At 41.2% G+C, this 72,089-nt stretch overlaps 1 protein-coding gene across 1 annotated transcript; it reads right to left on the bottom strand.

Moving 5' to 3' along the window:
- Positions 1–21,673: 21,673 nt before the first annotated feature.
- Positions 21,674–48,366, bottom strand: LOC149184968 (uncharacterized). Its single transcript, XM_089415499.1, has 2 exons — positions 47,862–48,366; positions 21,674–21,753 (listed from the first exon to the last, which is right to left on the bottom strand). Exons 1-2 carry the CDS (start codon positions 48,364–48,366, stop codon positions 21,674–21,676), a joined length of 585 nt encoding a protein of 194 aa, XP_089271625.1.
- Positions 48,367–72,089: the final 23,723 nt, after the last annotated feature.

Genomic DNA, 72,089 nt, shown 5'->3' with positions numbered 1-72,089 from the left:
TACCTCAACAACCAAGGGTTGTATATTCAATGTAACCAATCGAACCTGTGTCGAATATTCCCACTACACCTGCTATTGTGACTGTATTGCAAGTACAAGTGCTACCCGTTGTGTGTCAACCTTAGTTCTCTCAGGTTGCAATACAACAGCCTGTCGTCTCTGCGATTCAATCAAAACCTCAGGTTAGTGCCTCCTTACCTGGAACAACTCAGACTCAAATAGGTGCTATCACTCTACATGTTGGTCAGTCATCTAGTATTGGACAATAGTAAATGGTCCAACAACCATGGTTGGTACAATATCAACAACCGCAATTCCAACAATCTTACCAAGGACTTGAACAACAAGGCTTTGTAAGTAATGGGAAACCACATTTCCAAAATGGTTATCAGCAACCATATTATAATGGTTATGCCCATCAACCTTATCGAAGTTACTAGCATCAAATACATTATGTTGGTATGCAAAGATCTACTGCTCAGGCAATTCCATCTTATCCTGGGTATGCTTTGCCTAACCTGAATTAACAGTTGCCTTTTGTAGCAACTCTAGAATTACCAGATCTAAACTGGCTGACGAATGATCCAATTTCTTATGCCCCTTGGTGGCCAGCGATTCCTCACAAACTTCCCTCTAATATTCCTAAATTCAATGGAAATCTAGGTGAAGATCCATCGAATCATGTAATGACATTCCATTTGTGGTGCTCATCTAACACCCTAAATGATGATTCGATTAGGCTTCACCTCTTTCAACGAATGCTAATTGGTCCAATAGCAAAATGGTATATTGAATTGCCTAGAGCTTCGTTTGATAACTTCAGCACCCTTGCCACTACCTTTTTAACCCATTTTCAGTTACCCATAAGGTACAAAACAGGGAGAGAACTCCTTACCAACTTTAAACAGATGACAACCACTCACATATCTGATCATATTCATGAATGGTGGTGTCATCGAAGAATGGTAAAGATGTATGTTCCTGATCAACTTTTAGCTGAATGGTTTATAAAGTCATTATTATCCTCTATTACAAAGGATGTGGCTAAGTGAGGAGTTGTCACTGAAGAGCAAGTCATTGCTCATGCACAATATTTAGATTTGATCTATACTGAGTCTTGTATGCTCTACAACAAAATTCCTGATGCTCCTAGACCAGAATTTTCCGTTCCCCCCCCTCCTAAATCAAATAAGGACTCTCATGCCAGCAATGGTGTGATCGGTACCACAAGCACAAAAACCGCGAAGGCTACATCTAAAAAAGCCCGTGCAATTTCTAGTCAAAAAGCAGATGAAGAACCTCTTGCCTCGGAGATTAATGTCGTGTCAATTAACAAGGATAAAAATCCTAAGCAACCAAGGGGCAAGAAGAAAGGGACAAACAAAAAGAAGAAACAAGAAGATTTGACTCCTGAGAAGTCTTCTGGAGACCCTACTGGACGAAAGAAGCCTAATTAGCCATGTTTCATATGTGATGAGGACCATTACATGAAAGATTTTCCACATCGAGCTGAGGTCACAAAGTTTTTTAAAAAGACTTAAAATACCTCAGCAGTATTGACTGATCCATTTCCAAACCAAGAAACAAATCTGGTTGATAGTGATCGTGCTTCCCCATCCCAAGTTCTTATGCTATCTATCTCAAAACAGAAAAATGATGCTTTGATATCAACAAGGAATAAAGACTATGGAAATCCATAGTCGTCGACCAACAAAGCTACAGATCAACCGGGTAGTTCAAAAACAACTTCGCCAGAAGTTGTTCCACCAATCATTCTTGAATTAACAATAAAACCGCCTAAGGGAGTAATACATAAATCGACGTTTAATCCTCGTGCTCGAGCAGCACAAAATTATAATATAGTGGAGGACCTGGCCCAATCACTATCTGCTATGTAGACACTTGAAGTATTGCAGAATTTCCCCTTCGAAAAGCGGGCTTTGTTATCAGCAATAGGTGGGATTGACCCAACGGATTCCAATCTTGTGGCCTTCAACCATAAAGGATATGAACCTCAGTTACTGGCCCAACTCGCTTTCCTCATACAGGTAAAATACCTCATTAAAACTGTTCATCGAACAATCATTAATGAGGGGGCATCTACCTGTATTATGTCAATGAGTTGCTGGAAAACTTTAGGCTCACCACCCTTGTCACGATCATCAACGACATTAAAAGCATTCAATGGAAGAACATACATGATGTATGGGATATTAAGTAACTTCCAAGTTGAACTGGGGGGCAATACAGTAGAAATTGAAGTTGAGGTCATTGATGGAAACCTTGACTACAATATCTTGCTAGGAAGGCCCTGGATATATGCTATGGCTGCCGTTGTGTCAACATATTTTAGAAAGATTCATTTCCCTTCCAAGGTGGAATTACAATCATTGACCAAGTAACCTTTTTCCCCAATAGTTCATAAGCTACTGGAAGCATTCCATTCATCCATGGAATTTCTCAATCGCTTCAACATGTCGGGGTAGGTCTCCTAAAAGACTCATTCATAATGGCTACTTTTGCACTCCCGACTCAAAGTAATCTGGCGGAAGTGGCCATAGTGGAAACTTGTCATATGATATCTTCTACATCATCAAAGATTAAGTAGGACTCTGACCATTTTGATAGTGTCGATCACAATGAGGATTTCATAGTTGATAATCCAACTGACATGACTCAATTAAGTGATGCTGTACAATATGTACTGGGGGCATTGGAACCAGATATTTCCTTCATGACCCCTTATGAGTTGTGATCAAAGGTCCCCAGAGGATAGTTTGTTGACTGGTGTCAACCTCGTTAAAAAATGAAACCAAGGATCTCAGTAGAATTCCTTGTCTTGTGTCAAGTTCATTAAAAAATGAAACAAGGCTGAGCAAATTTCCAAGTCAAGTCTTTCACTTGATCTCATAAAGAAACCTTCTTTCCATCCACCTAATTACCGCGAGTAGTCTGGTGAATGTAACGAAGCTTAGGGGGCATGCACCCTTGTCTATTTTGCGGACAAACCCAATTGTAGAGATAAGTTTCCCTATAAGTTATGTGATGGGTCCGAGTGACCTTTCACCTTTGTCTATTTGGCGGACAAAGTATAGGAAGTGTTTTGTCTAAGTATTGACAGGAAATAATCCTACTTAACCACAGTAAGTTTCAATATGGTTACTGAAGACTTTTTTTATGCTGGGGGCATGCAAACCTTTTTATGCAAGCAAAAACAACCAATTTCATTTTTTAGCTTTTTAGCGTTTTTAGCTTTTTAGCTTTATAGTTTGCTCATTCCTAGCTTACATAAAAAGGAAAAAAAGCAATGTTCCCGCAAGGTTCAAGCTCGTTAAAAAATAAACCTGCCACTGAGCATAGTTTCTCCTGGTTCAAGCTCATTAAAAAATGAAACCACCTTTGGTAAATAACCTTTGTGATCACCTTGCTATCAACCTTTTTTGAACCTTGGTTGTGTTCCTACCGTCACCTCCATTCATTTGGCCAATCATACGCTTCCACTTGATTGTTTACCCTTTTGAGGAACATTTGCAACAAGTGATTTTGATTGCCACCCTCTTCACACTGCCATGTTTTGAGAAGTTCCAAACTTACCTGGAACCAGTTGCTACCCGAAAATACCACTCGTTCCTAAAAAACGAGTCCCTTTTAAACTCTTTTTAGACTCGTTAAATATAAAAAGATTGTCAAGCCATTGGCCTTTCCAGCTCATTAAAGTAAGGGGAACACCATCCCTCCCATATATTTTAATCTTTTTGGACCTGAGGGATTATCAAACAAAAGGATCGAGCACTTGTCCTTCTCGGTTCGTTAAAGCGATCGAAAAGTCATCCCTTTTGTATTATTTTATACTTTTTCAGACTTAAGGGATTATGCCATGAAAAAGGACTATTGGAGTTTCCTTTTCGTCCCTTTTCAAACTCTCTAAATAAGAAAAGGACCGATTTATCTTTGTCATTGAACTCGTTAAAACAATAGTGACAAACTTGTCCACCCAGACAAGAACGAGTCTCACTGACCCTAGGCTCGCTAAAAACAGAGTGATAGGTTTGCCCAAAGGGAAAATGATAGACCAAGCATATGTTATCCTCCTCAAGCTTGACAAAAATAAAGAGGTACTAGTTAGCAATGACTGGGGAAAAAGGGAAGAAAACTTGAAGAATTTTATTGGTAGCAGGTCGCTCTTGAACATGACACTTTCACTCCATCACCGTGATTGAATTGGGTTGGGGTTTTTCGTTCACCATATCATCATTGGTTTTCCGTACCATCCATGGGGTTAACGCTACCAGTTCATGTCAGTGTCTCTGACATGTTCAAGAGAAGTCATTCAGAGAATTCACCAGCCAGCAAACGCCTCATCCACTGCAATACCTCCACCCTTCATTTTTCATGACCGCCATTCCTCAACCTTATATCATCAGATCGTTTTCACCTCCAAAAAAATCATTTGCTTCATTTCACACCGTAGATGTGGGATACATCAAGACCCTCCTACGACAGGTCACTTCTTGTCGAAATTAGCTCATTATCCAAGAAGTTGACTTAGAAACAACCCTTTCAGTACTTTGAAGCTTGCATGCCTTAATGGCAAGTTTCTCACTTATGGCGATAGGTTTACATCAATGACCTTCAACCGAAATATTTTATGTGGTGTTTTACATCGGCTCATATATTCACACCACGTGAATTGTACTATAGTAACTTGAGGGTCATTATCATTATCAGTGATTCCTCTCGCGTATGTTAACATCTTACGTTATTGGCTGGTAATCAGGCGATGTCTTTCCATGTTCGACTTCAGAACATATTTTTCACATGGATCGACTTGTACAATCGAGTGAAGATTGAACAAGTTTGAAGACCCCATATCTAGTTTCATCCATCTAGGATGTGATATATTTAGGAACATAAAGACATCAAATGTGCACAAAACCTACACAAATAGTCATCTAAGCAAAAGAAGATGACTCATATGAAGAATCACTCTGTCCTATGTACATGAAAATGAATTTATGAAGATGAGCATGGGAATGCCCGCCTCAGCTAGATCATGAAAATAATATGATGATGATGTATTGTATTGTATCTTATATAGGTCACCTTCCAGTTCAAATACCTCGGATCCTCATGATAAAGCATTTCACCTGACATCAGAAGATTTACGACCTAATGCTTTATGGGGGCAGCTTTTATAGACATATTTGGGCACTACAACCTCAAACTCATATGTCCATAAACCAAGGGCTCTTTAGTCCCTAAAGGTGTTGTTTCATACCCTAAATTATCATGGTCAACTGATTACATCATTTCCCAGAAGTTCCACCTGAAAAACTACTCAGAATTGGCCAAAACTGGACCATACTAACTGCTCCATGGTCAAGATGCGATGCATACTGGCTGCCACACTAGCCAGGTGTGACGCATACTGAAATGGCCTTCTGTGGGGTGCGATGAGTGAGAATAGAGAAATGGCAGAGACAATTTGCTAAGTGGATGATCATGGAATCTTCCAGAAACTTCTCCTGTGACACTTGCCTCTCTGAATTCGCCCAGGGATGAGTAAGAGATCAATGAAATCTCCAAGTTGAACCAAGAACTATCAGTGTAATGACACTAATCAAAAACCTAGAGCTAACTCACACCCTTGGAAGACATCTATAAATGGATCCCTCTCTTCAGAGATCTAGAGGTTGGAATTTTGTAATTTGTAAGAAAGTGTTGTTGGTTTATCTGTGAGAAGAGACATTGCATTGTTGGGTGATCTTGCCTTTCATGAGGTGAAGAGGGCTTCTATTCTAGGAGGATGATGCTGGATCAGACAGTTGGGTTGTAATCTTCTCTTCTACTATTAATAAAGTTATTTGAGTCTTCCTCCATATAATCATGTATTTTTGAATCTTATTCTTTATTAATGCAATTGTATGGTCAATGTGTTTCTGATTCTACATTGTTTACGATGTTTTAGATAGAGATGCTTTGATGGTTTTTTGTTACTTTGACTCTACAGGTACTCTTTGAAGTGGGACAAGTAGGAGAGGAGTGGAAAATTCTATCAAGGGAAAGAGAAATCAAGCAAGGATCAAAGTGGAAGATCCAGGTTGATCCTCTTTTCTTCCCTCTTATCTATTACACTTAAAGGAAATCTCGAATTGCTTTGATTGTTTCCTTCTAAGATAACTACCCATCTTAGTGGGACTAGCAGGTTGAATTGACACTAGTTTTCCCTGAAACAAGCAGTCCACTCAGATGCGGTAGTCACAACATACAAGGTAAGAAAACAGGTACAACACTCATGGATCAGTCTAAACGAGTGCAATGGTTGTTACATCAAGGTTCACGTGAAAGGTCTATCTGGTGTCCGACAGAGAAGTCGACACAAACGGTGACAACATTAACAACATATACAACACATTACTGGTGAGCTCCAGTATTGTAGCAATAATGCTACAACTCCTGGGGCTTCCTGTCTCTTAATTTTATCAACCCGGTAGTTCGTACAAACTTGGAAGCGACGGTGCTGTATGCACAAGTACTAGCCCTTGTCGCAGTTGTCACTTGGTCAGCTGGCACAAGTCCGCTAGGGCTTAAGCCAACTTCTATAGGCTCACAGAAGAACCTTTATCAATGATGGATGAAAGTTAACTTCAAAGAAAGGCTACTCTACTTGACAAACTGAATCAAAAGCAACTTAAAGCATGTAAATCTATGAAACCCTAATTTAACTAGTCTATCCTCTATAATGCAAAGAATGTGGGTGCAACTCTTATGCATGCTGTCATTGCATCTAACAAGTATGAATGCATGGGTCTAAGCTACTGGCATCATGAGAAATGTGTTTTTGTGTTTTTCCTTTAAGTGTGTGGAATGATTGTGACCTTGGCCTAACTAGGGTTTGATTGTGCAGGTGGGATGGAGATGGAAGGAAAGTTTGGGACAGGTTGGGGAGGCTTGGAGAGGTTCCTAAGGATCCTCAGCACCCATCCACAGAGGTCCCTCACGTTCAGAAGCTCGGCAATGAAGTGAATGGCCTCCTACAGGAAGGCTGCTGGGAATTCTACAGGATACCCTGTTTTCTACAGGATGGCTGTGCACGTCTACAGGATGGTTGGTCGTGGAGATTTTAGGAGTGGATGGAGTGTTGGAGTGGTGTGGGAGGCTAAGGGAGATGGAGATGGACCTAATGATGTCTTAGGAAATGGCAAGTCAGACGAAGGAAGGGTGCATGCAATGGGTTGATGTTTTGGAAGGGTGAAATCAACGAGAGTGAAGGAAATGGAGCGGTACGTGGAATGAGAGAGTTGGAGGGCAAGTGAGTGAGGTAGAGGATGAATAGAACTTGGAGGTGGATGGAGAAAACGACGAAGGAAGTGGCTTGAGGAAGAGCAGTGTAAATGAAACAAATGACCTGTGCATCAAAACAAGAGATTCATTAACCTATTATGCCATGAAACCTACAAATCCGAAATGGAAAACAAGAAATGAAACTAATGCGTGAGAGTGCAGTATGGATCAATGTCGAGAATATATGAATGGATTTTCAATAAAAACGTTCATGTGGCAACTTGCGTGGAGATGAAACGACTGCGTTCTTTTTGGTGGCTGATCATGGTCTACACCCCAATCCCAACAGTGAGATGGCAGTGAGCCTTTTGCAACCTGTTTTTGATGGAGCTCCAAGAGATTTATTCTACCAACCTATCAAACTCGAATACTGAAAGCAAAGCATCATACCAGTCCTATCTATGCTAATGAAAACAACTAAACCAACAAGCTGGAAATCCGAATTGCATAGGAAACTAAACAAACTCAAGTGCTGGAACTAATGGTAAATGCATTACAACACGGAGGAGGACTATGGCTCTCAGGTTGGGCCCTCACCTGAGAGCTATAGCTCCTTGAGAAAACTCAGAACTAACTCAAAAGTGGCCTTCTTTATTCATAATCTGATAACATGCCAAATTGGCTTACAAAAGAGAACGAAACTTGAGCTGTGCTCCAAAATTACAATACTAATACGAGAGTTTCAACAACCTAACCAAGGCTAAGGCTTCTATACTTATACAAAACGATGCTCCAACAGATATCCATGATTCTAGGAGCTCGGCTGTTCAATCTGTAGTTTAACTGCTGATCCTGTAGGATGGTCATAAATGCTGTTTCCTGTAGAGCAGTTTTGAACTGCTGTTCCTGTAGAACAGCTGGCCGTGTATTAAGCTCGGAGGGAGGCTGAAGTGGACTCAGAGTTCTTGGTGAGGATCACGAGGAATGTCCCCCAAAACCATGGACAACCTCTCCTTATGTCAGCAATGCCAACTCGTTGTCTCCTTGCCACCTTTTCGTTGTCTTTTGCTCCCTTTTAATGCCAAAACCTGGAATCACAATGCATTAGCTACGTGGATAAAGTGCCTATCCTTTCTCCTACAAACAACGTGAATAAACTAAGAAGTGTATGCATAAACAATAAAAATGAATGGTTTGAGCAAGCAAAATAGGCCAAAAATGAGCCCAAATTGTACCAAAATTGGGGCTCATCATCACCCCCCAGCTGAACCATTTGCTCATCCTTGAGCAACCTTGCCCTTGCTCCTTGTCCTTGGCCGAGGACTCGGGACAGGAACAGGCTGTTTCTTTTCTGCTTTTGATGGTCCTGCCTTTTCTGCCCCTGATGGTGATGAGGGTGATGCTTCCTTCCCTTTTTCTATTTCCTTGAGTCGGGCTTCAGAAGGCGACTGGCCTATCTTTCGTGTCCAGGAAGTTATTTTTGGGCTCCCTTTTTCGGGGGTAGCTGATTGTTTAGAGGGGGTTCTTGCAATGGGTGAAGTAGGTACATCCCCTGAAGTGGTATGGCCACTGGGTGAAGGCTGTGGCTTGCTTGGGGACATCCTCTTGCTTCTCGTGGCTTCAGGTGGCAGAGGGGTCTCCCTCTCCCTTTTCTCTTTCGGTTTTGGAAGAGTGCTGAGGACAGCCAGTGCCGCTGCTACCTCCTTATCGAGGATGTCAGCCTTCTCTTTCTTGTGTTTTGCTTTCTCGGAGCTCCTTGTAGAGGACCCCTCCTTTTTAAATTTCAGGCTTCCTGTGGAAGACCCTGCTTTGCCCGCTTTCGGGCCTCCTGTAGAAGATTCCTTCTTTGTCTTCGGGCTCTCTAGAGGAGGCTGTTTTTCAATGACCTTCGGGCCTCTTGTAGGAACCCCTCTTTCCAGCCTAGTGATTCTTGTAGGAGCCCCTGTCTCTGTCTTCGGGCTTCCTGTAGAAGCCTGTGGTTGTACTGTCGGGCTTCCTGTAGAAGCCTTTATCTCCATCTTCGGGCCTCCTGTAGAAGCCTGTTTCCCAGCAATTTCCGGGCTTCCTGTAGAAGCCTTGGTTGTTGCTCTTGGGCTTCCTGTAGAAGCCTGCTCCTTACTGATCTTCGGGCTTCCTGTAGAAACCTTTGCCTTTGTTTTCGGGTTTCCTGTAGAAGCTTGAGTTTGCGTTTTCGGGCTTCCTGTAGAAGCCTGTGATTGCGTTCCTGCAGACGCAATTCTCACCACCTTCTCTTGCCTTGTTGCGTGGCTTTTGCATTTGGCTTTGACTGCAGAAGCTGACGAGGTGCTTGGGCTGGTAGGGGCCACCTCAGCTTTGACTGCCCTGCTCTTCAACCTTTGTTCTCTTGCTGATAGGATGAGGGTGTCCTCTTTGACTTTGTCATCTTCTCCCTCCTCCTTCTTCTTTCGTTCCTTTTTCTGTGCTGGAGCCGGAACTTTTTGGCTTTTTCCTTTCTTACTCCCGGCTGCTGGCTCGTCTTCTTCTCCGTTAGAGGATTCCGCTTCTTCAAGCAACATTTTTATGTTCCCCGTTCTTGATAAGTTCCTAAATGATTCCCAAGCGAGGGGAACTTTATATGAGCGGAGAGCATCCTCCACGAGGAGCTTGACTAGCCCATGGTGGGCTATCTGGTCCGGAATTCCGTCCTTGAGCTTGGTGGAACACTCCATTAAGGATTGTAGTAGAAAGTAAGGAATGCTCAACCTCTGTGCTGCAGGGAGGTCAATCTGGTGTCTTAGTTCGTTAAGCAGCCTGAAGTGATACGCATATACAATGCTATATCGGCCCTCACAGGTGATATATTTCATAATTTGTAGACTGACTTCGTTCCATGGCGGCAACAGGCTTGCCCTTTTGACTCCATTTTTGTCTTCGGTGAATGACTCTTCCTGTGGGAAGAACTCCTTCTTTGCTTGCTGGCTCTGCTTCCGCTCTTCTTTGTCCCACGGCAGACCCATGGGCAACTCTGTAATCCGACTGATATGCTCGGGGGTGAGTTTGAGGCTGAGACCTCTGAAGGTTACCATGGCCAACGTCTGTGATTTAGGCTGCAGAGCCTGCAAAAATTCCTCGGCTACTTCCTCATCGTAGCCCTGTAGTTTATCACAGAAAGGCATCCATTGTGCTCTAGTGAAGAGCTCAACCACTGCCGGGTTTCTCCTTAATGCATTTGAATTAGTGGGCTCTCGCCTGATAAACCCGCCAGGCATGATGAACACAGTGTTTGTACCAGAGGTGGTGGATACACAGGAAATTCGGTCTTAAAGACAGAACATGCAATGAATTTTCAGACCACAGTGTGATTATACAGCTATCCTGTAGGAGCGATAGTATAGGCACGGCAAACCAAATTTTTTTTTATGACCACACTGTGACTAATTGCCTTGCCACCTTTTAAAAAACCAATTGTGGAAGGAGTTGCAGGGTTACCTCTTTTCTGCCACCTTTTTTTACGTGAAGACTTCACCTTCCTGTAGAGCCGCGTGCCTGTAGAAACTGCTTCCTGTAGGACGGCGTTCCTGTAGAAACTGTTCCTGTAGGAGCAGTGTGCAGGCTTCGGGAAGAGCTTTTAGCTGGCTGGCGGTCGAGAGGTGCTTTACTAGCGTTCAGGTAGCCGAGAGCTCGGCGTGTCAACATGCAGAGGTAAGCAGAGGATCTACTCGAGTTTTGAAGTGAGGTTGATGGAGATACACGCTTAATCGAGCCGATTAGATTTTGAATCGGCGCAGCTCGTGGCGCGGGGGTGAGCTGTCCCCGCTGGACCGTTGGGTGACGTCACCCCTCATCCGCCTGCACATTCGTTTGTTGCCGCATTCATTCCCATAGATCTACCGCCGCCCTTTTCGGTTAAACTTCACTTCTCGGTTGACGGGACTGATCTTCACGTGCTTGCTGCGTGTGTCTCTCGTCGTGGCTGCCACCTCGTCCTCTGACTATCCCTTTACTAACCGACGTGGCCCATCACTGGCCTTTAGGCCACTCAACCATTCACCTTTATGCCATGCAAAACAAATCGAAGTAATAATCATGCAGTTTGATGGAGAGAAGGATTAGAACACTTACCTGCGCGCGGCTGCACATGATTTCCAGATTTTTTTAGCGATGGATCCACCTGCCGCATGTGGCTGCACATTCCTGTAGGCTCGTGGTTACAGGATGCTGGCGATGGAGTGGATGGATCTGCGTTCATGCGCCCGTGTTTGATCTCAGATGGCGATGCTGTGAACGGTCTTCACTTGAGCAGGTCGAACTGTTACAAGATCCCCACGAGGGGTCTTGTCACCGTTCTTTCTTCTCGGGTGTATGCTGCATGCTGGCGGTTCTGGCTTCTCGATCATGATCCCAGCGCTTCTGATGTATCAACATGGATGTGGTATGGTTCTCGGTGCTTAGTTTCTCTTTGACAGGTGCTTTCTCACGAGAACTGATTACTTTGGTGTGCTGCTGCAGGGATCTGGGTTGCATGGCGACGAGGGTGGTGGAGGACGATAATGGCAATGTTCAGGGGTGCCATCATTGACATGCATGCATTCAATCCACTCCTCAGTCGGTAGATCTTCATTTGAAACACATTTCGGCCATCGTAACCTTCTACAGGAAGTTTCCTGTAGAACACAGAGCTTCCTGTAGAAATTTGGCACTTTCCTATAGAAGATCCACGTCTTCCTGTAGGAAGACTGTCTGTTCCTGTAGAAAAACTGTATCCTCCTGTAGAAGATCCAAAGCATGATAATAACTGCACATACCTTAAAAACATTGCTGTTCTTGGAGGAGGTGCTGATGACATCCTTTGCTAGCATGATGAAGGCCCCTGGCTTGGAGTGGAGAGGCTTCTTCTCCTCCATAGAACATCTGCATGCAAACCTTTTTATTGTGCTGATTGTTTTTTTCTCTTTTTTCTTTTTTTTTTTTTTTTTTTTTTTTTTTTTTTTTTTTAGAAAGACAATAGGAGCGCCTCGATGAGGTTTTCACCCCCACTGCCTGCCTTGGGTGCCTCAGAGAGGTTTTCACCCAAGGATCTTTATTTTCCTCTTTTTTCTTGAAAGACAATAGGAGCGCCTCAATGAGGTTTTCACCCCTACTGCCTGCCTTGGGCGCCTCAGAGAGGTTTTCACCCAAGGATCTTTATTTTTCCCTTTTTTTTTCTTTTTTTTTTTTTGTTTTGTTTTTTTTTTTTTTTTTTTTTGTGTGTTTTAGATCCTTCAGGGTATGCCCAAAGTGGATGCAGAACCCTTCTCTATGACCAAAACAGATTTCTCCATAGTGCTGATAAATTCTTGTCTTGAGAGAGGTCTTCTATAGATCTTCAATCGGTGCCCATTTACAAGCATGGGAATGGATTCCTCATCAATGGTTCGAATGAGGACAGATCCATTGTCATGGCACTGTTCCACCACATATGGTCCTAGCCATCTGGTTCTCAACTTCCCCTTGAAATCTTTGAATCTGGAATCATACAAGAAAGCCCAATCTCCCGGCTGAAATTGCTTGTCATGGAGATGTTGGTCATGCCACACCTTCCTCTGAAGTTGAACCACCTCTGAGTGAAGGAGGGCCTGCATGTGGTGTTCATCCAGTCCATTCAGCTGCAATAGCCTTTCTTGCTGTGCATGGCTGAGATCTAGGTCCAGCTGAGCTGCCAACCTCAAAGTGTTATACTCAAATTCAATGGACAGCAAAGCTTTCTTCCCATATACCAGCTCATAAGGTGTGAAACCGGTGGTGGTCTTCCAAGTGGTGTTGTAAGCCCATGTGGCTTCAACTAGGCGATCTGCCCAGTCTTTTCTGCTGCTGTCTACCACTTTGGTCAAGATCCCTTCTAGAGCTCTATTGGTGACTTCCACCTGCCCATTGGCTTGAGGATGATAAGGGGTGGAAGTCCTATGCTTGATCTTGTGATGAGCCAATAGATCTTCAACCAAGTTAGAGGTGAACTGGCTCCCTTGATCGGTCACCAACTCTCTTGGGTAGCCAAACTTGTAGAAGATGTTCTCTCTTAAGAACTCAACCACCTTTTCTTCAGTTGCTGCTTTGATTGCTTTAGTCTCTGCCCACTTTGTCAAGTAGTCAGTACACACTATGATGTAGGATCTTTGCCTCGAAGAGGGATTGATTGGGCCCACAAAGTCCATGCCCCACTTCTTAAATGGCTCGAGAGTCACTTGAGGTTGGAGAGGCATCTCATCCCTTTGGGTCGGTTTCCCCATTCTTTGGCATTGGTCACACTGGCTAACATATCTTTTGACATCTTGATGAAGTGTGGGCCAATAGTAGCCTGCCTGCAGGATCTTGAAGGCAGTTCTCTTTGCCGCAAAATGTCCTCCACAAGGCCCATAATGATAGGTGAGGAGAATGTCAAAGACTTCCTCCTCCCTTACACAACGCCTTAAGATCTGATCGGGGCCAAGCTTGAACAGGTTGCCCCCAATCCATGTAAATGAGGCACTCTTTCTGATGATTTTGCTCTTCTCTTTTGAAGAGAGGTGCGGAGGAAACTGAGCTGAAACGAGGTAGTTCGCTATGTCAGCAAACCATGGAGAGAGTACTGAGATAGCAAAAAGATGCTCATTAGGCATCCGGTCATCCACCGTCCCATCTTCATCTGCAGACAAATCCAATCTAGACAAGAAGTCAGCAACAACATTTTCTTTTCCTGGTTTATCAACAATGGTTAGATCAAACTGCTGCAATAAAAGTAACCATCTAATAATACGAGCATTCACATCTGGTTTATTCATCAATTATCTAATAGCAGCATGGTCAGTATGTACAAAAGTCTGGTAACCAGTAATGTAATGTCGGAACTTGTTCAGTGCATGAACCACAGCTAAGAATTCCTTCTCGGTTACAGTGTAATTCAGCTCTGCTTTGGACAAGTTTTTGCTAACGAAGTAAATGGCATATGGAAGTTTTTGCTCAACTTGTCCTAAGGCTGCACCTATGGCTTTGTTCGAGGCATCAGTGTGGATGTGGAAAGGTAGGGCCCAGTTTGGACCTCTTAGGATTGGAGTTGACACTAACTTGTCTTTTAATTCATTCAAACTCTTCTGACAATCGTCAGTCCAATTAAACTCCACATCTTTTGCCAACAAACCAAACAATGGTGAGGCTAACTTGCTAAAGTCTTTAATGAACCTCCGGTAGTGTCCTGCTAATCCCAAGAAACTCCGGACATCCCTTACTTTTTGAGGAGGTGGAACCCTCTTGATGAGAGCAATTTTGTTAGGATCCACCTGCAATCCTTGAGAAGAAATGGTATGGCCTAGCACTGTCCCTTCAGTCATTAGGAATTCACATTTCTCAGGGCTAAGGGACAAGTTCATCTCGATGCACTTGGTTAGGACCTTTCCCAAGTTGGACAATGCTTCCTGGAAGTTCGCCCCATAAGGGGTAAAGTCATCCATGTAGATTTCCACTGCATCATGGACCAACTCCGAGAAGATGCTCAAGATAGCTCTTTGAAAAGTAGCAGGAGCATTGCATAGCCCAAAGGAAAGGACTCGGTAGGCAAAGGTACCCCAAGGACAAGTGAAGGTGGTCTTATCTTGGTCTTCCGGGCTGATTTGGATTTGATTGTACCCGCTGAACCCATCCAGGAAAGAGAAGAACTTCTTTCCTGCCAGTCCATCCAACACTTGATCTATGAAGGGTAGAGGGAAATGGTCCTTCTTGGTAGCTTTGTTCAGCTCCCGGTAATCTACACAGATCCTCCACTTCCCATTCTTCTTGGGAACCAACACCAGAGGGGACACCCATTCACTATCTGAGATGGGGTAAATGACTCCGGCGTCCAACAGTTTTTGCAATTCTTCCTTGACAATGTCCTTAAGGGCTGGATTCATTCTCCTCTGGGGTTGCCTAACTGGTTTACAATCCTCTTTGATGTATATATGATGGGTACAGACCGAGGGGTGGACTCCTTTCATCTCTTTATAGCTCCAAGCAAAAGCATCTAAGTGGCTGGCCAATAGGCTACACAACTCCTTCTCCTGGGAAGGAGACAGAGAGGAGCTGATCTTTAACGCTCTCTCAGGGCCGAACTCCACACTTTTGACTCTGGGAGTTACAGGGTTGGTTGTACAAAGGTCCACTAAGGGGCTAGCTTGGGCATCCTCCACCAACTTCTCTAAAGATAGTGCACTGGAAGGTGGATTCTGGATCAGGGTCTCAATTAAATCATCCTCGGTAGGAGAATTTCTTCTAGCGGTATCTAGGGTGCACAGGGGTGCAGAGTACACCTCGTCTTCCTCTCCGTCCTCCAACCAGAGTGGTAAATCATGCTCTAAAGAAGGCTGGGCAGGAGGGTATGGGACTAGCTGCTTGGACATGGGACCATTTTTTATGGTCATGTTCCTTGCCCGACAACTTATGTAAGCATCTGCAGTAGCTAACCAAGGCCTCCCCAAGATGAGAGGATATCCAGTAAGCTTAGCCTTTGGTTGCAGGACCAGGAAATCTGCAGGGTATTCCCAAGAATCAATTGAGACCAAGACATCCTCCACAATCCCTTCGGGAGTCACGGTGGAGCGATCTGCTAACTGCAGTACTGTCGAAGTCTTTCTCAAGGAACCCTGAAGATTGAGTTTAAGCATGGTATCCCTGGTCATCACATTGATGGCTGCCCCCAGATCAATCAAGGTGTGGGGGATAATGGTGCCATTGATGTGTACATCTACTACAGGACTTCCAGGATCTAGGTATTTTGGGCAGATGACTTGTCCTAGCATAAGTTCAGACAGTTGTCCTATGACGTTGATAGTTGAGGCATCTTTCTTCCGTCTGCCTGGGTGTTTGAAACACTTCTCCTTAATCAGCTTGTTATATATTGGCACATCCTTGATGGCTTGGAGAAGTGGGATTTTAACACACAACTGTTTGAGCTCACCCAAAAGCTCATCTTCTTCTGGGTTCGGTTGTGTGGTGGCGGTTAATCTCTCAGGAAAGGGTGGAGTAGGCTTTGGTTCACTCTCCTGATGGTTTTCCTCATCCTCTGGGGGAGGAGGTTGGCGATCTAGAAGAATCTTTCCAGATCTAAGATTGATTTCCTGGATCTCCACAGCATAGGTAGGGCACGAGGTCTCCCCAGTATATACCTACTGAGCCTGTCTATTGTTGGGGTTCGGGTTCGGTTGAGCAGGCATCTGAGGTTGCCTTGGAGGAGCAGGAGGTAAAGGCTGAGGTTGAACTGGTGGTGGAGGCAAAATGGCAGGAGGAGTGTTGTATTGGGGCCTCCACCCCGACTGAGGAGCACTCCATTGAGATTGCGACTGGGTATGTGAGTGATATGGATGAGAAGTAGGTTGAGTAGGGTACTGAGGTGGATAAGACCATGGAGGAGGCATTGACCAGGAAGGATGAGCAGGGGGACCCCAGGAAGGCATGGGAGTCAAGTGGTTGGGGTTGTAATAAGCTTGAGATGCCCCTTGCATCCCCTGCTGATAAGGTCTAGATCCTTGAGGCCTCCTTTGGTTGATGAAGTAGAGAGGTTCAGTGGGGGCTTCAGTTCCCTGGTACATGGCTTTAAACCCAGGCAAGGTTGGACACTGATTTGTTGGGTGGTCCTCCTCACAAACGAAACACACTTCAACCGAATGCAATGGACATTCGTTCTTAGGGTGTCTTCTGGTGCACCTAGGGCAGAAGACAGCCAAGGCTCTCTCAGCTTCCTTTTTCTTTTGCTGGACCCTGAATGTGTCCAGCTGCATGGCAATGGTATGTCTCACCTCACTCTTAAGATCTTCTAATTGGTTTGTAAGCTCATGTTTGGAGAAAGGGACACCGGTGGAGAGGAGGTTTCCTCTACCTCGTTTTCTAGCTGCCCTGGAATGATTTCGAAACACAGTTTTGATGTCCTCATAAGGCAGTTGGTAAATGTCCCCCCCAGCTAACATGTGAAGGGTGTCTAGGAGATCTTCAGGGACTCCTCGGAGTAGAACCAACTTGAGGGATTCAGGGTCAAGTGTGCACCTGGCCCGTTTATAGCTAAGTTGGAACCTCTCCTCATAGTCCTCTAAAGACTCATCATTCCCCATGGTCATTCGAAAGATTTCTCCCTTGGTTTCCTTGGACCTACAATAATCCCTATACTTGGTATTGAAGGCTTACTGCATCTGAGCCCAAGTGGTGATGCTATTCCCAGGTAATCCCATGAACCAACGTAGTGCTGCATCCTTGAGAGTGGAAGGGAAAAGCTTCAACTTTTGCTCATCCTCAGTATAGTCATAGGTTCGACAAAGGACAGCAAACTCAAACAAGAAGGTATCCGGATCCTCAGTGGTCAGTCCATGGAAGTGAGGCAAGGCAAAGGGGCTAATGTTTTTCATTTTCATATCCCCATTGGTTTCTCGGATGGGGAAAGCTCCTTCTATTCTCTCATCTTCTCTCCCATTATCAGCCATGGCTTCAGATGGAGTGGTTTCTAACTCTTCTTCATCTATAGGGTCTTGGTATATCTCGGGATGTTCACCTATAGGTTCCTCTGGGTCACTGTCACCAAAGAAGAGAGAAGGGTGACTTAGTGATGTGGTGGGGGTGTTTGGTAGGAATTTGCCTGATCTATCTCAGTTCCTACGAGGCATGAAAGGGAAAGGACTCTTCTCTATTTTTAGTGCTTTTGCTTTTTTCTTGTACCTGCAAAACTGAAACAAAGTGATCTACAACTAACTAGATTGCTCAAATGAAATTTGCGGAATTGGAAATATTAATCTAGGAAAGCAGGAAATACTAATCTAGGAAAGCAGGAAATACTAATCTAGGAAAGCAGGAAATACTAATCTAAGAAAGCAGGAAATACTAGTCTAAGAAAGCAGGAAAGTCTATGCTACTTTTGCAGAATGGAAATGAAACAAACTACTTAGCAGAAGGTAAGAGTAGGAAGGTAGAGGAAAAGCAACAGGTGCTAATACTCTGACGCTTCCCCGGCAACGGCGCCAAAAAGATGGTGAGCTCCAATATTGTAGCAATAATGCTACAACTCCTGGGGCTTCCTGTCTCTTAATTTTATCAACCCGGTAGTTCGTACAAACTTGGAAGCGACGGTGCTGTATGCACAAGTACTAGCCCTTGTCGCAGCTGTCACTTGGTCAGCTGGCACAAGTCCGCTAGGGCTTAAGCCAACTTCTATAGGCTCACAGAAGAAGCTTTATCAATGATGGACAAAAGTTAACTTCAAAGAAAGGCTACTCTACTTGACAAACTGAATCAAAAGCAACTTAAAGCATGTAAATCTATGAAACCCTAATTTAACTAGTCTATCCTCTATAATGCAAAGAATGTGGGTGCAACTCTTATGCATGCTGTCATTGCCTCTAACAAGTATGAATGCATGGGTCTAAGCTACTGGCATCATGAGAAATGTGTTTTTGTGTTTTTCCTTTAAGTGTGTGGAATGATTGTGACCTTGGCCTAACTAGGGTTTGATTGTGCAGGTGGGATGGAGATGGAAGGAAAGTGTGGGACAGGTTGGGGAGGCTTGGAGAGGTTCCTAAGGATCCTCAGCACCCATCCACAGAGGTCCCTCACGTTCAGAAGCTCGGCAACGAAGTGAATGGCCTCCTACAGGAAGGCTGCTAGGAATTCTACAGGATACCCTGTTTTCTACAGGATGGGTGTGCACGTCTACAGGATGGTTGGTCGTGGAGATTTTAGGAGTGGATGGAGTGTTGGAGTGGTGTGGGAGGCTAAGGGAGATGGAGATGGACCTAATGATGTCTTAGGAAATGGCAAGTCAGACGAAGGAAGGGTGCATGCAATGGGTTGATGTTTTGGAAGGGTGAAATCAACGAGAGTGAAGGAAATGGAGCGGTACGTGGAATGAGAGAGTTGGAGGGCAAGTGAGTGAGGTAGAGGATGAATAGAACTTGCAGGTGGATGGAGAAAACGACGAAGGAAGTGGCTTGAGAAAGAGCAGCGTAAATGAAACAAATGACCTGTGCATCAAAACAAGAGATTCATTAACCTATTATGCCATGAAACCTACAAATCCGAAATGGAAAACAAGAAATGAAACTAATGCGTGAGAGTGCAGTATGGATCAATGTCGAGAATATATGAATGGATTTTCAATAAAAACGTTCATGTGGCAACTTGCGTGGAGATGAAACGACTGCTGTTCTTTTTGGTGGCTGATCATGGTCTACACCCCAATCCCAACGGTGAGATGGCAGTGAGCCTTTTGCAACCTGTTTTTGATGGAGCTCCAAGAGATTTATTCTACCAACCTATCAAACTCGAATACTGAAAGCAAAGCATCATACCAGTCCTATCTATGCTAATGAAAACAACTAAACCAACAAGCTGGAAATCCGAATTGCATAGGAAACTAAACAAACTCAAGTGCTGGAACTAATCGTAAATGCATTACAACACGGAGGAGGACTATGGCTCTCAGGTTGGGCCCTCACCTGAGAGCTATAGCTCCTTGAGAAAACTTAGAACTAACTCAAAAGTGGCCTTCTTTATTCATAATCTGATAACATGCCAAATTGGCTTACAAAAGAGAACGAAACTTGAGCTGTGCTCCAAAATTACAATAGTAATACGAGAGTTTCAACAACCTAACCAAGGCTAAGGCTTCTATACTTATACAAAACGATGCTCCAACAGATATCCATGATTCTAGGAGCTCGGCTGTTCAATCTATAGTTTAACTGCTGATCCTGTAGGATGGTCATAAATGCTGTTTCCTGTAGAGCAGTTTTGAACTGCTGTTCCTGTAGAACAGCTGGCCGTGTATTAAGCTCAGAGGGAGGCTGAAGTGGACTCGGAGTTCTTGGTGAGGATCACGAGGAATGTCCCCCAAAACCGTGGACAACCTCTCCTTATGTCAGCAATGCCAACTCGTTGTCTCCTTGCCACCTTTTCGTTGTCTTTTGCTCCCTTTTAATGCCAAAACCTGGAATCACAATGCATTAGCTACGTGGATAAAGTGCCTATCCTTTCTCCTACAAACAACATGAATAAACTAAGAAGTGTATGCATAAACAATAAAAATGAATGGTTTGAGCAAGCAAAATAGGCCAAAAATGAGCCCAAATTGTACCAAAATTGGGGCTCATCAATTACCAACAAGATTCATATAATTGCATGTGAATCAATTCATACACAAATATGTAAGTTAAACAAATTATATCATTAAGGCAACTAGAGCAGTCCAACTATGATGACAACATATGTGTGAAAATGTGTTGGCTCTTATCATATAAAAGTGTAAGTTCCAATCATAAGAATACATCCATGTAAACCTTCTAGCCCCACAGTGAAATGTTACAGTCACATTCGCTTGCTCCTCCAAAGAGATGCACTAGCTTCGTGCAGTGGAGAAGCCAAGACAATACTGTCCAAGCCTTCTTCAATATAGTCTTAGTAGAAGCTTGGTTAGTGAAAATCCTATACAATGAGTTATGAGGGACTATTTATAGCGAAGGGTGGGGTGACCCTTGACATTCCCCTTTGTGACCATTCAACTACCCTCATGACTCTTCACCTTCTCTATAACTATTACATCCACTATTGAGACTTGACTTACACTTGACATGACTCAGCATTACAATGCACATGTACCCATGTGAACAATCACTTGAACATCCATGCTCTTGAATACTCCTGCATGGGAATCCTGTATGCTAGTGATGAGTTGTGGTAGGTCTTCATAGTTCCAGATCTGACTCCATATACATGCTTGCAGCTCGACTGCATTGGTCCTCATCATCTTTGGCAAGTGAAGCGGGGCACCCTTGCACTTCATCGTCCATGCTTGCATGTTATCAACAACATCATGTATGTTCTTCAAGATGCGTGCTCTTCTCACACACCATTGTTGCCATCTATGGACATGGATGACTTCTTGGTGCACAGTACCAAACTTGGAGTACAATGCTCGCATAATTGTATCAAGGGACAATAATTCATCTAGTATTTCCTTCTTCAGTTCAACTTGGGCAGACATTGTCACTAATTCCCCTCCTTGCTTGGCTACCTATAGTTCCTTCGCCATTCGCACACTCTCAACTATGAGGAAGCAAACATTTGAGGTAGTGGCTTCGGCATACACTCTAGTTGCATCGTCCAAAACAGCTAGATGCTTGTGCACATCAGTCACGATCACTTGTTCTTCAACTTGTGTGGGCGATGTTTGCTCCTCCGAGTCAGCACTCTCTAAGACTACACAACTCTATGATGAGATTCTTCAAAGGGGATGTTGTGCATCTCTGCTTCTGGTTGAGTCACCACCAAGTATCTTAGTGCCTCCTTGGTCATTTGAGACTTTCTCATCATCAAGATGTAATGAATCGGGTGAGTCGACCTCTTTGTTTTGAGGCATGAGTTCGATGTCGTATTCTAACTTCTATTGCTCCATGTCTGCATCCAACTATTCAAGTGCCAGTTCAATCTCATGAGCAAAGTCTTGCCCCTGCGATGGTTCACTATGCTCGCCTGATGCCATCTCGCCTGATGCCATCTGTTTAGATGAATCAACTACTTTTATAGGCGTTGCTTCGTCTATCTGCACATGATGCGCCCCCTGATGTATCTGTTGCTATTGCGCTCCCTTATCCTATTGGTGTGGCTCTTGTTCTTTCTGAAGATGCTCCCTCAGCTTATGCAACTCCTCTTCTTCTTCCATTCTCTTCTTATCCCTCTGCCTTCACGTGATTCGCTTGTTGCACTGCTGCCTCTTTCCCTGAGTAGCCATAGTTGCTTGTTCTACAAGTGGATCTTCTCAAAACTTGCAGCTTTTCTCCTCCTCCATGTAGTCGACAATCTTCCTCTTCCCTTTTTCGTGCACAGGTATGCTTGGCTTTGTTGCCTCTGCTGCTACTGCTACTGCTACTATTGTTGGTGCTCTTCGCGATGCTGCTTCATGCTGCCTTTCTAACTACTCAATGATGAAGCCAACCTTTTCATCGGGTCTAAAGGAATTGTAGAAATACCTCTATGAGTCTTCCTCGGCCCAATGAAATTCCCCATGGATAGAGTTGAATTGAACTCTCATGTAGTGATCCTTCACAATGTAATGTGGGTCATAGGGGTTGAAGCTTCAAAGGTCAAATGAGTACTTCTTCATCTATTTTGCTTCGACATCTGCTTTATTAATACTCCAAATCTCATAAGACCCAATCCATAATGGAAGAGTGGGCCAAGATGCCTTCTTCTTCCGCTGTAGTGTCGATGTCAATCCTGCTAAGATATGGTATGCTACTTCCTTCATGACAAGCACGTCCAAGGAAAACTTTGGCAGAACATGTGGAGGCTTCTTCGCACTGAACATTCAGATGAAATTGTTGAACAGTGAGGCATACCAATCTGAAATGCCTAACAATGCCTCCATTTCTTCATTTGACATGCAGGGTCGATCCTACTCGAATATCAACCTATAAAATTGGGTGACAAAATGGTTGGACAGCCGTATGATTACTCCCTAGAAGCGACGTTCAGATAATAACTTAAAATATGTATTCACAACAGTCTTTGCTAGTGACCATGCCCACTCCAAGCTTGGGAACTCATGTCGGCCACAGACTACATCTAGGATGTAAGAAGACATATAAATCTCTCCATGCATACCCTCGTGTGTCTATCGTGCCTTCGTGACTTATTCCTTCAGCTAGTGATCCAGTATGCTGCACCAGTTGCATGGTCTTCCTTCTCTAGCCAGTTGGTCCAATGCAATCACCCAACTCTGAGGAAATGTTTCAGTGCTTGCTTGGCCATCCAGTCGACATGCGAATATGACCAACTATTGGTACGCCTTCCTCAATATCTTTGTCTTGTAGATCTGGTTGGGTGCCATCCTCAAACGAGTTGGATCCTTTACCCAATCCTTCATAATGTCTCTAGAGTTACCTCTACTACTGGGTAAGCTAAATGGAGGACTCATGGCAGTCATGGCCTCTAACATCTGATACATCTCATCATAATCTTGTGCCCAGAAGGTTACAAGATTCGTCCCACTGACACTGCTCAAGGTCATCGTCTCGGTGTCAGTGTGAGAAATGATCCAGTGAAGCATGTCCGCGCATGGGAACACGAGGTATCTACATGAAATCCAGTACAAGCTAGACTTGTGAATGTTCACATACACCTGATGATCTTCTAGGCCTTCCTCAAAAATGCCTGCGAATGTTTCATTAACCTCTTGCCATTTTAGTTTGAAGTCCTTGTCTAGATACAACTTCATATCTTCATAGATTGACAGACTAGAGGACACCTACTCAACAACTGCTCCAATTGCAACTCCATCAGTGTCCTATGATCTTGTTCTCTTGAAATCAATTAAGATAGAAGAACACCTGAAAAATCTTGAAACAAGCATCATGCTTGGCAAGAAATAAGTCAATGGAAACAAAGAAAATCCAGGGTAGGACACAAGACATACCTCGGAAATGGATGAGCAAGATTGCGCAAATTTTATTGGGAGGCTGCGCGAGTGGTAGCCAGAACTATACAAAAGGTAGTTTAGGCTATCTAGGAGGTAGGACTAGCTGTTGGATTAGCGAAATGCGCAATCCAGTCAGGTAGCTGGCTGTTGGGATTGTGAAATGGGCAATTCCAGTAGGGAAGGATTGCTGGCCCAAGGACAGATTTGGGAAATTTCTTCATCTAAGCAGCCACAATCCTCCATAAATGCACAAAGTAGTCTTGGAGACCAATTCTAGGCAAGAACGCACATTTCTGGGGGAGAAGGTGAGCGTTCCTTCCCCAGATTGCAGAATGCAGCCTTGGTGAAGGTAGAACCTGGGACAAGGTTGGCCTGACTCGGCGACTGGCAACTAAAAGAAACTAATATAGTGAAATGCATGGCGCACTAATTGATTAAGTAGAAGTGATTGATAGTGCATTAAAAACATGAATGAAAGATTCAGCAAATAGATCAACATGCATGTGGGTGAGGTCATTCGCCAGTTGGGCAAACGTCCATGCAAAAAAGTATCATGCATGCAACAACAGTGTGATAGAAACCAAAACTGAAACAGAGTTAGGACAAGCTAGAATACATGTAAACAATAACAGGAATTCAAAGAAATCAGGAAAACAACACTGACACAAGCGAATACACAAAAAGCGACAGAAATGTTGAAAAAGACAAGTTGAGGCCAGTTACCCGTGAATAGCTGAGCTGGATGAGTCAAAGAGTCCTAGATGTGTTGTGGGATGTCAAATATCCAATATCGATGTGAATGAATGAGATTTTATGTGTTGAATAAATAAGTTTGGTCTCATGACATGCATGCCACAAATCTAGGAAAAAGTGACACTTGAAGCAAAACTTCTAAAACAGCTTTGCATGTAAGCCCCAACTACTAAAAAAACTCCCTAAATCATGGGATTCCTTTTGCATGTTGTTCCTTGCTATTCTGAGAAGATCAAGTCATGCATGCATGCAAGTCAAGTTTCCTCGGTTCTGGGTGGAACTGGTCAATCGAACTGTTCATGCATGCAGTTGCTCAACTGCTTGGGAAAAATGTGCAATATTCATGGCCGTGAGCTGAGCTGACTGCCCAGAGGGTTTGCGCAATTCCTGGGTAGAGCAGCTGACTGCTACGCAAATTTATAAAAATCATGGTCTGAATAGCTTGCTACTGTGAAAATTTGTGCAAATCCTGCTAGGAGGGTTGGCTAGCAGGATTGTGCAATCCTGCAGCCCAACAGGCTGTCAAAAAGGATCGTACAATTTCTAGAGGGAAGGTTGGTTTCCCTCCAGAAATGCGTAATTTTCAAGGGGAAGCTACTCAGCATGTATCTAGACCATGTCCGGGTGAATAACTTGTGAGGATAATGGTTCGATTGTGATTGACAGGCTGCCTTTGTGTAAGGAAAACACTGAAGCTTGAGCACTTGACGAAGAAAGACAAAGTGCTGTGAAAGGTTGGTAGGAAGACACCAAAATAGGCTAAGGAAAAATTTTGAAGGGTGGTTGTAGCTGCCACAACAGTTTCTTTTCTAGAAAGGAGTGGATTTCCTTCCAACTATCATGGAGTAGGCTTCCTTTGCATCAACCATAGGGTATATTTTATTTAGAAAACTAATTGTGTAAGTTTCATATACATCATGTGTGAATTTTCCTCCTATACAATTTAAATTTAGTGAATTTATTTCTTGCAATTCTAATTTACTTCCTTTTAGAATTTTTTGTGAATAGGTAGAGCTATCAGAAATTTTCTATGATATCATTTATACTTTTTCTATAAGGGTAAGTTATTTGAACTACAACTATGAGAACTAACCAATGAAAATAAGAAAAGGTGGCCTCCATATACATTACACAGTAACATAATTTCAATTAGAACCCTAGTTTGATAATTTAATGTGCAAACCATTAGGTGCTCTGCTAATAATTAGAAAGGTGATTAAAATTCCCACTAATGATCACAATGCTATGCAAGTGGAATACCCTTATGCATCTCCCCAAATACCTTGGAATTATTGTGGATAATTTTCTGTAGACTCTTAAAATTATGGCTACACTAAGAAGGGGGGTGTGTCAATTGATGTAATGGCCAACCTAACAATTTTTAATAATTCATCATAACTGAAAGTATAAAAATTCGTCAATAAATAAAATCACCACATATACATGGAAATTTTTGTGTGAGAATACTAAAATTATTGTTATTTTATTCATTATTTGATTACATTAATTTGTTGGCACCAACCTGCTAAAGGCACCAACTTACTAGAGGCACCAACCTCTAAATATATGCAAGAACCAACTTGACTTAGGATTCAAACTCATGTAGGCACCCACCTCATGTAGGCTCCAAGTTGATGCAAACACCAACTTCATGTAGGCTCCAACCTGATGCTGGCACCAACCTGATGTGGGATCCAAACTCATGGAGGCAGCCACCTCTGAAATCAATAAACACTAACTTGCTATAAGCTCCAAAAATATTAAGGAAGAAACCTCTAGAATGAATTTTAATGCACCAATCTATTGTAGGATTCATCCTAATGAGGTTCCAACATTTTATGGATGCACCCACCTCCTTCACCAAAACATAGTGTACCACCCTTCACAATCTTTCAAATTGGATCCACAAGCTCAAAACACAATAAATGTCCCTTATAAATATGATCATATCAATTGTACCTCAACTTATTATTAAATCATCAATAATAACATTTTAATTACCAAGATTAACCCTATTGGTAAGCCCTAGAGAATTTCAAAAATAACAAAAGAAATATAACCTCTTTCCCAAAAAAAATTATTTTCATGACTTTTCATTTCTCCATTTCATATCACAAAAATGGTTTTTTCATTTTCCGTTTTACAAAAATAAATTTGGACATCAAAATGACCCACAAAAATTATAAAAATTAGCGATTCAAAATAATGACCCTAATGGTTCGACAAAATGTACCTTTATGATCTGTAGTCCAGAGAATTCACTTCTTAGTGCATGATCGATAGAATGCACCCCGTAGATTCATTCTAATGCATTCCTCAAGTTCATCAAAATGTACTTCTCAATGTGCTAGTTCTGAAGACCCAAAAAAAATACAACTTGAACCAATTTAACTAGACTCAAACCCATGACTAGTATAGAGAAAACCAGGAATGAAAGAAACTTGGCCATGAACTATGTTCACATAGTTTGGCCCTAAGAAATTTATATATGTGTTATTAAACCATATACTAGGACACAAGAAAAACACCCAAATCTTGATCATGTGACCACAAAATTGCAACACAACTTTTGAACCACATAGCAACACATATATTGTGTCGTAACTATGTTGAATGGATGATGTGATATCATGCCATCAAGACGAATATATATACATGTAGTGAAATGATATTATGGGGACGAACCCTACCATCAACTGTCAATGGAGCTGACTAATATGACGGGATCATGTGACCAAGATTTAACAAACTTATTCTTTCTCATGTGACCATGTCATATGATCTGGGCCTAGGTGCCCATGGCCAAACGATCACTCTTGTGAGTGTGATGTCATTATGTCATGTACCACCTTTTTGGTCATTTTTCAATAATATTAACACTATTTTCCATTAAAAATCACATACTTTACATGCCATGTGTCCAGGTCACTAGGCTGACATGTCACCCATTGTGCTACCTAATCCATACCATGTGTCTTGGTTATACTATGTATTATGTACATGATGTATGTGTCTACTATTTAGCCATGTTGAAAATTGGTGCTATAAGGTCAAAACATATATTGCATCATATCCACCATGTCAGTCATGATGCCAAACATGCGAGGTCAAACATACATTATATTGGACTTTGCACACGAACATATATCGAACTAGACCACTAGACCCACCATGATATTGGACTTACAATGTAAAATGTTGGACCCACCATACACATATGTTATAATTGGTTACATATATATGTTACCATATTTTCTTTTTGGTAAGCCATGTGGGATGGGGGTTGCAACCTCAGGGTTCCCATGTGGAATGAGAACATAACCCAGGCAAATTTGTCATTTCATTTTCATGCAGGTTCAAGCATACAACACTACTAATAACCCAAATAAAAAGGATCCATTAAAAAGGATGCACATTGTTAACCAAATTTGGGGTTTGACCCATTTTTCTAAAATATGGACTTGGTTGACTTCAAAGTCATCTTTCTCCTTATTCTTTGGGAGTTTGAGAAAGTGCCATATATCGATAAAAATCTATGAGAGAGTGTTGTAGCGGCTACAACTTCCCTCCAAAATTTTTCCTTTGCTTTGTTTTGAAGCCTCCCTACCAACCATCATTAGTAGCATGTCTTGCACTGTCAAGTACACAAGCTTCAGTGATTTTCTAGCAGACTGCCAGCCTATGCTTTAGATCTTGTTACATCCCCCTCACTGGATATTTCTCCAGACTTGGTCTAGTTGTAGGTTGAACAACTCACTCAAGAAATTGCGCAATTCTAGAGGGGAACCAACCTTCCCTCCAAAAATTGCGCAATTCTATCTGGTAGCCTGCTAGGCTCCAAAATTGCATAAATCTTCCTGTCAAGGTTCACTAAGAAAATTACCAATTCCTCCCAGCAAGGCTGATCCACCTAGAAATTGTGTAATTCTTGGCAGCAATTGGCTACTCAGCACAGAAATTGTGAAAACCTTCTGGGCAGCAATCCTAGCTCCCTCCCAAAAATGTGCATTTTTCCCCTCAACTAAGCAGACTGTTGCATGTGCCATTGAGTTGACCCATTGCACCGAGGACTGGAAAAACATGACTTACATGCACAGGCTGCTTTCTCCAGGAATAGAAAAAGGAAACATGCAAAACGAATCCCTAGATTTTAGGGAGCTATTTTTATAGTTGGAGGTTACATGCAAAGATCATTTTAGAATCTTTCCTCCAAGTGTCACTTTTTCCTATATTTATGGCATGTGCGTCATGAGCCTCAAAATTATTTATTCAACGCTTCAGAGGTCACTTATTCACATCGATATTGGAGCTATGACATCACATAGCACATCCATTATTCTTCGACACATCCAACTCAGCTATTAATGGGAAAGTTAGATTAACTTCTCTTTTGTAGCATTTCAATCACTTTTTGTGTTTCTGCTTGTGTGAGTGTTGTTTGCCTAATTTCTATGAAAGCTTGCTGTCATTTACATGCATACTAGCTTGGACCAGCACCGTTTCAGTTTTCATTAGCATCTCACTTCTCTCACATGCATGAAATTATTTTTAACAAATCGTCACCGATTCGGCGACATGCTTCACCCACATGCATGTTGTTTTGTTTTCTGAATCTTTCATTCACTGTTTGCATGCACAATCATTCACTCTTGCTAGCACTCAATATCACCATGCATTCACTTTCACATTTGCTTTCAGTTGCCTGTCGGCAAGACTAGCCAGCCTTGGTCCATACTCAACCTCACCATGACAACATTGTACAATTCTGAGAGGGAAGGATTTTTCTTCCTCTCAGGAAATGCTCATTTATGCCCAGTGACTATTCTCCAGTCTTGCATTGAAAAATTCTAAGAGATAGTTATTGCTAGCCCAGCAAATTGCATAATGTAGTCAATGGGCCTGTAACCATTGCCAAATGAAATTGGGCATTGCGTAATTCAAGCAACTAGTAGGCCAACCTAGATTGCGTATTGCACAATTCTAGTAGCCAGATAGCCTCCCTAGGTAGTCCAAACTCCCTTCTATGCATTTCTAGCACCCAGTCTCCCAACCTCCTAGGAAAATTTTCTCAATCCATTCCATTCAATCCCCAGGTATGTTGCATTTCATTGCTCAAGTTTGCTTTGGTTTTCACTGACATATTTCTTTCCATGCATGTCACTTTGTCCCTAGATCTAGTAGGTATTCGTCCACCTCTTAGTAGTTCATGATAAATGGCCTCGAAGAGAGTAGGATCAAAGGACACTTATGGAAGTGCAATTGGAGCAGTAGTTGAGTGAGTGTCTACAAGTCTACCGATCTATGAAGATACCAAGCTAATTGTATATAAGGACATCAAGCTGAAATGGCAAGAGGTCAATGATGAATTTGTAGGCACAATTGGGGAAGACCTCGAAGACCACCAAGTCTATTTGAACATCCATAATTTGGGCTTATACCAGATTGCATATAGGTATCCCATGCTCCCATGCATGGACATGATACATTGGATCATCTCGCACACTGATCCTAGGATGATGACATTGACCAGTGTTAGCGAGATGGGGATTTCTACCTTCAGGGCACAGGATTATGATGAGATGTATCAAATGTCGAAGCCCATGATCATCATGGAGACTCCGTTCAGCATACCTAGTAGCAATGCCAACTCCAGATATATCTTGAAGAACTGGGTGAAGGAGCCAGCTAAATTGGATGACACCCAACCATATCTTCAAGACAAAGAAACTACGGAAGATGTATCAATGCTTGGTCATCTTTTCATGTCATCTATACGGCTAAGAAAGCACGGAAATATTCCTATATATTTGGATGATCACATTGGACCAACTAGCTAGAGAAGGGAAAACATGCAACTTATCTGACATGTTGGCTCATTAGGTTAAGGAACATGTAACAAGGGCTCGCATTGGACCAACTAGCCAGAGAAGGGAAAACATCAACTTGTTTGACATGGCTCATTAGGTTAAGGAACAGGTAACAAGGGCTTGACAGCCACCCATAGGTATGCAAGTAGAAATATACATGTATGCCTACATCTTGGATGAAATCTGTTCTCGTTAGGAGTTTCTAGGCTTGAGGTGGTCATGGACACCAGTGGAGGCTATTGTGAACACTTATTGTAAGATGTTGTCTGAATGCAGCTTCAAAGGATTTATCACACAATTATCCAATCAATTTTTCACCCCGGTTTACAGGATGATATTCGAACAATATCCACCCTACATGTTGAAGGCAACAATGGAGGCACCGATCCAGCACCTTCATACAGATGTATAATGTGGAGAATCCTCTACATGTTCTACCAAAGTTTTCCTTGGAGAGACTCGTCATGTAGGAAGTATCATATCACATCTCGGTAGGATTGACAGCTAGGCTACACCAGAAGAAGAAGGCACCTTGGCCCGCTCTTCCACTGCGGACAAGGTTATACGATATACAGAGTTTCAAGAATGCATATGTCGAAGTAGAGTAGATGAAGAAATATGCATTTTACCTCTGAAGTTACAATCCATATGAATCACATTGTCTTGTGAAAGATCACTGCGTGAGGGTATAGTTTAACTGGATCGACGGGGTATGTCATTGGGAGGAGGAAGACCCATGGAGATATTGTTACAATTCCTCCAGACTCAATGAACCAGTCGGCCTTACTATGGAATGGATAGTGAGGAAATGTGAAGTAGCATCTCGGAGAGCACCAGAAGAAGCAACAACAATAGAGGCAAACATACCAGTGAGTGACAAGGGCAAGAGGAAGATTGTCAACATCATGGAGGAAGAGCAAAGATACAAGTTTCGAGCATACCCACTTGTGTAGAAATAAGCTTTGGAAATATAGGTAAAAACGTCACAAGAGAAATGCGCAAAGGTAGAGAGAGAAACAAAGAATGGAGGAAACAAAGAAGTAGTTGCATGAGTTGAAGGAGAAACTCCAGAAGGAACAAGGGTTGCACATACTAGAGAAGTAAGCACAATAGGAACATGTACAACAGGGAGTGCAACTTGTGGAGACAAATTAAATTACACCTGTAGAGATAGTAAACTCATCAGAACAGCTGGCATTAGGCAGACAGGGTGAACCATCAAAGGAACATGAATTCACTCAGGAGATAGAGTAGGCACTTGAACATATGGATATGGATATGGAGGAATAGGAGTTAGAGCAAGACATCGACCTCATGCCTCACCACCAATAGGTCAACCCACCAACTTCACCGTGTCTAGAAGACGAGCAAGCCCCAAGCGACCAAGGAGACACTGAGATCCTTGGAGATCAACCAAAAGGAGAGATGCATAGCATCTCATTTGACGAGTCTCAACATCGGGTTGTGAAATCTCGTGGAGTGTCAACTCTGGATGATCATACATCTCCTATGCAGTTTGAGGAAAGAATGATCGTGTCTGACATGCGCAAATGCCCAACAACATTGGCCAATGCTACTAGAGTATATGCCAAAGCCACTAGCTCGAGTATTCTCTTCTTGATAGCTGAGAATGAGCAAATGGCTAAGGAGGTACAGATGGCCAAGTAGGGAGGAGAACTAGTTACAGCATCTGCCTGGACAGAATTGAATAAGGTAATATTGGATGAAGTATTGTCTCTTGACATAGTCATTCGAGCATTGTATTCCAAGTTTGGTACCTTGCATAAGGCATTTGTCCATGTTAATGGGTGGCAGTAGTGATGTGCTAGGAGAGAATGTATCTTGTCAAATGTGCATGTTGTTCTTGCTTACATGAAAACATGGACGATGAGATACAAGGGGTCCCTGCTTCACTTGCCTAAGATCATGAAGCCCAGAGTGATCGAGCTAAAGGCACACATATAGAGTTAGATCCGAAGCTATGAAGGGCTCTCACAGCTCATCACTAGCCTACAAGCTTCCCATGCACGTGTATTCAAGAGTATGGATGTTTTTGTGCATGCATATGTGATCCCATCTATTGGGAAACTCACCTGGATGAAGACAAAGCCACATGTCTGACTAGAGCTTGACTCATACTTTGATGAGTTGATGCACATAGCCACCATCCCATACTTGTCCATCAATGCAGACAACATGCACAAGTATGTTGTTGGTCTCACCGTAGTGAAGACAATGATGTACATGCTATCAGACGAGTTGGAAGAAGGGGCCCAAGCAGTGCAGTAGGATGTTATGGAGGCAAGAGATAGGTTCCAGAAATATGTCACCATAGAGTACACAGACACCATCACAGACTACCAAGCCTCGCATCAATTCGCTACTCTCGACCACCATGATGATGTCGAAGAGCTAGTCTTCCAAAAATTGTTCAAGTCATTGTGATGTCTTGCATGGATTTCTCAAGCCATGTGGTACATGTGCATTGTAATGTAACGTATTTTCAAGTGTAAGTTCAAGTGTCGATAGTTGGATGTAACAATCATAGAGTAGATGAAGAGTCATGAGGGTAGATGAACTGTCACAAAGGGGAGTGTCAAGGGTCACCCAACCCTTTGCTATAAGTAGTCTCTCATAACTCATTGTATAGGCTTTTGGTCAGCCAAGCTTCTGATAGGAGTATCTTAGAGAAAGCTTGGGTAGTATTGTAATGAGCCTTGGCTTCTCCACTACACATAGCTAGTATATCTCTTTGGAGGATCAAGCAGTTGTGACTGTAATGTTCCGTTATCAGAACTAGTGGTTGGACATCGATGTATTGTATGACTGGAACTTACACTTATTAATATAATAGAGCCAACATGTTTCATGGATATGTTGTATTGTATTTCAGCTATCTTGAGTACTCTAAATGATATATGTATCTATTTTCTTACACATGCATGCGTAGGTATTTTTGTATATATATGTGTGAATCTTTCTGAAATGTGTTGTTGGTTTAACCATCACTTTGGATTTCTAGCTTACTTGGCTTCCATGTTGCGATGCATCTTTTCTCGTGTGTTCCCTTCGTAACTCCATGCTATCATAGGTTTACAAGGGGCACACTCACCTCACCCTATTTGTGTTAGAACCACTCATGCACCTTCCTTGACTTACTACATATGTCACACACTTGATACCAACAAGGACATCTTACTTGCCTCTATGAGAAACCGCGGTCAAGGCATTACCGTACAACCCACTACTGGGAATCCTACACCAAACGGTCTAAGGTCTAATCAGGACTTCTTATCGGGGAGATCCCATCACATGTTGGCGGGTCCAATACTGTCAACATTTATGGCGCTAGAAGGAGGGCCTGATGACAAGCTATCTCCTATCATCCTATTTTGAACTTATTCACATCTATCATGGAGTCTTGCACTGTCAACCCTCCACGATGTCTTTCATATGCCGAATCTGTCACAATCTTGAGGGAGTTTTTTGATCTCTTGTCTACATACATGTATGATGGTGAAGGCGAAGTGGCCTGGCCTAATCTATTACATGACTTCCTTTCCATGCTTCACGAGGAATATGGATGTTCTGATGAATAGGCCAGTCTGCTACTTGTATACACACTTCATGAATCCCCACGTCAATGGCTATGCAGCTTGTCGACTGATAGCGTGCACTCACTTGAGCACTTTTGTGATCTCATTGAAGATACTTTCTATCATTTTGATCCAAAACATCTTGACCATAAATTGTTACAATAACGGAAGGCTCTACATGAATCGCCTATGGATTTTTGATAGCGCTTCCATGATTTACAATTTTAAGCTTTGAAGAGTGAGATGAGACCTCCTTATCTTTGGGACCGATTTGAATATTATCTTAAGAAATCTTCCCATCCCAAGAAGAAATTTGAACTGAAACCTCGCTCAACATTCTTCCGTGATGGAGTTGCGCAATCACAGATGGATATGGTCACTGTCATAAGTGACTGTCCATCATCCCCTCATCAAACAACTCCACCACTACATAGTGATGTGGGAGAATAGGCACACACATCTATTCAGCTATCACATCCTCCCAACATCACTTTGCTTAATTTTCATACAGATTTGGTTGTGAGTCCATCCAGTTGTCATATGCATTTTGTACCACAACCTCCATCTTCGTACTCAGATGATCCTCTAGATGATACTGTCTTTTGTTCTTCCATTCCATACTATACACTTGTTGTGAATGAGGATGAAGCCATCGATGGATTCCATGTTACACAACCAACATGCGTTGTCATTCATGAAGAGTATGATTGGGAGCTTGAGAATCAACATCGGGCGAAGGATGACCCCATTCTGCCCGAGCCTTCTCCATCATTTCCTGACATCTTTGGTGAACCTGCCACCCATGATTTCACATGTCTATCTTCATCCACAGATGCACCCAATGTTGATCACTTGCAGGACACACCGGAGTTTGTTGGGTGTGGAGCCTGATTATCTTCTATATTCAAAGGTATCGCCACATAGGACCCCAGTTCGAAATGGGGGCGGCAACGCCGCCCGTAAAATATTCGCTGCAGGGGGGGTCCAGGGGGTTTCGGGGGCAGCGCCCCCGAAGCTAAAAACAGCTGTAAAATTGCCTTGTAAAAGTATAGTAATTTCTAGTCAATCTGGGCTGTTCATTAGGCGGATGATCTGACGGTAGAACTTATGTTTAGTTTAGGGTTTTTTGCCCTAGAAGGTAACCCCTCTCTTTGTATGAGGGTATTGTATTTGAGGCTGTGTGATAGATGTGTATTCTGTGAGCGACAAACAAAGAGGTGAGACTGTGAGAGAAAACAAAGGATATTATAGCGGATTTGCTGTAGGTTGTGTCTCTTCATTTTGCTGGATAATAGAAAGGAAGGACTGGCTGTTCGGGGTGGACGTAGCCCAAACTGGGTGAACCACATATATCTGTGTCTCTCTTGTTTTGTGCATTTCTGTGCTTATATTTCTGCAATATTTTATGTGTTCCATTGCTCCGTAATATATAATTTTCTAACAGAGGTCATTCCATCATTCGACAACAGAGAGGATAAATTATTCATTGAAAATCTACTTGATCTTCCATCTCCATTTTCCAAAAACAAAAAGGATGAATTTGTTCATTGTCCAAAGGTTGGTTTCACTTCCGATCAGGAAATTTTTCAATCACCGGAGGCTCCTCATCACTCATCTGTATGCCTTGAAGATCAATCTCACACATAGAGCATGCTTCCTCCACTCTAGTTGCAAAATCCCGTCACTCATGCATTGGAGGATTCTTACATCGCAAGCACATGTGCACAACACAAGTTGTCTTTGTTTCTTTTGTTTGATTGCATGTCATAGTCAAGAGTATGTGTATACTTCAAAGCTACATGCAGTGTCTCACATCGCCGTGATAAGTCCACAAACCACATGTCATGTACTTGCACTTACTTATGTCATACGAACAACTTTAAACATGAAGTGTGTTTTTCTTCATTGTTATATCTTTCTTGTTTGCTAGTTCTCACAACAGGCTTAATCACAGAACAAGCCTTCACCAACATGGGTCGAGCAATGTGTCCGAGGCTGCATTGGAAATATTAGTTCATGTGATCAGGTCCATGCACCATTAGCTTAGGAGCAGGAGTAGTCTCTTTCAGTTTATTTTCTTGCATGCCTATTTTATTTCTTGCCTTGTGTTGGTAGGCTAAATTGCTTCATTTTTAACCCCTTTTCCCTTCAAAACCATAACCTTAGACCTTTGTTTTAACCTTGCAACCCTCCTTATTCCTATACTACTCCAAGAATCATGTCTTTTCTTACACTAGCTTTATATTTCATGTTGAAGGGTTATGAATGTGCTTAATTAATCATTTTCATATATTTTTTACCTTTAATATTCTTTGCAATTAATATTTCTTTTCCTAAAGTATTTGATAGGCAATGTATTGATCATCCCGTTAGCATGGCCGAGTGTAGGTAGGATTCCTGCACCACTGGAAAATCCTTAACTATCATTACAGCTCACCACTTCATGTAGACACCTTGTTCCAGAACGATCAACTCAAGTTGGGCTTGGAGCAGAGAAAAGTCGGGGATATGGTGGAGATTGGGTTTTCAGTCGAATACTTAAATTAGCATTTTGTTATAGCCAAAAGGCTTAGTATGAATTGTTATTGTTATTTTGTTATAGCTGAAAGGCTCAGATTGGAACCCTTGATGTAATTTGGTTACAGCCACAGGCCTGGATGAATGTATAAAGTATAGGATTCAGATAGAAAATGGTAGTGAGCGATAGCTATAGCAAGGATATTGTAATTTTGTTCTTTTGTAATTTTGCAAGTATCATCGTCATTTTGGGCTTGATTCTAACTCATGATGCACATTTGCTAATTATTAATAGAAAGGGAATGCACATGATTTCTCAATATTTCATTTTAATTCTGTGTTGATGTGTTGATTAAGAGCTGAATCTTTATGTTTCCTAAACAGGGAAATGAGTTGGTTGGCTAGGGCCCAGCCAACCCAGCTCTTTCTCCCTCGTATTCTTCTTTTTCAATTAAGGTGTGTTAATTTCATTTAACGCAAAATGTGAATTAAATATATTTCTTTATTCTTATTCAAAGCTTAGATTTTATTTCATCACAGTGTGACAGATCTGTGCTATGCATGCTTGACTGAGTTTAATTTTATGATTTCTCTTCTCCAAAGTTTAATATTGTTTCTTCCCGGATTGTGCAAGCACGCATCCCTACACTAGTGCATTTACAGTTTCCCAAATTGATTCCTTCTATTCATTACAATAATATTATTTTATTCATATATTATTGATGAGCCTTAATGCGTTTCTACAGTGCGTGATTTTCATTCTGAAGTGTTCTTGATATCTCGAACTAAACATGCTTTTGGTAATTTGAAACTGAACATCATTGTAACACGCTAATTTGTACCTGTACTTCATACTAATTAGGGAAAGATCAGACTCTATGTGTAATTATTCTCAAAGATAATCTTTCTGAGTTAAGAAGGTTATGAATGCAGATCAGTTCATGTGAATAACTATTATAGGATTGAAGCCTACTGTCACAATTAGATGATTTATTTAGATTTCATGAAGGAGTTCATTGATTAAAGAAGGGTGTGCTTTGACTTTGGAAATTAATTCTTATTTTAGATATTAAGATTGGTTGAAGCATATTTTTGTTTGAGGAATTTATTTTGAAGTTATGCTCGCCTTCGCAAGCTCTTTCTTTAAATTAACTCATTCTTTATTTTCTTATAAGAAGGATTGGAAAACTTGGTGCAAGAATCTTTGTTCGAGTACAGGAATCAATATCCTAATACAGGAACAAAGTGCTCTAGTCCTCAGGCTTAGAGCTCCTACATGAAGACATAAATCTTTAGTACAGGTGTAAAATATACTTCCAGCACCTAAAATTTGTCCTGGTACTAGTGCAAGCACATTGCAAAAGTACAAGAATAATAGCTTAGTGCATGGACAAAGATATATAAGAAGTCAGATATCTTCAAGGGTCCAATTATTAACCTGTAACACAATGATACTAAAGAGAAACATAGATTTAAATTTTCATTAGTCAAGATTGTTTGCAAGAAGTTTGAGATTTCCTTTCATTTATTTTCCCGCAAGAGTACTTTCTTCCACATTCCAGCACTAGAATATCTTTGGTGTAAATTGTCGGGTGATATTTTCTTTTGATTCTACAAGATTACAATTAAGGAAATAAGAATAGATTTTGGAAAATTTCATTTCATTTCTAGCATTTCCTATGCTTTGTCTCTAAGTTTACGAAAACCCTGAGTTGACAGTTAAGTGTTGAAGGAGTTTTCCCAACCGCAATTCCTGCATCCAACATTTTGGCATCGTTATCGGGGAGGTGATTTGAAATTGGTAAGAACTCTCCATTTTCTGCAATAGGGGTAAGTCTTTTATTATTTTTTATGCAGTATGCTTCTATTATTTTGAGGATTTTATGAGTGCTGATTATTATTATTATTCATTGTAGCAATTAACAGATTCTTTTTCTTTATAAGCATTTGAATTTTGTTTTTTGGATTTGATTTTTTTTAAATGAATGCCTACAAAAGGTATGGGTGCAAAGCCTAATAAAGGCCAACAAAATACTGAAAAATATGAAAACTCTTCTCATATTGGACCTTCTTTTGCTGGTAGAAAGTTCAAGTAAACCCAGACTAATCATGCTGGAACAATCCACTTGGATTTTGGAAACAGTGATTCAGGTGTGACACAACTCAAAAAACGGGAAGAAGGGGGCTAACGGTGATCATCAAGTTCAATTCAACATTAGTCAACCTTCATCTTCTAGAAGTGGTCCAATTGGAGGCACAACATTGGATGATCAGGAAGACCATGCAGAGGGGACTGGCGAGAACCAAGTAAATGAAGAGTAGTCCACTTTTGGATTTTCAATAGTGAACTCATAAGTGAATGTACAAATGAAGAATATTTGACCTTCAACTCTTCCACACTTTCATGGTAAGGTGCATGAAGACCCATATTAATTTATTCTTGACTTTGATATATTGTCTCAGAGTTATGATTATTCTTCTGATGCCTAGAAATTAAATTTGTTTCCTACAACTCTCAAGGATTCAGCCTTGCGCTGGTTCATGGGACTAGGAGGAAACACTGTAAGTTCTTGGGACCAAGTGAAGAGAGTATTTTTGAATAAATATCAAGAATATTGTAAAACTAGAGAAATGCAGGATGAGATCTTTGCCACTGTACAAGGTGATTATGGGACTTTGGAGGATTAATTAAAGAGATTTTTGTATATACTCCAAAGGTCCAAACACAAATTTGATTTAAGTACTATTCAAACCTTGTTCCTATGAGGACTTGCTGAGGACTCTAGACATAATATGAATTTCTTAGGACAAGGAGACATTGCTCAAAAAAAAATTGAACAAATTTTTGGCTTGTGCATGAAGTTCTCCAAAAATCAATCTAGATCCATTAGAGGAGGTCAAAGAAAAAATAACAAAATGGGATCTACATATGCTATGATCATTGTCTTGGAGAATAAAATGGAGAACATGAAAATTCAAATAATGAATACTGTTAGAAAACAAATACACTTTTTGAAATTTAAGTCAAAATTAGAAAAGGAACAAGAGTCATTGTCTATTTTTTGTCCAAAGTGTAGGAAAAAGAAACAATTAAGAGAGTGTCCTGATGATATGAAAGGTGCTAATAAATGTATGATTTGTGCAGAGAACCATGCCACTGAGGAGTTTGATAGAGGGAATTACTCCCCTAGGGCTTTTTGGGTTGAAACCCTAGCAGACTGAAAGTTATCTATTCAAAGAAACATACATTCATACAGCCATTATGTTATAGTAAGCAAATTCTATGATAAGGGTACGTACCTTTGGTCCTACGTTTGAGAAGGCCTTTAGGGTCCAAACCCTTCTTGGAGTTCCCTTCTTCTCTTTTGTCCTGCAAAACAACCAATTCAAAGAACACAACAGTACATGGACAAAACTTATAAAGAAACCATCTTCATGTTAGAAAGAAAGGTAGTTAGTTATGAAATCCAAACAACCATTTACATATGAATTCTAAACATGACTATCATTAACATAAAGAAGATTCATTTCGGGAACCAAGACATGTGTTTCTTTTATTATATTCAAATAAAGTACATAAAAAGGAATATGTTCACCTGAATCACCTTCAGCAGGCTCCAAGCAAAGCTTCCTTCCAGATTCGTTCCAGCCTCAAGCCTCTAACAAAACTCCTTCCATGCCTCTCTCCATGATGTCATAAATGGTGGATGAACATCAACACACAAGGAAACAAAGGTTTCCTGTACAAAATGGGGGAAGTGCAGAAGGCACAAAGGACTTCAAACCTAGTCAAGGGAAAAATCTCAGCATAATAACCTTTCTCTCTATTCTCTCCTCCCTTAGGCCTTCCCTTTGAGGTCTTTTTATACCATCTCCAAAGTAGTTTTTTAGTTAGGAGTTGGTTGGGAATAGTTGGGTCACGGGCACTAACAGGTGATCAGTAGGTAAAACCCATGATTTCTGCCCAAAAATGAGGATTTTTATATTTTTTTAAGTGTTTTAATACATACACGCGGGTTGGCTATACACATACCCGCATATACACGCGTTTAACTCAGGGAAATGTCGCGTATAAGGGATAAAACACTGTTTTTTAAATTTTAGGACCAGGTCTGGAAGGAGGGGTTGCCCTAGGCCATGAGTACATCATCACAAACCATAAGAGTGAGATTTGGAGCTATAACAGGTGCCCCCTAATATATGAGGTCAGAAGGGGTACATGATGGCCGAAATGTATTATGCGAGTACATGGAAAGGAAGTCTGTCAAAAACCGAGGAGGACTTCACCAGAATTCAGCCTGCCAAGCCACCAAAGGAGATCAGAAAGAAACACTGTCTGAGGCAGGCATACCCATGCTCAGAAAAAGTGAAGCATGTCCGCATATCAAGTACAAGCGGATCCACTAAGTAGACAAGTATAAATAACTGAAAGATACATAATGGATCATCTGATCATAATGAACAAGTACATGTCTGAATATCACATATAAGACTGTCAATGATGCTGAAAGATGCAACGGATCACTGATATCAAAGACTGATCCCAAAAAGGTACCAACTGAACATGATGGAATAGGATGGTACTACACTGCAAACTCAGGTGCCAGCATATAGAATGTCGCCATGACTGACTGCAACATATAAAGTGGAGTGGTATCAACTAGCAGCAACAGGAGCAACTGTCAAGCGAACCAATGAATGTTGATACAACCTGAGGTCTTCACCGACCGCCGTGGTACATTTCTACAGCATGGGAATAAATGATCTGAAGTCGACCATGTGAGAAATCGTTTGATTACCGGTCATTAATGTATACCGTTAACAAACGCAAGACTACTCACCGATAATGATAATGAGCGTCAAGGTACCTAGTACAATCTAACAAGTGTGAATTGATGAGATGGAGTCGAACACCTGTAAGAATCTGTCAATCAGGAGACAATGATGGTTTCCCACTGTCGATAGCGAAGGATCTGCCACTAATGACTGCAAACCCCAAGGTACTGCCAAATGGACTCTAGATCTTTGCCCCAGAGCAATGAGTCAGAGTCGATAGGGAAAGATCCACTAGAAGGAAGGCATTAAGGCATCCTTCATCAATCTAGCACGAGTGTAACCCGTAGGCCAATAATGTGGAAGGAATCGGACGAAAAAGATGTAGTAACCCAACCGAAGTACGTTTCCAGCGTACACAAGATGTGGCTAGCGCACGGCAGAAACCCTCTGAACCAACCAATAATGAAAGCTGACACAGAGGCGAGGTATCCACCAATAGGGTCAAATGGAAACCAAGGTACTGCACGAATCCCAATGTGTGATAATGTAAGTTGATGTCGAACACAAGGGAAACCACTCAATCAAAGACCCATGATACTGATCGATGCTGAGCACAAGGTAACCTATCAATAATGAAAATAGGGCCAGGGTGTAGCTCTAGGCCAGTCCTCAGAGCAAGATGTCGTCGTCGATAAGGACAAGACCCGCCAGCAAGAAGTTAATGGGGACCTTCTCAAACCGGCACGAGTAAAGGACCAATATAACTGATGTGATGATAGACATGACACTGACAACCAGGGATGGCCGACTGAAAAATGAGTCAAGAGACACCGCAGAGAGGCCGACTCAGGCGAACTTCCCTTGAACAGAAGCACAACTCAATGTGACTATGTGGCAGCATATGATGACTCTGTATAAGTTCGCCATGCAGGAGGCACGAACGAACCCTCCATATGATTGGAATAGATAACCAATTGGTGGAGAACTGACTCAACAACAAGGTTATGGCGTACCTAAGTCAAACTAAATCCCACCCATGCAGAGGAGACTTTGCTTTGAGTGCTTTTTTCAAGGGCGACACGACTGACTCTAGCTGCCAACAATAAATGGAAATAATGTCCCATTACCGCTCTTTTTGGAATATTTATTTTTTTTGTCTTTTTCTGTTAAGCCAGAAAAAGAATAAAAGAATGCTATGGTACAGTGGAAAGAACAAGTGTCGGTGAAATAGATGATCTAGTTCCTGGGAAAGGAACGTTCCTGTGCTCAATACAGGGAGGTGAAAACTGGTCAGTGACACTCAAAGGTATGTTCCTTCCATGGGTCAAGGTGTGTCAAGCTGCCGAAGTCAAGGGTATGCAAGGTTGATTTTGCAGATGTCATGGTCAAAAGTTGGCTTAAACACGAGTCCAAGTGAAGCCGGCTCTAGGCCAAAAGGTGCAAGTGGTCAACATGCAATGCAGTAGTACAACTCAACACAAAGGAACCTCTAGGGTATATGGCCAGAACAAAGCGGAGAAGCTAAGAGGAATGAATCTTCAACGCATAAGTCATGGCGGGACTACAGAGGACTCCCGAGCCTACTCAAAATGGAGCAGCATGGGCAACAAATGTCAGTGAGGTGCTAACTAGGATGCCCATGTAAAGGATGGCTCTACCATCGTGTCATGATTTAAAGAATCGGCGAGTGAAGATGGCTAACGAACCATAACATGATGGGATCGACCCTATGGCAGATGTATCGGTCAAATGGAGGCTAGTATGCATAATGCAACGGAAAAATGGTGTCCCTAACCTATATGCCAGTGGGAACACGATACCTGCCATGACGGGTCAGCAGTCATGGAACCGTCTCGAAACTGAAAATCGTCCAAAATGTCCTGAAAAACAGACCAATCTCGACATTCCAAGCTCCCAAGTTAAAAGTCACATGAGGCTAAACAAAATAAAATTTTGAAAAAATTTTGCATTTTCAAAACTTATAAAAGGAATTTTTGACTCACCATTTTTACCATTTGAGTTTGACAGCAAAAGATTTGGAGCAAAAGGAGCAAACTTCCCACAGCCAGATTCAACCGTTCAAATTTGTTGAAAACCTCCAGGTAACTCTTATACTTAGCTTGCAATTGATTGTGACAAGTTTTAGGATTTTTTATTGAGTTTTCACCGTTGAACTTTTGTCCAAAATTTCCTCACGGCATATACGCAGGTTGGTAATATCGAACCCGCGTACACGCGGGCCCTATACGCGACTGTGTGCACAGGAACCTGCGTATACGCCGCGAACCATTTTAAACGAAAACTAACGGCTTTGAATCATTTTTTTCTCAGGATGCCTGTCACGTGGCGTGAAAGAGAGCACGCAGCGGTAGACAATGAAGTTATGAACAGTCCAGAAGCATTAGATGCCCTACGGGGATGCGGTTTGCTTAAATTTTTCAAATTACCAAATATGAAAGCGAACACGCGTCTGCTTGAGACGCTCATTGGTTATTGGGATGTCGATGAGGAAGCTTTTATAATCGATCAGATGCCGCTCAGGGTAGAAGTGGAGGACATTTATTTTATCATGGGCCTTTCCCGAAGGGGAGAGGTAGTACAGTCCTGGGGCAGGACACGGAGTGCCCTCTCAATAGAGGATTACGTACAGATATACTGCCTGGGACATCCCAAAAAGGTTGGGAGCCAGATTTCCATCACACATGTGGTGAGTTTATCACTTCGGATAATCCTGTTTACCATGGCTCGGGTGAACGGATCATCCTCTCTGCATCAGGTGTCAGGGCAAAACATGAGCGTGGCAGTTGACTGTCTCACTACTGTGTTCGACTGGTGTACTCCTCTTCTGGCCATCATGAAGAGCCAGCTCACTTCTATTAGGGGGGGTCAGACTAAAAACTTTGGATATGGGAGCATCTTGTGTACTTTCTTTTTCGAGAAGATTCCCGCACTCCGCCCCAGGGTAGCAGCTTCCATCAGCACCCCACGCGATCCACGCATGGGCCGGTGGGCTTATCTGATGAAACGTCTGGGGGGTGGGGAGGTCCCAAGGACTGCTTTCGACGATGACTTCTTCACCTGGTGGGATCAACAGATCATCGCCGTGGATGACTACCCCTATGCTGGGCTGGATTTCCGAGGAGATCCTGATCTAGTGTTACCACTGAATGCAGCATGGGGCGAGATTGGTAAGATTTTTTTATTTTATGATTTTTTGGATTTTTCAAATAAATGAATTTTGAAAAATATTTTTGATGAGATTCAAATGACTGATATGGTGATCATGTTCCAGACATCGGGCCGGTACGACCAGATGGATTCCCGCGGCATGGACGACGCGGCCGAGGAGCCAAAGAGACGGCTGCTGATACAGAACGGACTCTGAACAATGTCCAGCGACACTTGGCAAGGTTGAGATGCCGAGTACCGATGGCCATCATAGAGAACCTTCCTGAGGATATGCAGCGTCATGTGGTTGGCATGCCACGTGACTGGGTTCGCATTTTTCGGTGCGTGGCCAATGCTATAGTGACATACTTAGATGCTCCTCCTGAGCCAAGGCATTAGATATGCCGGACATGATTATGGGCATTTGAGTCCTAATTTTGTATATTTTTTGGACACACATATGTACACTCGATACGTTTTACGATATATATATATATATATATATATATATATATATATATATATATATATATATATATATATATATATATATATATAGTTTGACTTTTTGATGCTTGATTTTATTGTGATGAATGATTAATATGCCAGTCTAATGCTTGATTAGCGATAGAATCAGCTAACCAATTATGAGATCTTGGAATATGCAAATAATTAGTATAAGTAAATGATATTTGCAACAACCTCACCCTTAAATACTGGCGATATAAAGATGGATCCCGTACCCGATAAATGTTATTTAATTGAGACACTATCAATTGAGAATCAAGATATACTACCAACAAGTCGATCCCATGAGAGATTGCCTTGGATAATAAATTAATAACAGCAGTATATGTTAGAGAAAGATTTCGGCGCAAATCACATGGAAAATCATTTGTCGACGCGTTTCGAACCAACTAGTGTGGTTCATCGTCAGGACAAGTTGAAGAACAGATCTAGCGAAGCATGTTAAATAGACCGAGTAGAGCCTCCAACGGCTAGTTTGACCAGCCGCTAATATGACCAAGGGACCAGGATCAAAATACAGTAAGAAAATTAGTTGCAACAGACTACTAAATTAAGGGAGAATGAAAATATAAAAAACTCATAAAATAAATCCACAACCAAATCGAATAAAACAAATGAGATAAATAAGAGTTAAAACGCGCATGGATCAATGGAATAAAACACATACCAATAGTAAAAATAAAAATAAAACAAATAAATAAATTAATTAATTAATAAATTAAAACTTAGTAATGCAAAATAATACTAAAGCTCTAAGAATAATGAAATCAAATAATAAATAAAGGGGGAATAATGACCAAAGGTAAAGAATAAATACCTAAATGAAAATAAATAATAAGAATAGAAATAAAATAATTAAAGTAATAATAATATTAATAATAATAATAATTAATTAATTAATTCAAACTAAAAATTAATAATAAATTAATAAGTGAATAAAAATATAATAAAAATAAAACGAAAAATAATAAAAATAAAACTAAATTGAATAACCAAATGAGGATAAAACAAAACTGAAAGACAAAATAAAAATAATGGTATAAATAAATAAATAAATAAAGATAATAATAAAAATAAATTAAAATAACTAAATTAATAATAATAATAATAATAATAATAATAATAATACAAACAAATAAAGTAATCAAGTAATAAATAAAGGGGGAATAAAACCTAACGAAGGACCAAAGGTAAATGAAAATAAATAATAAAAATAAATTAATTAATAAAAAGTAATAATAATATTAATAATAGTAATAATAATAATAAATTAATTAATTAAAACTAAAAATTAATAAGTGAATTAAAATAAAATAATACGAAAAATAAAAATAAAAAGAATAAAATTAAATTGAATAACCAAATGAGGATAAAACAAAACTGAAAGAAAAATAAAAATAATAGTATAAATAAATAAATAAAATAAAAATAATAATAAAAACAAATTAAAATAACTAAATTAATAAAACTTACTAATAATAATAATAATAATATTAATAATAATAACAAATAAAGTAAGAAAATAAAAGGGAAAAATAGGTGAATGGAATAATGTATACAGTTAAATATAATAAAAATAGCGAGTTAAATAGTAAAATAGAAAAGCAATATAAGTAGAAAAAAGCTATACTGAGGTCCATAAATAAAATTAGGAGAGGCGAAATAATGACGATAACATAAAAAAGGAGAACAATATAAAAACCAACGAGGACGGAAACCACTAGGAGGAGAGGGCAGGGACCCAACACTTGCTGACTTTCCAACCATCATCCCTATTGAGATTACTAGGTCTCTTTTCAATCTCTAGCGCTTCCCTGAATTTACGATGATGGAAATGCGGAATCTTAGCAATAACACTCGCTTCTTCAATACAAATATGATGATTGGTTTTCTCCGCATGCTCAGCCAAAGCGGAAGACTTAAATCTCCTATGCCTCAGATCCGCAGCGTGCTCACTAATCCTCTGATTAATGGAACGACCAGTCTCCCGAATATAGGGGGTCCCGCACGAACAGGGGATCAAATAAACACCTTTCATATCCTTAGGGTCGATGGGATCCTTCACCGATCTGAGAGACGAATGGATGGTGTTCTGGGGCCTGAAGCATGCCGGGATACTATGTCTTCTGAGAATCCTACTAATTCTATCCGTGGTCCCTTGAACATAAGGAAGAAGGACACCAGGAACACGATCTCTTGGCTCTCTTTTCACCAGAGAATTCTTGGAAGCTTTAAGGAAAGCCCTATGACCCAGGTATCTACTGTAACCATTCTCCACAAAGACATCCAGCAGATGGGATTTTTCTTTCTCAAAGCTCTTCTTGTCCGAGATCCTCAGGGCCCGAGTAGCAAGGGTACTAAGAACCCCCATCTTCTGAGCTGGGAAATGGTGGGAACTGGCATGAAGATACTGCTCCGTATGAGTTTTCTTTCGAAAAACTTGATGGGCCAGGGAGCCATCCTCATTCCTAGAAATAAGAATATCAAGGAAAGGAAGGCATCCATCAACTTCCTGTTCCTTAGTGAACTTAATGGCTGAGGACTGCTTGTTAAGATGATCAAAGAAGAGATCAAGCTCATCCTGGCCATGAGACCAAATGACATTGGTGTCATCCACAAACCTCTTCCATAGCTTAGGAAGGAGTCGGGAAGAGTTCAAAGCTTTGGACTCAAAATCTTCCATAAACAGATTAGCCACAACAGGGGAAAGGGGGGATCCCATAGCAACCCCACATGTTTGCTCAAAGAACTCCCCTTCAAAACTGAAAAAGGTTGAAGTGAGACAGATCTCAACCAACCTAGCTGTGTCAGGATCCATTAGGCGGTTGATCACAGTCATGGCCTCATTAATAGGGATGCAAGTGAACAAGGAGACAACATCAAAACTAACCAGAATGTCCCCAGGATCAAGCTTAATGTCCTTGAGCTCGTCGATAAAGGATGCAGAGTCTTTTACGAAGGACTCAGTCTTACCAACGAGGAGCTTAAGCTTTAAAGCCAGGAACTTCGCGAGGAGATAAGTAGGACCTCCAATGGTGTTGACGATGGGCCTTAAGGGGGCACCTTCCTTGTGGATCTTAGGGAGGCCATAGATTCTCGGAGTAATCGGGTTACTTTCAATGAGCTTATGGTGTAATGAACTCAACGAGCTAATGGATTTAATAGCCATAGCCACATTTCTAGCAACCTTCTTCAAGGGATTTTTGGAGAGCTTTTTGTAGCTTCCACTATTATGAAGATGGTCTAACATCTTGCTGCGGTAATCAACCTTGTCAAGAATCACGGCGGCACCACCCTTGTCAGCCTTCAGGACAATGATATCCTTGTTCTGGTTTAAGGATCTGAGAGCTAAAGATTCATCCCTGCTGAGGTTACTCATGGGCGGCTTAGCCTTCCTCAAGGCCATAGCACAGTCCTGCCTGATAGTATCCTTGATCCTATCGGGTAGACCTCTAATAATAGCAGTATACTCAGCCATATTGTTTGAAGCAGGACTGATGCACACGCCTCTTGATACCATCAATTGACCAGTTGGATAATAGAGTACCCAAGCTGTGGAAGCAAGATTCCGAGTGTGCCGACTAGCACCATCGGCGAACCCAAAATAGACCAAATCATCCATCAACACCTGCCAAAGCAGACCAAAAAGTGCTGATATCAGAAAAACTCTCGATGATATATGTACAAATATACATAAAATACAAAGAAGCGATTGCCTGGTCAAAACTAAGCAAAGTACTTCTTTAGGTAGAGCCTGTTTTGGGGCTCCGCCAGCTTGTTTCCCTCGAAATCAATTAACTCATACGATCCTTTTTCTAAAACTCGTTTAATAATGAAAGGACTGTACCACATAGGCTTAAATTTTCCTGCCCCCAAGGCGTCCTTATCTTGGTCATAGACCAGGACAAGGTCACCTTCAGAAAAGACTCAAGGACGAACAGACTTATCATACTGCGTTTTAACCCTTTTCTTATGGGCCTCATTCATCATGGCGGCATCTCGACGCTGCTCATCGAGATGTTCCAAGTGAACTAGGCGCTCTTCGAGACTCGAAGTCTCAGGAAGAAGCTCAAACGCCAACTTAAGAGATGTAATTTCACATTCGACCGGAAAGATAGATTCCATCCCATAAACCAACTGAAAAGGAGTAAAACCAGTAGCCGTTCTGATGGAGGTTCGGTATGCCCAAAGAGCCGAATACAACATAATGTGCCAATTGGACCAATTTTTATCGATTGTCCGTTGGAGTATCGTCTTAAGAGTTTTATTGACTGCGTCGACCTGTCCATTGGCCTGAGGATAATAAGGGGACGAATGCTCCTGACGGAAGCCTAATTTAAGAGCCAATTTGGACATTAGTTGATTCTGGAAATGACTGCCATGGTCAGTGACAATCTCTCTTGGGATATCGAATATTGAGATAACCTGATTGAAAAGAAACAAGGCTGCCGTGTCACTATCGTTCTTATAAGTAGGCATGGCCTCAGCCCACTTCATAAAGTAGTCTATAGCCACGATAATGTACTTGTGATTCGCCGCTGAAGGCGGATTACAAGTTGTAAAATCAATACCCCACTTAGTAAAGGGACCGACGGTGACAACGGGAAAAAGGGGAGCTGGATGCACGCGCATCTTCCGAGTAAAAATTTGACATGGGTGACAGCGTTTGACCGCTTCCACACAGTCTTTAAAGAGTGAAGGCCAAAAATAGTCGGCACGTAAGATGCGCTGGGCTGTAGCAAGCCCTGATAGATGACCACCACAAGCTCCACTGTGGCAGTCATTGAGCACAGACTCTGCTTCCTCTAAGGTTAAACAACGCCGAAGGATTGAATCAACCCCTCGATGATATAATGTGTCACCAATGATAACATAGTTTTTAGCCAAGTGACGTAATTTTCAATGTTCATCCTTGGAGAAAGTAGAGGGAAACTTCGAAGTCTGGAGATAGACAATGATATCTCCATACCAAGGATCAAGTGAAGAGATGAGGAATAAATGTTTGTCAGGAAAACTTTCCTTATAAACAGTATCCTCTCCACAAGGAAGCTCAGAAATTAGCTCCGCGAAAACCATGAATTTCTTAGATTTGGCAGACAAGAACTCGAGATCGAATTCTTGCAAAATGACTATCCATCTATTATATTTGCCCCCAATCACTCGCCTACTGAGGACAAATTGAAATGGATTGGCTGCCGCTAAGACAAAAGTTTTGCGTAGCAAAATATAATGACGGAGCCTCTGGACAGCGTGAACAGCTGCCAAGGCCAACTTCTCAAGCGGAGAATAGCGGAGTTCAGGACCTATTAAGCCTCGGCTCAAATAATAAATCACGTGCTCGGCGAGAGCATCATCTTCCTGAACGAGAACCATACTAATGGTTGATTCTACTACAGCGAGATATAAAAGGAAGTCTCTACCATAATCCGGTGGACTCAAAAGCGGGGCAGAGACTAATGCCTTTTTCAAAGCATCAAACGACCGCTGCGCAAAGTCATCCCATACAAATGGAACTCCCTTTCGTAGCAAACGCATGAACCCTTTAGTGATCTCGACATAGTTTGCTATAAATCGTCTTAAGAAATTAGCCTTCCCTTGAAGACTTTGAAGTTATCGAATTGAGGACGGGGGAGGCAACTAAACTATTGCCTCAAACTTGAAGGGATCAACCCGAATCCCTTCATTAGACACAATGAACCCTACCAACCGACCAGATGTAACCGCGAAAACGCACTTGTTGGGATTCAACTGGATTTTATAAAAACGACAACGTTCAAAAACCAATCGAAGATGACTAGGATGATCAGTTCTCTTTCGAGAACGAGTAGCGAGATCATCCAAGTATGCCTCGATGACATGTTTGATGTTGTGGAAAGCATATGACATAGCCCGCTGAAAAGTGGCTCCAACATTTTTAAGACCAAAAGGAATCTTTCTATATGCAAAGGTACCCCAGGGACATATAAAAGATATCTTATGTTGATCTTCAGGACGGATAGAGATTTGATTATAACCCGAAAAACCATCCATGCAGGAAAAAATTTCATTACCCGCACACTCGTCGATAATCTGATCAATGAATGGCGTGGGGTAATTATCTTTCGGACAAGCCTTGTTTAGGTCCCTAAAATCGATGCATACTCGGATTGTTCCTTGCTTTTTGTCCACAGGGACTGGATTAGAAACCCAGTCAGTAAAAGGAACAGGGTATATAAAACCCGCCCTTAGCAGCTTCTCAACTTCAGCTTTGATAGCAGCTGCTTTCCTAGGGTTAACCAGTTGAAGCCTTTGACAAACCGGTTTCGCGTTTTCATACGTCTTGATCTCATGTTGAACAATAGAAGGATCAATGCCAGGCATTTCCTCATAAGACCAAGCAAATACATCACGATATTCCTTAAAAAGGTCAGTGTAGATTTGAATTTCTTCAGGGGAACACTCAATTCCGATGAAGATATTCTCGATGACGTTAGGGTCCCTAGAGATGTTTATAGGTATCGTTTTTGAAATTACCGACATATTACCTTCGGCAAGAATGTGTGCTGGAGCCAAAGCGTTTGACACCCTACAAACATCACTAGTGAAGAGCTCGGAGAATCTAGATTCTATTTCCTACAATAGAGGAAAAAAGCATGAATGATGGTGTAAGTCTTCCCAAGGTCGATCTATACCCATCATTACTTCAAGGATTGCTTCTTCAGAAGGTAGAACCGAATCTAAGCAGTCCAAAGCAGAGGTAGAATCAAGGCTCCAAGCCGAGGCCACATGACCATCTAACTCCTCTTCAGAAAAAGGAGTAGAGTGGTTGTCTGCAGAGTCTACGATAGACTGATATCTAAGCTCAGCTGCAGATATAGGGAATGCCATTCCATTCACTTGTCCTTCAACTAATGTGGTCGTAGGTGAAGGCAAGGTCCAAGGGTCTGAAAAATAACGAGTTCGAAAGAACTCTTCTTGAGGAGACTCCTTAGATGATGAAATAGCATTGATTTTAGCGAAAGGAGAGGGAAGATCAAATGTACCCATCAATGAGGAATACATCCCTACTCCTAAATTCTCAGTTGGCGGGCGAGGGTTATCCACTAAAGGGATAGTAGAGTCAGAGCTTGCTTGAGGATCAACTGGACAATAGTCCAATTGATCAACCTTAACGATTTTCCCCTCATGAGGAAAGCAAATGACACGAAACAGAGTCGAAACGACGACATCCATCTCGTATACCCAGTTCCTTCCTAATAGGAGATTATAGTCTAGGTTAGCGTCTACGACCTCTACTTCAATATTGACGACCTTTCCCCCAACACATATAGGAAAGGCCGGGATAATCCCATGCGGCTTATGAGAATGACCATCAAATGCAGTCAAAATGGTGGGTGAAGGAACAGCCGAGGGTGATCCAATAGCCTTCCAACATGACATCGACATAACGCATGTGGAAGCTCCTTCATCTATCACGGTGCGAAAAATATTGATTTTTCGGTATGTAGACTTTATTTGGAAAGCCATATGATGAGGGAGTCGCTTTTTGACATTTAACATGTCAAAAGTGAGCACTAAAGAGTTAGCTGGATCGACTGCTCCAATTATGGAGAGTAAAGCACTTCTCTGAGCCGGACACGACTGGAGAACCTCTAAAGCGGACATGGCGCACGGACTCTGAGCCAGATCCTCCACAATGGAGTAATTCTGGGCGGCCCTAGCATTAGGATTAATCGTCGCGCGTTTAGCGGAACCTTTCGGTATCCGTGGTATAGTCTCGACAGGGGGTCACTCAATATGAAGGTCAGTACTTCCGGGAACAGTCTTGTCCTTGGAAGTTTCGACTTCACCATAATCATGTGACCGAGTAGCCACATGGACATTAGAACCCATCATGAAAACATTTGACGATTTTTCCCCTTCCTGGTTGCCCCCAGCGGAGGTTCCAGAGTTCGAACTCGCGCCAGCAAGAAGTTGTTGCCCTTGGGGAAATGGGTTGGTTAACATAGCTTGAGAACTAGAAGTCCCTTGCTGTCCTAACAAGCGTTGAGCATCTTCAATCTTAGGGCAGAGATGAGTTAGATGGTCTCCACTGCACAACTTGCAGGGAAACTTGACTTTCTTTCCCGACTCATTTCTACCACCACTGGCGTTGTTGCCGGATTTATTTGCATCAGGCTTCCCATCCTGGTTCTTTTTCTTACCTCGTCCTTTATTTTTCCCATTGGAATTTTGATTTCCTTTGGCGTTATCAGATTGGATGGCATTTATTGAAGAAGTTTGGGAAGCGGGGGGATTAGACGATGTGACTTGGTTGTTAGAAGCAGTTTGCAAGGACAACTGCTGCAATTGATTCAACAAGTTCACGGTAGTTGTGTCTACTGACCCGACGATACCATCCGCGTGTGGACCTGGCTTCGACTTAGCTACATCAACCTTAGATCCAGGAGCATCTGGCAAGTACTTTTGTAGGATCCCAAACTGAGAGTAGATCAATTCTAATTGCTGGGCCCTAAAAATGGCTTGCTCCTCAGAATAGACCCCAGACATGGAGACATCCTTAAAGATCTCGGGTTGTAAAGACTTCAAAAACCACTCGAGACGGTACTCCGGAGGGATTTCGGCTTTAATGAGCCTCTTTCTCCGTCTCCATTCCTGAATATGGTTAGAAATGTGGGTTGCCTTATCCTGACGAAAGGTGGCCAGAAGTTCAGTTCCGGCATCATAGCGGACAGGCAACTGGAAGTGATTTAAGAAAATATTAGCTAAGTCAGCGAATGATGTAAAGCTGCCCCCTGGCAACTCTATATACCATTTGGCCGCATTACCAGTCAAGGTGCGCTGAAAGAGTCTCAACCTAATCAAGTCATCGATAAGGGAGTTAGATGAGCACCACAAATGGAATGTGGTTACATGGTCGCCTGGGTCTTTACCACTCTTCCCTTCGAATTTTGGAATGTCTGAAGGGAGTTTGGTTGGGACCGGAGGCCAGGCTGGATTGTACTTGATTGGGTCATTTGTTAACTTAGTGAGATCTGGCAAGTTTAACGTTGCCAGAAATGGAAGCCTAGGAGGACCTTGGGGATTCCACCCAGACTGGGTAGAACTCCCAAAGCTCTGAAAAGATTGTCCTGGAATTTGGGAGGCACCAGGCTGCCCGAAGTAACCAGTAGAACCGGCAGAACCAAAAGGCAAGCCTTGTGGTCCAGCAAAATTTGGAGTTTGACCAACTCCGGCCATATAACCTCCATAACCAGCAAAGTTTCCTCCTAAAGGATTGTAGGGAGTTGACAACCCCTGATAGGGATTCCAAGCCAAAACAAGGGGAGGAATACTTTGAAACATACTAACCGTGGAGTACGGCCTATTCCCTTGTTGGCCCATAAACGGATTCCCAGTTCCCGCGCTACTAACCCCAGGGTTATTCCAACCTTGGAAAGGATTGCTGCTTTGTCCCACAGAAGAAAAAGGCATGGATCCTACTGTCGGGTTGGAATGTGGTATATGACCACTTCCAAAAGGAAAACCCTGGAATGAAGCCGATTCGCCCATCATGGACGTAGCGGCACTAAATGGAACCGATGGAATACCCTGTGAATGGGTGCCAAATGGGAAGAATCCAGTACCAAAAGCATTGGTTTGGGCATTTCCACTCGTGGACGGAATGGAGGTAGACCCAACTATAGATGTGCTAGCAAAAGATCCGAACAAGGAAGCAGAGGAGATGGAAATGGTTCCTCCCCCTTGCACCGATGTTGGGGTTTGCATAGTCGTAGCACTCGTAGAAGCCATGCTTCCAGTAGTGGTCATCGATGGTAAGCGCGTAGCGTAACCTGGACTTGACGATCTATGCGTCGGAGTCCCAACGTATTGCAGTACGTCTGGATGACTAGATGGTAGTGGAGAATTTGGAGCTGCTAACAACTCCGAAAGTTCTTCTACCTCTATGTTATTCTCCGCTTGAAAGAGAACTCGAGAAAGGACTGGAGTGTCCCTCTCTTGTTCAGAAGTGCCAGGCCTTGCTTGGCCGCTAATGCCCCCAAGAGGAGGATCAATCCCCGATGCCTCACCCGGCGTGGGACGGAACCCACTAGTAGTATTGCCTCTGCGCCTTCTAGGAGAAGGCTCTAAACTTGGTGGCGAGAGACCACGAAGTCTTCGAGACCGTCTTGGAGATCGGTCAGCCACTTTGAATTTTTTGTTATGATCTAACTAAAGACTCAGAAAATTGAAAGCTAGGCCAATTAGGAGCACAGAGCACACACTATAAAGTCCCTAAAGATACAGCCAGTCAAACAACTTCCAAGTATTTCCGCTCTGGGTGATTAAGACCGGACACCAAAATACGAGAAAGTGAAATAAGAGGCCTTCCGAAGATAGTCTGGGATGATGAGGGCCCAGTCCTATCAGCGAAGGTATCAAAAGAAGTTACGCTGACCTCCTAACAACAGCCTGCGCTAGTGCAAGCCCCCAAGCTTCGCAAGGGTGCCCTCTAGTAGTACTGTCGAGAGTGATGCAACGTCAACCTCAGGGGCCATGAGATTCCCCTCCGCAGCCACCTGTGTAGTTCCCTAGGAGTAGCAACTATGGATACCAACTCGTCGCAGAAGCCAGGCGGAACAGTCGTGAGGTAAGTTCGGACAAGTAGGAGAGGGGGTATCTCTCTTCCCTGTCTTCACAGACCCTCGTGCTTAACTCCCAGATCCGGAGCTTTCCTGGTCTTCCTAACGCTATTGGATTTTCTCTCATTATTCAGACTCCTATGTTTGACGTTTATATGGCCTTGGAGAGTTAACTCTCCACTCGCCTAATCCAAGGCCCTAAAATCCTAATCTTGTTGGTGTAACTGACTAAAACAAAAAGTTCTAGTGAATTTTAGTTAGCGCTTGATTTTATTAGGCTGTTCTTTAAGTCACAAGGTAACAGAAGTGAAACTAGTGGTGTTTTTTGATGCAAAAGAAATTAATAAAAAACTTAACTATATGCACATGCACTTTTTCGTTTTTCGATGAAGAGCAATTTCTATAGGGTTCAGAGGTACTTCTAATAAAACAAATTTTTCCTTTTCTTTTCGTTAATGCACACTTCACACTCACAAAAGCTAACAAAGCTATATATGCCTAAAAAGGGGATGCAAATCTATCCTAATGCAACAACTATATGTGGATGCAAGATCTAAAACTACTCTAAAAACCAAAAATGAAAGTTGCTTGCTTATCAATCTTTATCTTGCCACTTATAATGCCTAGATAGAATATGAGATGTTACCATTCATTTCGTCTAAACACTAAAAACAAGTTCAAAGACAAACATAAAGCACTTTCACTTTAGTAAAAGGAAACCAAATGAAAAGCAAGTTCAAGAAAGCAAAACTAGGATTTTCAAAAGATTTTCTTCAAAGCAACAAACAAAAAAGTCTTTTCAAAAATGCTCTCAACAACACTGAAACTTGTGATCGAAGAATAGGCAATTAAACACTTTTGTGAATCAACACCACTCAATGGATGAAAATTCAACAAAAATAAATGTGCTTGAAATCGCTCTTAACAATCAAAAGCAGCAATGAAAGCTTTGGCAAAAAAAACCAAAAGATCAAAAAGACAAATTCCAAGAAAGTGTCAATCAACAACTTTCATGAAACAAAGAAGTGGATGGTCACAAAAAGCGGTTTTGTCAAGCAAACAAAAAATCACCAAAAGCAAGATTAACACAAAGATTGAATTCAATCTCCCTACCCTAATGAAACAGAGCAGCCAAGATTCCTATCAAGAAATCTTGCGTGCTTTAGCCAAAAACGATGACGCTTGCAATCAACAAAAAACAAGACCAATACTCCTTATAATCAGAGAGAATTCAGAACGAGATGCTCGCTGTAGAACAACTAACTGATACTGGAAAATGACTGTTTCAGACTGACTCAAACCACTAGACAAGCCTTCAGAGGCTAAAAAGATTTATAAATCTCGAAAATTGCAATATATACGTGACTATACTTAAGTACAGATTGCGTGTATATGCAACTGTGTTTGAGGAAACCTCCATATACGCGGGTTCACTCAAAGAAACAAGTGTATATACGCCTCTGTATCTAAGAAAAACAGCGTGTATGAAAAGCTTCAAAAAAAATAAAAGACAAACTGAAGAAACTGGCAAAGCTTAAAGTTCAAGAACAAACCAGACAGTAACAGCAAGCAGACAAGGCAGCTGAGCCCTGATTGGCTTGAAAAATACCCAAACTAGGAACAACAAGAGTGTTGTCCCCAGTGGAGTCGCCAATTCTGATAGAGGGAATTACTCCCCTAGGGCTTTTTGGGTTGAAACCCTAGCAAACTGAAATTTATCTATTCAAGGAAACATACATTCATACAACCATTATGTTATAGTAAGCAAATTCTATGATAAGGGTACGTACCTTTGGTCCTACATTTGAGAAGGCCTTTAGGGTCCAAACCCTTCTTGGAGTTCCCTTCTTCTCTTTTGTCCTGCAAAACAACCAATTCAAAGAACACAGCAGTACATGGACAAAACTTATAAAGAAACCATCTTCATGTTATAAAGAAAGGTAGTTAGTTATGAAATCCAAACCACCATCTACATATGAATTCTAAACATGACTATCATTAACATAAAGAAGATTCATTTCGGGAACCAAGACATGTGTTTCTTTTATTATAGACAAATAAAGTACATAAAAAGGAATATGTTCACCTGAATCACCTTCAGCAAGCTCCAAGCAAATCTTCCTTCCGGATCTGTTCCAGCCTCAAGCCTCTAACAAAACTCCTTCCATGCCTCTCTCCATGATGTCATAAATGGTGGATGAACATCAACACACAAGGAAACAAAGGTTTCCTGTACAAAATGGGGGAAGTGCAGAAGGCACAAAGGACTTCAGACCTAGTCAAGGGAAAAATCTCAGCATAATAACCTTTCTCTCTATTCTCTCCTCCCTTAGGCCTTCCCTTTGAGGTCTTTTTATACCATCTCCAAAGTAGTTTTTTAGTTAGGAGTTGGTTGGGAACGGTTGGGCCACGGGCACTAATAGGTGATCAGCAGGTAAAACCCGTGATCTCCACCTGAAAATGAGGAGTTTTTAATACATACACGCGGGTTGGCTATACACATACCCGCGTATACACGCGTTTAACTCAGGGCAATGTCGTGTATAAGGGATAAAACACTGTTTTTTAAATTTTAGGACCAGGTCTGGAAGGAGGGGTTTCCCTAGGCCATGAGTACAGCATCACAAACCATAAGAGTGAGTTTTGGAGCTATAACAAAGTTCCCCTCCATACTTGGATTAAAAGTTGTACTTGAAGGAGAGAATTCTAAACTTGAGCCATTACATGTCATGGGAGCACGAAGAAATTGGCGAGAGGTAAGTGTAAGTATGGCTCCTGAACCACATTTTTATGGCTATAATGCACCTCCATATTCCTATTATAATAATAATAATCACTCTCAACATTGGCAACACAAGAATAATTTTCAGCATGGACAGTCCTCTCAACCTTGGCAATAAGGATGGAGAGGGCCAAACCGTTCATATCATTCCTATCCTGCTCAGATGCCATCATATCTTCCTTCATATGCCCCATACCATATGTCATAACCATCTTCCCCTCTCTACCTCAGCAAAGTCAATCATTGCCACCATTGCCTTTGCCACCACCATTTAGACCACCACAACTAACTTCTCAACCGGTACCGAATCCTAATAATAAGGCGGTACAACTGATTCATTTGGTTGAACCATCTCCTATTCCTACCTATCGTACCCTGCCGGTTGGGATAAATGAGATTTAATTGAGATCGGGAAGGGTAGTTAAACCAAAAAAAAAAATAATCCACGGTGATTATTGAGGAGGAAAATGAGGAACTCCTAATCATTTGAAAAATAATGTTACCCTTCAGCCCATTCCTGTACCTTCATATTCACCGTCTTCTTCAAACCAGCCCCCCTATCTAGAGTGGTTGGTCATGAATAAATTGAACCCAAGCCCACTCTGGCTTATGAATTGAGTAATATTTGTGTAAAGGCTCATTTATGTTAGGCTATCCAAGGAATTCGCATCTATATAGAGATCATTCAGGAATTTTGTCTTAAAAATCCAAGGAGGAATTGAGAAGAACCTTGGACCATTCAATTTGTTGGTAAAGAAGTTGAGTTGATGACAAGATGCATATCAATGGAGAGATACATAGATCCTCTAAACCCAGTTGTTTATGTCCAGATAGGAGATATCCTTGTCTCTAATATATTAATAGACCTGGGGGTGGCCATCAATGTGATGACCAGGAAAACCACGAAACAACTTAGGTTGGGTCATATTCGTCCTACACTCACCGTGCTTGAACTCGCAGACATATCTAAAATCAAGCCCGATGGAGTATTGGATGACGTGGTTGTCTCTATAGAATCATAGGAATACCCTATGGATTTCATTTTGCTTCAACCAAAGAATTCAGTGGGAGCATATCCTTTGATTCTAGGATGACCATGGCTTGCCACGATCGTTGCTTATATTGGACATCGCTTTGGTGATATGTACATTTCACATGGAGACTCATGGAGGTCACCTTATACCCACCTGCTAGATCTAATAGGGAACTCAAGGATACCTTATGGTTAGATTATGACAGTAGTTATGAGGAGACCCAACCTATTTCTTCAATCCAACATTATACCAGGTACACCCAGGATGGTGAATTACGAGATTTTTTGAACAATCTAGACATTATGCCTAGTTTTGATACATGTCATGAGATATTTAGTTTGGATTTCCAAGAAAAGTTTGATTCCCAGCCTTCCTTATCCCATACTATGGCATCATCTTCCTGTATTCTTGAGCCTGAGACCACTCTTGTTGAAATTAGTCCAGGAAAATATTTACACATTAGTTCAAACCTGGATTTAACTCGGCAAGAACAACTTTTTACCTTGTTGCAAGATCACTTGGATGCATTAGCTTAGAGTTACGAAGACATAAAAGGCATTTCTCCTAAGACTTATCACATCTATATCTAGGAGGGAACCCGACCTGTCCGAAAACCCCAGAGACGAATGAATCCAGCACTAAGAGATATTTTTAAGGAGGAATTACAAACACTATTAGATGTTAATTTCATCTACCCCATTTCTGATACTCAGTGGGTCTCTCCATTAGTGATAGTCCTTAATAAATATGGGAGATGACATATTTCCATTGACTATTGAGAATTAAATAAATCCACTCTCAAGGATTACTTCCCCCTTCCTTTCATCGATCAGGTGCTAGATACCCTTGTCGGTAAAAAGTAATTTTCATTTTTAGATGGCTTCAATGGGTATAACCAAATGCAAATTGCACCCTCAGATCAAGACAAAACTACCTTTACATTCCCTTGGGGTAAATTTTCTTACAAAGTGCTTCTTTTCGGGTTGTGTAATGCACCCACTACCTTCCAAAGGGTTGTGCTGGCTCGTTTTTCTGATCTTGAATGTGTTGAGATTTATATGGATGATTTTTCTATGTTTGGTAACTCATTTGATGAAGCTCTTACAAATCTAGAAGAATTTCTTTTACGTTGCCAAGAATACCATCACCCGTTGAGTGATAAAAAATGTAGAGTAATGTGCAAAGCAAGAGTGGTTCTTGGCCATTTGGTTTCTGACAAATGTATCCAAGTAGACCCCACTAAAATCGAAGTCATTATTCATTTGCCTACACCCAAAACCAAAAGGGAAGTGAGAGGTTTCTTGGTACATGCTAGTTATTACCAAAGATTCATTGAAAATTTCTCCAAGATTGATACGCCACTTTTTCGATTACTAGCTAAGGATAGTGAATTCACCTGGTCCACAACTTGCTAACAGTTGTTTGAAACATTGCAAGAAAAACTAGTACAGCCACCAGTTTTGAGAGGACCAAACTAGTCCCTTGATCTAGGTGAATCCAGACACACACATAGGACAAAGAGGACTCAGGAAAGCTCAAAAATCAAAATGTTTGGATTATGCTAAAAAAAGGACCAGATCATATATCTCATTGTCTTGATCGTGGAAGTGTGAACGGTTCATCAATCCGAGTCTGGATGAGGAAGTTCGAAGCAGTCAAAGTTGGGTTGAATTTTTGCTGACTGGGTAGGCTTAAGGAGGCCACAATTTGGACAAAACCCGGCCACTAGATTCCGGCCAACTCCAGCCAGATTCTAGGAAAAATTTTCGCCTAGTAAAAAGAATCCTATGCCTTAAAAACAGAATTTCAAAATATGCATGGTTTTTTTTAAATAACATAAAAAAATATAAAAAAAAGGGTGGCGAGCCACCAACCCTTCCACCCTAACCAAATCCACATGAAAAGATAGTTTTTAATGGAGAGGTGGGCCATTACCCCTAACCCCTCCCCATAGCTTGTTGAACCACCAAACAACGGAGGGGAACTAATGCGGGTCGTTGTCATGGAAGGTGGGCTAGCCCTTGGGGTGCGGGACTGAACCTCCAACCATAAAAACCATCCACCAATGAAAAGTGAATTGTGTCCATTGGAGTGGAGGAAGTTACGGTGGGTAGACTGCCCAAGGCGAGCCCAACACAACCATTAACTTAATTTTTAAAAGTAATTCATTGTAATGTATAAAATAAAGGAGGAGGCGAGGTTTGACCACCCAACCTCCTCTATATTAACCAGGAGCCTTAACAAACTCCACAAATGGACAACTTGGGAAAATGTTCCAGCCAAGTTCTATTTAAAACACAGTTTTCAATGTGCTCAGGAAGAGGAGGCAGTGCATGTGGTTCGAGGCAGAATTTTGTAGGAAGGGTGAAATTTCACTTTGTCAGAATTTGACAAATTTTATATGGCTTGAGCACTTCTCGATGCCACAAATGCAATGGAACTATCTGTTTCTCCATCAGAGTTCTACATTTTTTGGCCATTTTTCATATGCAGGTGGAACCATGATTGCTGCAAAAATAGGGAGTGGAACCATGATCCTTGAAATTTTCCCGAGGTGATTTTTTTCCATGTAGGAATATAGTCAAGTTCATAGTCATTTCTCATGTTTTTCCATAGGGATCGCAATGGCAAGGATAGATTCACCATTCGAGTTGCATATTTCTAGTCCACCCATGGAGCAGAATATTTGAAGAATTTAGGGGGGAATCTAAAAGATTCCTTGAGCCCTAGATTCTCAATTTCTTAGAATTCAAAAATTGGACAGTCGATTTTGCACTATTCGATACTAGAAATATGATGGTGTGTTAATATTTCTCATTTTCTCATTCTATTCTTCAGCCACTTTTCTATGTGGAATGCAGGTGTTAGCGTTCATGTGTGAGCAACAATTTCCATGCGATTGATGCTGTGAGATCAATGGTCCGAGCAGCTTCAGTAGTTTGACGTCCACTTCTTTAGATGGCCCCTAGTTGTGAGGTATATGTAGTGTGTTCATGTACTTCTTTTGCTATACATTGTGCTGCATAGATCTCTGTTGATGCTTGATGTGGGATCTTGTTTATTACTTGTTTTCATGATTCCTAGTTGATATGATGCTGAATCGTTTATGTGATATACTTGTTGTCATGATTCGTCATGTCATGTTTTGAGATCCCTTTGTTGTATGTTGATGGGATACTCATGTTGTCATCATGTATGCTTTCATTGAGATCCCTTTTATGCCATGTTGGTGGGATGCTCATCATGCATGAGTCTGTGTCATACTGATAGGAGTTTTTTGAGTGAGAGTTACTATAGTGGAACATATCTTGGAGCCACTCCTGTGTGAGGGCATTTTCCTTGTATGATAATGACATCACCACTATGTACATCATCACTATTGACACCACTTAATGCAGTGGCCTACACCATCTTGACTCTAGGGCCCAAAGATGTAGTCCCTCCTGGACGAACTTCGTTATCAATGGCTTATGTTTTTATGTTCTTGATGATTGTCATGTTCCTCTTCTTTACAATATGCATATGTATTCATTAATTTTCTTTTAAAAATGAAATTTAACACATCATGAAAGTAAAACGTCTTGGGAGGGTCCTTCATCACACACGGACCTAGATCAAGTGGTATTAGAGCGTTCTTTGCATGGACGTGAATTTCAAGCGTGAACAATGCAACGTGCAGCAACAGAGGACGACAAGGTGATGTACGAGACCATGCTCAACATTTTCAAAAGGGTGGAAATCATGTATGAAACTCTACAAGAAGAGACAGAGGAAAAGGAGCAATTGCAGCTTCAGTTGTAATCCATGGAAGAGGCCCTAGAAGAACTGAAACACAACACACATAATCTTCACACATAGAACATTGAATTGAAGATGCGTTTACATGAAGAGAAATAGGAGAAATAGAGTTTGCTACGACAACTGCAATCAAAGGACGAGGCCTTGGAAAAGCTGCAGTGTGACCCATGTGAGGTAAAAAGTAGTTCTCCAAATTCATGTATGTGTCCTGATGATGATTTCGTTGTTTTTGAAAACCATACCATGGGAACTGGCTCCAAACTATTGAAGTGAATGGGGTATGAAGGAAGAGGCTTGGGCGTTAATGGTTAAGGCATTGTCAACCCCATCAAAGTAGAGGAATTACCATGTTAAACAAGACTTCAGTATGTCAGAAAGGAAGTTGGGGAATGCACCACAACAGTTAGTGAACCACCAGCAACGGATGATGAGAAGCCCTCATCAATTCTTTCCAATATGAAAGAGGAGGTAAAAGATATTGATTTCCTTTTAGTTTCATCATCACATAGTATTCTTTCTATTGGAGATGTGGAGATCCCAATTACAAGGACAAACATGAGGCTCCTTACAAGGACAAGGAACGAGGAGGAAAAAGAACTTGGTTTTAATAACCAAGGCATGACCCAACCATTGGAGGTTGTGCAGAGAGCTCAATTTTTAGGCTTGAGATACACCAAAGGAGAATGCTCGAAGATGTCATATGCTTCCAAGACATTGTCAAAATCATCAAGGAAAGAGAATTATGGGAAAACATCCCCATCATCCCATGGCAGTGTCCATTATAGGGAAAGAGCTGAGGTAAGATCTTATCACCATACTACACCAGAGATGGAAAGGAAAGGTATAACCACTCTCGACATTTGAATTTTCATTTCGATCCTAATTATGTTTCTAATGATTGACATAAAACATGGCATTGAAAAACATGTACCTTTTGTGGATTACATAACCATACATTTTCTAAGTGTTGGAAAATAATGGCAGTACACAAAAGGATGAGACATGAAAGACCCTCTCAACAGCAGGTAAAGTAACATGTTAAGCAGGTCTAGAGGAAGAAAGCCTATTGCAATCATTGTGATAGAAGTGGCCATCAAAGAGCCACTTGTTGGAGGTTCCATCCAGAGCAGTGCCTTAAAGACAAAGCGTCGGTGTATGAACCAGGTGAAGCAGTTGTTCGACAAGCAAAACCGCCACAAGGAGGTGACCAATTCACCTTTATAAGGGAAAACGGTTTCCATATATGTTAGAATTTCATGGTCATTATTTTGTAAATAATTTGTTTCATTTTAAAATGTAAAAGTGATGATGTGTTTTCCATCACTTGTTCAGCAACAATGATGTCTGGTATTATTTTGAGTTTCATGATAAACTGTGAAAGTGATGTCATGTTTCCATCACTTATCAAAACAATAGAGTTTGGCCTTATTTTTGTAAATCATGTGTTGCAGTGATAATGTGTTTTTCATCACTTGTTGAAGCAACAAGGATAGGTTGGCCTTGTTGTCGTAGCTTGGGTATTGCATCCATCTTGTTGTAAACTTGACCATCGAGTATGTGTTATAAACTCACGACAAGTATGGGATCCTTGGGTAATTAGTTGGTCATGAAAAGCAGCATGTAAGTTGCAAAACAATGTACTACACATTGCAGAGGTTGCAGGTGTTGGCTCATCGCTTAAGGCTCCGAAGAACAAAGGTGAAGGAGATGGAAGTGAGACCTCTCAAGACGCTTGTGATGCAGACAAGGTACAGAGAAGTTGTAGATTATTTTTCATGCTTTTGGAGGACCAAAAGCTTCTCAGTGGGGAGGATTGATATAGGTGGCTCCGAAGACACACACAGGAAACAAAGGACTTAGGAAAGCTCAAAAATCAAAATTTTTGGATTATGTTCAAACTAGGACCAGAGAGTAGATCTCGTTGTCTTGATCATGGTAGTGTGAACGGTTCGTTAATCTGAGTCCAGATCAGGAAGTTAGAAGAAGTGAAAGTTTGGTTGACTTTTTGCTAACTGGGTAGGCTTAAGGAGGACACAATTTGGACAGAACCCGTCCACCAGATTCTAGCCAACTCTGGCCAGATTCTGGGCAAAATTGTGGCCTAGTTAAAAAGACTCCTATGGCTTAAAAATGGAATTTCAAAAAATGCATGGTTTGTTTTAAATAACAGAAAAAAATATATAAAAAAAAGGGTGGTGGGCCACCAACCCTACCACCCCAACCGAATCCACATAACAAAATAGTTGTTAATGGAGGGGTGGGCCATGACCCCCGACCCCTCCCCACATCCCGCGAAACCACCAAACAATGGAGGGGAACTAATGTGGGACCTTGCCATGGAAGGTGGGCCGGCCCTTGGGGCGTAGGACCCAACCTCCAACCACAAAAAACCATCCACCGATGAAAAGTGAATTGCAGCTATTGGAGTGGAGGAAGGTACGGTGGGCAGGCCACCCAAGGCAGGCCCGACCCAACCATTAACTTAATTTTTAAAAATAATTCGTTGCAATGTATAAAAAAAGGAGGAGGCGGGGTTTCACCGCCCAACCTCCTCCATATTAACCAGGAGCCTTAACCAACTCCGCCAATGGAAAACTTAGGAAAATCTGCCAGCCAAGTTCTATTTAAAACACAATTTTCAGTGTGCTCAGGCGGAGGAGGCAGTGCACACGGTTCGAGGCAGAATTTTGCAGGAGGGGCGAAATTTCACTTTGTCATAATTTGTCAAATTTTATATGGTTTTAGCACTTCTCAATGCCACAAATGCAATGGTGCTGTCCATTACTCCATTAGAGTTCTACATTTTTTGGCCATTTTTCAGTATGCAGGTGGAACCATGATTGCTGCAAAAGAAAGGAGCGGAACCATGATCCTTGCAATTTTCCCAAGGAAGTAATTTTTATCCATGTCGGAATATAGTCAAGTTTATAATAATTTTTCATGGTTTTCTACAGGGATCGCAATGGCGAGGGTAGATTCACCTTTCGAGTTGCATATTTCTAGTCCACTCATGGAGAAGAATCTTTGAGGAATCTAGGGGGAATCTCAAAGATTCCTTGAGCCCCAGATTCTCAATTTCTCAAAATTCAAAAATTGGATAGTGTATTTTGCACTATTTGACACCAAAAATCTGATGGTGCATTCAGATTTCTCATTTTATCATTCTATTCTTCAGCCACTTTTCTAAGTGGAGTGCAAGTGTCAGCATTCATGTGCGAGAAACCATTTCCATGCGATTGATGCCATGATATCGATGGTATGAGTAGCTTCAGTAGTTTGACATCCACTTCTTCAAATTGCCCCTAGTTGTGAGGTATATGCTGTGTGTTCATGTACTTCTTTTGTTATGCATTGTGTTGCATAGATCCTTGTTGATGCTTGATGTGGCGTCTTCTTTATTACTTGCTTTCATGATTCATGCTTGATGTGACGTGGAATCGTCTATGTGATGTACTTGCTGTCATGATTCATCATGTTATGTTTTGAGATCCCTTTGTTGTATGTTGATGGGATACTCATGTTGTCGTCATGTATGTTTGCATTGAGATCCCTTTTATGCCATGTTGGCGGGATGCTCATCATGCATGAGTCTGTGTCATACTGATAGGATTTTTTTGACTGAGAGTTCCTGTAGTGGAACATCTCTTGGAGCCACTCCTGTGTGAGGGAATTTTCCTTGTATGATAATTACATCACCTCTATGTACATCATCACTACCGACAACACTTAATACAGTGGCCTACACCATCTTGACACCAGGGCCCGAAGACATAGTCCATCCTGGACGAACTCTGTTATCAATGGCTTATGTTTTTATGTTGTTGATGATTGTCATGTTCCTCTTCTTTACAATATGCACATGTATTCATTAATGTTTTTTTAAAAATTAAATTTAACACATCACGAAAGTAAAGGGTCTTGGGAGGGTCCTTCGTCACACCCAGACCTGGATCATCCCTGCTATTTCATATTTCCTCCAATGCTTCAAACACTGCTATTGGTGCAACCTTAGGACAAGAGGAGAATAAACAGTCCTATACTATTTACTATATCAGTAAAAAAAATTCACCTGCCGATTTTAACTATACAGTGACTGAGAAAGAATTTTTAGTTGTTATTTTTGCTATTAATAAATTAAGACATTACATTACAGGATAAGAAGTTTATGTGCATACTGATCATTCTGATATAATATATTTAAGGAATAAACCTTTAACTAGTGGTATAGTGACTAGGTGGTTACTTCTATTACATGAATTCAATGTTACAATTATTGATAGACCAAGAAAGTATAATGTTGTAGCTGATTACCTTTCTAGATTAAACAATCCCAGTGAAGTAATTCCTTTTGCTAATGATTTCTCTAACGAGCATATTTTTCTATGTCATAAAAATCTCCATGGTTTTTTAACATAGCCAACTATTTAGTCACCTAAAAGACATCACTTCACTTATCCGCTCATGAAAAGCAGAATATTATTCAGAAAAGTGCTTCATATTCTTGGACATAGGGAGACCTCTTTTACACTGGACCGGATTTTGTTATTCATAGTTGTGTACGAGAGGAAGAAATGTTTGATATGTTAAAAACTTCCCATGATGAACCTTGCGGTGGCCACTTCGCTGACAAGCGAACTTCATATAAAATTTTATGCACTGGTTATTTTTCACCTTCTTTGTTTAAGGATGCCAAGAAATATGTTAGGCATTGTGATAGTTTTCGATGAAAGGGTCAACCTCTTCAAGCCAATGAAATGCCTTTATGTCATCAAGTCATGATTCATCCCTTTGAAAAATGGGCTATTGATTTTGTAGGACCCATAAACCCCACATATTTAAGTAAAAATCATATCTTGGTTTGTATTGATTTTGTTACTAAATGGGTAGAGGCTAAAGTTGTTTCTTTTGCCACTGAAAAAGTTGTTGAGTTTTTTGTTCAATGAAATTTTTAGTAGATTTGGTGTTCCTAGAGAAATTGTTTCTGACAATGGACCGCAGTTTGTTTCTAACTTTGTATAGGAATTCATGAATCAGTACAAGATTCAATACATGAAATCTACATCATACCACCTGCAAGCAAATGGCTGGGTGGAATCCACAAATAAGCTGATTGAATCCATCCTCACCAAAATAGTAAACATGCATAGGAAGGATTGGGCTAGCCGATTTCCTGAAGCATTATGGGCTTATCAAACCACTTGGAGGAACAACACAGGGCATACACCATATGAGATGGTGTATGGAAAACAAGTCCTTTTTTCGATTGAATTTTAGATAAAGACTTTTAGAACTACAGTTCAGTTGGGTCTAGATCTCTTAGAAGCACAACAACAACATCTATTGAAGCTAAATGAGTTGGATGAATTTTGAAGGGATGTTGTTCAATAGAATATTTTGGTGCAGTAGCAACGCAGGAAGGGGCCTAACAAGTTTATCATGAAGAAACAGTTCCAACCAGGTGATTGAGTACCTCTCTATGACTCTAGATTTAAAAATTTTAAAGGGAAGTTCCATACTCGTTGGATGGGACCGTATGAGGCAATTCAAGTTTTTGAAAATGGCGGTGTAGAACTCAAAACTATCGATGGGCCAGATTCAGTTTTCCTTGTGAATGGGCATAGGCTTAAAGTGTATTTTCAGCCCATCACAAAGGAATACTTCATGCAGCAAGTGCAACAACAGTCGGAACTTCAGTTGGTAGTAGGCTATGCCAACCTATTGTAATCTAATGTCTTCTCTCTTGAAACAAAGTTTAAATAAAATCCAAAAAATATATATAATAATCAAAAGAAAAATAATTCAAAAAAAAATATTGTGATTGTGAAAATCAATTTTACTGACATGATTGTAGAAGGATCAACAAGAAAACCAACTTTCTGGCAAGAAGATCAGTTCTAATAAAATGGGAATTTTGCTTGATCTTTAGATGTGTTAACTATCACCAAGAAGCAGCAGGTTCAAGTACAGGAACAAGGCCCTTATCCAAGTTTGGGATAGCTAACACGAAACTGTTTATTCAAGCAACACTCAATTCCCACTGCATTTATTTTATGGATCAACACTATACATGCAGATGTTAGGTGAAATTCTGCCCTTCTTCTATTCCCATTTTTCTAAAAAAAATCCCCTTATTTTCTTCTTTTTATCCCATAAAGTTTACCATCCCTTTCTCCAAAGAAATTTTCCCTATCCAATTTTGTATTTCCCTCTTTTTCCCTTGAAATTGTTTCCCCAAAATCCCTTTTTCTATTTGTCCCTCTTGGTGGTTTCGCTCTTGAATTCCTTGTCATAATTTCCTTCCATTCTAAACACTTACCCTTTTTCCCACTTATTTTTCCCCCTCATGGATTGATTGCAGGATTTGATGTGAAATTACAAATCAGATCGAAAGGAATATGTCAAAACCAAAGAATGGCGCATAAAACCTCCTTTGTATATTCAGTAAATTTTTCAATCCAACCTATGAATTATATCCTATCAGAATTTTCTTTTGGTTACCATTATGCTACAAATATCCTTGGTGTAGGAATGTGTGTTTGAGTGTAATAAAATTCAGTGCAGGCATTGATAGTGCAAGCATGTCTAAGTGCAAGCATGCTCAGTGTAGGCATGGTTGGTGCAAGCACGTCCTGTGTAGACACATTTAGTACAAGAATACCCACTGTTGAGTGTGCCCAATTCAAAAAAGACACATGTTCTGGTGCAGGAACAAATGGTGCAATAATGTGTATTGAAGCTTATATTTTGTTTCATGAACTTTTGTAGAGGAAGAATAACTGTACCACCTGCAGATCATGGAATTTAGTTTGTATTATGATTAACACTTTGTTTTATCATTTGCCAAATTAGGAAGAAATTGTTTAAGTATAAAGATATTTGTTGGAAATAATACTAAGAGGGGGGGGGGGGTGAATCAGTATTATCACATCAATAAAACTTTTTCATTTCCATATTCAGATTCATATATGCTACTTCCACAACTTCTTATGATTCAGTTAGTTGATCCTTAATGAATGCATTAGAACATTATCAACCATATTAATAGTAAACAGCTGCAGTAAAATAGAACAGATCATCACACATAAGCCACACACATGAACACCATGATATAAGGTGGAAACCCAATGTGGGAGAAAACCACCTGCTGCAAGTCATCTCAGTCATCTTCTTAATAAGAAAATCCTTTTACAATATTTATGTACTGGTGCAGTCTTATACTAGTACACAGGCTTCTACCTGCAGAGAGCTACAACCCTCTCTCGTTCTCCAGTCTCTCCTGGAAGGGAGCTACAACCCCGATAGTTCTTGTACTAGCCGATCCATTTACTAGTACGCAGGCTACTACCTGCTACAATGCTCCAAAGTTTTCAACTGCTATTGGAAGGGAGCTACCACCCCCTTAGCTCTTGTACTAGCTAAGATACTAGTACGTAGGTGCCGGCCTACAATCTTCTCTCCTCCAAGTACCACGTTTCATACATTTTCAGACTGGATACTCCTGAAGCACAACACATAATCTGAAAGGCCATGTTTCATCAAAATATCATTGAAGCACATAATCAATCAATCTTCTCAATCACCCAATCACCAGATCAATACATATACAAGGATAATATATGTGTTAGCACCCAGATCTAGTCCATCAGATCACATAAATATGAGTCATTATGATCCTGATCCAATATTAGTTCTCATCCATCAATACTGAAGCTAAACACAATCAACCAAACAGGATATGCAGAATACTGACACCTTTAAACTGTCATCAGAACCCATCAACAACCAGAACCACCTGTGACTTCAAATATCATAGCTCAAATTGTATATGCTACTACAATGAACCAAACCTGCATATATACGCGCTTACACCAAAGCCAACCCACGTACAGATCTATAAATATTCAAACATGACTTGCAGCGATTTCAAACTTAAGTTATACCCAGTTCAGATCATTTTTCAATATACAGATCTAGAATAAGCATAATCAAATATATAGAGATAGTTCATTTCAAACCATTTGATCTCGATCTATCCTTAGATCTTGTTCTCCATCAACCGGTGAGATCCCTCTTTAGCTCAGATCCAGATCTGCACCATAACCCAATCACAGTATTCCAGATCTAGCACTTTATCAGATATTCAATAATTCAGATGATGCTTTGCCAAATGATCTCCTTCCTCTTTTATAGTCTTAGGCCTTTCACAATACCACGGGCCAAAACCATAATAACACAATACCACGGACCCAATACTTGGGATCAACACTTTTGGATGCAATACCACGGACCAAAACCATAGGATCAAAAACTGTCGGACTAATACCATGAACCAACCATGAAAGCGTGTGAGATCAACACTTTTGGATTCAATACCACGGACCAAAACCATAGGATCAAAAACTGTCGGACTAATACCATGAACCAACCATGAAAGTGCGTGAGAACTTTTCTCTTGCATGAAGGGAACTTTTCTCTGCATGAAAGTGCATAAACTTTTCTCTACATGAAATAAACTTTTCTCTGCATAAAAGTGCATGAACATTTCTCTACATGAAATAAACTCTTCTCTGCATAAAAGTGCGTGAACTTTTCTCTACATGAAATAAACTTTTCTCTGCATAAAAGTGCGTGAACGTTTCTCTACATGGAATAAACTTTTCTCTGCATAAAAGTGTGTGAACTTTTCTCTACATGGAATAAACGTTTCTTTGCATAAAACTGCGTGAACTTTTCTCTACATGGAATAAACTTTTCTCTGCATAAAAGTGCGTGAACTTTTCTCTACATGAAGGAAACTTTGTTGCACTATAATTTATCAAATAAATTTGCTGCACTATAATTTATCATTTGTGTGATTTGCCATCAAGGACAACACTTGTCTCATAATGCCAACAATCTCCCCCTTTGGACTTGTCATACTGAGAATTGTCATCTGATATATCTTCCGTAGATTCATCTAGATATATATAAGTGAGTTGATCTTCTA

The sequence above is a fragment of the Pinus tabuliformis genome, chromosome 3_2 (genome assembly GCF_031772625.1).
Source record: "Pinus tabuliformis cultivar Carrire ecotype Pingquan chromosome 3_2, CPIR1, whole genome shotgun sequence".
In the NCBI taxonomy this organism is placed as follows: Eukaryota; Viridiplantae; Streptophyta; class Pinopsida; order Pinales; family Pinaceae; genus Pinus; species Pinus tabuliformis.
The sequence above is the reverse complement of the archived record's forward strand: the minus strand, read 5'-3'. Positions and strand labels throughout refer to the sequence as shown.

Excerpts from the sequence above, each read along its gene's own strand:
- LOC149184968 (XM_089415499.1), bottom strand. The coding sequence starts at position 48,366 with ATGGCTGAGTATACTGCTATTATTAGAGGTCTACCCGATAGGATCAAG. Across the intron at positions 21,754-47,861 it reads AAAGCTTAAGCTCCTCGTTG|GCGAGATGGCATCAGGCGAG; the intron begins GTAAGACTGAGT and ends AGATGGCATCAG.